Source organism: Phaseolus vulgaris, chromosome 8, assembly GCF_000499845.2.
Source record: "Phaseolus vulgaris cultivar G19833 chromosome 8, P. vulgaris v2.0, whole genome shotgun sequence".
Taxonomy (NCBI): domain Eukaryota; kingdom Viridiplantae; phylum Streptophyta; class Magnoliopsida; order Fabales; family Fabaceae; genus Phaseolus; species Phaseolus vulgaris.
In genome coordinates this window covers 53,252,967-53,325,055 of record NC_023752.2, presented here as the reverse complement: position 1 = coordinate 53,325,055, position 72,089 = coordinate 53,252,967, and the positions used below count along the sequence as shown (strand labels likewise).

Here is a 72,089-nt window from a genome sequence, read left to right as displayed (position 1 = left end):
TCTCCTTTTTTCATATTTCGAATTTTAGAGTTATGACGATATTTTATGGGATTAAAAATACATTCTGAATTCTAAAATACAGAATATAAAATTATATTCCAATTTCTATAATTGGAAAAATATTTTTTAATCCAAAAAATATCTTTCAAATTTAAAATATAAAATATATTTTGAATTATTCTGAATTTTAGAGTTTGAAAGATTTATACAATTTGAAAAATGAAAAAAACAAAATTCCTACATCTTTTGCCTAAGGATAATTTTGCCAGAAACCTAAGATACTCTCCATGGCAACCAAATCTTAAGAGTCTGTCTGATCCTGTGAGTCAAACTCCACTAAAGTTTTGGTGGATTGGTGAAAAGACCGTTTTCTGTTTGTTGCCCGTATCTTAGTTAGTATTTTTGTAATTCATTTGATTTATCATAAATACAAATTTACAAAATTACTAGTAATTAAGATATTCTGTTTTCCAAAAAGAAAATTACGTTAAGGTTAACAGTAAAATGCTTCACCATAAGTAACTTATATAAAAGTGATAAGTATGACTGGTATACCAAAATATCAAATGAAAAGAAATAGTCAAATTGAAGCGAAGCAGAAATCGTTGGCTTTTGAAATTGAATTTGTATCAGTAAAATTATCAAAATTCTATTTGGACTCTGAAACAATAGCATAAGTTGATAAATCAATGAAGGCATATTCTTGGACGTCCAAATATATATATTATATATATCTATGACAATTTCAAAACTTGTGTAGCTTGCATCATACCGAGTAAATTACATCTCGCAGCTAGGTAAAGAGAATATCGAGTTCTGTACAATTTAGTAAGGAAGACTCAATAAATCTGCAGTTAAACCAGCACAGGCCTGGTCTCATGGAGAGAGGAAGTGGTCTCTTGAAGAACCACACTACAAGGGCTCATTCTAATGTCTCAAGCCATAACATACCTTCAACCAAAAACCGTACACTAGCATCAAGCGTCCCAGTGAAAATGCGAATGCGATCTGAGATGTTCTGCATAATCACTTGAAGAGAACCCGGACAACCTCGGAACAAAAGAAAACCAATCAAGGACTGAGATCATGGGTTCAAAGGGACACAAACAAAACCAATTCAGGTAGCCAGGGGGCTGCAACTATGATTAACTAATACCAGGACCATCTTGACCTTCTGTTTCATTTGAAGACAAAGATTTGTTTTCATCAGATACCAAACCTTCAACCTTTTCAGTCTGTTTTTTCTGCAAAAGCTCGGAATCTTGCTCCGGGAACACCTCAGATTGCATTGACGGAGCAATATTATTTATATGCAGCCATGTCAGTTCCCATAAACTACTTCCATCTTCACTACTGCTCCGCACTAGTACTTGGCCTGTTTTCATAACAAGCAAAGTGTTCTTAAGAAGCTCAGGCACAAGTTCGTGAAGCTTCTCACTTCTCCTTCCCCTAAATTTCACCTTCATATAAGTTTCTAACCGACTTAGTACAGCCAACCATAATATGCTGAAGTCTGGCAATTCTGATAGATATTGGATTAACTGGAGGAAAACTTTACACAAGAGCTTCAAAGCAAGAACAAGTGTTCCTTCTATGTTCCGGTAGTCCTTTTGAGATTGTGTTTGAGAAATTTCAATCAGGTCATCAAGCACAGAGAAGATTACTTGATCAAAACATTGTAACCACAAGCTATGTGGGAGATTTATCGCAACTGATCCTGTCAAGCAATTTTGTAAAGATAACAACGAATGGTTTCTAACCTCCTCTCTCTGGTCTAGACATAGTTTTTTTAGTCCCTGAACTAGACGCAACCACATGTCCCCAATATCCTGCAACACCTTTGCCACTTCCTCTTCTTTCGTTGCTTGCTTAGCATCATTAGTCCACTTCTCTAAACAACTGACAGACCCTGACATAAGATCAAGGGCCATTACAGACCGTTCAACCTGTCCAACACGCGATTCAGCAAACTGCCTCGCTGCATCTATGCAGAGAACATAATTAGCTGGAAGCAAGTGGGCTCCATCTGACATTATGAACATCAATGCGTCAAAACCAGCCTCAGCTGCTTCCAGGTGTCTAGCAGTGATGGAAAGCAGTGATGTAATTGTCCGCCATCCAAAATGAGATCTAATATGAGAGGCATTTGCCTTCATGAGGTGACTAACTTCCTGTGTTATCTGCTCATAGTATGCATCAGCAACACGTGCATCAAGCTTCAGGACAAGCTGTAGAGACCTCAGAAGTTCATCAGTAATGTTCTCTTTATAGGGAAGTAAGCGATGACAAATTCGTAAAAGGCCAAAAACAGCCTTCTCTACCAATGCACAAGGCATCACAGTTGACTGAACAATGTTGGCAATATGCTCATAAACACCCTGCCAAAGAAGCTCAATTCTATCCCGGTTATTCAGAGTGATTGCTACCAGTAACTCCAGGCAGAAAACTGAAGTATCTTCATCCTCAGATGTGCTGTTCCCTTTCTTAGGTCTCCCTCCTGCACTAGTGATTGCTTTTGCAAGCTGCAATAGAGATTCAGCTTGCAAAAATTTACTCTCAGAGAATATGCAGTCAATGTGACACTTCTCAATTGTTTGAAGGGTGCACTGCTGAGCAACAAGCTGTTCTTCAGTAGGAACTGATTTTGGCTCTTCAGCCCCAAGATATAAGAGTTGACTAAACCTGCTCATCAATCCTGAGGATCTCTTTGGAGTATTTACAGATGGAAGACGCGATAAAGATAAAGTATTAGTATTACGCTTCCCCCCATCCTCAGTTTGTGAAGAAACCTCCGACTCTTCAGCTGCATCACTGGCCATACGAGCAGGAAGAAGCCCTAACCTGTGAAATTTTAAGATGCAATCAAGAATATTTCTCCACCCTGTGCGGATGAAATCACCATACCTATTTGCAATAGTGAAAACTGTCTCAGTTGCCATTCTTGCTTTCATGTCATCTCCAAAGGCTAGGATTGACTCCTCAACAGCTAATGGATCAAAAACAGTAACAAACTTACAAAGTGACACAACCAAATCATCCAGTATATTTTCAAGATGATAGTAAGCTGATATCTTTGCGACAGCTATGAATCCATCCATACATGTTTGGTATACCTCTGCATTCTCGGCATTATCAAATACAACAGAAATGGCAGCAATGGTTGGACCAGACAATATAGAAAACATATCATAATCAAGGTATGCTTTGGAATCAGAAACGATGAATGGAGCAGATTTTTTTGACTTGTGCTTGAGATAAATCCACCGACTTGGGGTCATTTCAGGGAAACCAGAACCTTGCTCAGGAGTTGTTCGAATCTCATTCTTACAAATTGAATGGTAAAGTTCAGACAGGAACTCTCGAGGTAGATCATTGCCACCATTTATTCGCCTATTATTACGGATAAAATCCTCTTCTGTCATCTTCTTTTTTACCTGTGAATTGTGCTGATCTGTGTTGAGCATTATAATTGAGTATGATAACAACAGAGCAGCATCCTTATTGGCTAGGATCTGTGCAGACTGCTCATAATATCGTTCCGAGAAAGCTTCAAGCATCCTCTGTATCTTCTGTGATTCTCCAGGCAGTCTGAAAGTCTCCAAAAATAGGCGTAGGGCAGTATCTAACATCATGTCTTCGAAATCAAATGTTCTAGCAAATTCATGAAGAACCTCAATGCAGAATTCATCATGATTTCCTAGAAAATCACCAATGAGATTCTTATCCAACCCAGCAGTGTATCTGAGAAAGCAGGCAACACTTTGGGCATCAAGTTTGTCAGGTAAAAGATGTGATCCTTGGAGAAACTCAAGACCTTTCTTAATATCACGATTAAAATGATCAGCGCCAATCATCAATCTTTTCTTGAAGTACTTTTTCCGGCATACAAAAGGAACCCAATTTTTTGGATCACAAAATTTTTCACACTTTTCCTGCCAGAAGGGAGTATACTCTTCAAGATTCACAGGAGATTGTTCTGAACTTAAAGATCCATTGCCTATCCTTTCAGCCATTCCATGCATAACAGCAATAAGACCATCCAAAGCAATAATATGCATGGAAGTCAATGGACTGTTCACAGGAAAAGCACTTTTGGATAACAAATTAGCAATGTCTTCAAAGACATTACTACAAGTTAGGTCACAGTCAAAGTTAGCATACATCTCCACCATGAATGTTTTTTGCCTGCAAAAGTCAACAAGGGCCTCCATGACAACTTCCTGTTGCTGATATGAAGCACCATATTTGCTTTGTGCAAGCCTCAAAATTACACAAGAAAAAAATGCTTCTAGCTGTAATTTGAGTTCTGTACGAAGATGGTGATACAAATTTAGAACAATGCTACATACCATTGAAAGTACAAGAGGACTCATTGACAAACCAAATTGCATAAGATTGCGGAATAATTCGTCCTGAATTAAGCTCAGCAATCTAGGGTGTCGGTGAAAGGAAGGCCCTCCCAACTCTATGGCTGAATTAATCAAAGTTAAGGCAAAAAGAGGCACATCTTCATCAAATGCTATAGTGTTTGATCGAGGACTCATTCCCATATGTTCAGCAACGTTCAACAAAGAACACAAAAAGTGAAATATTTCCACCATGCAGGGAATCCCATATGGTTCATTTATAAGCTGCAATTCATTCAGATCAGCCTCTTTGCCACTGCTAGAAATAGAGCTGTCTTCATCCACTACAGTGGCTGCCACATCACTCACAGTACTAGAAGCAATGCCTGTGGATAAGGATTGACCATTACTAGAAGAAGTCAAGCTCCCATTCTCCAATTGTCTATTTGCAGAATTATGCTCATTATTTAGCCCACCAATCTGTTGAAAAAGTGACAAAAAACTATATGAAATTTACAAGTTTGTGAGCGTCCTCACTCACATTTTGCAGCATTAATTGCAAATTTATTTGTCGTGATGTTACATGAAAACAATCTCTCTAACCCTAACTAGTGACAATGCATAAATAGCCTCTAATAATAATTTTCTTCTTTCTATCTTTTACCCTTTTATGAGAGGTGCCACACAATGATGCATGACAAGGGGCCAGTTATTACCATACACACATAATTTTCATGTGGTTTTCCTAGAGAATATACTTAGGGATGGAAGATTTTAGGTAGTCTTAGGGTAATTCTGAGAAAGTCAAAGTCCAGCTAAGGTACTAGATACAGGGGAAGCACTACCTTAGAGGTCAAAAGGCCCTCTCCACCTTAATATATAAACTATTTTTTATCTGCAAAAATATGTATGTGGACATTCACTTATATTTTAAATAGCATATGGATGGGCAATTTTTTAGATGGTAATATTTTAAATATAAGAAAGCTCAATAAATCAATTACTAGTCCCCTTCTTAAATTTGAAGGGAAAGCAAGAAGATAGGTCTCACGCCAATTTAGAATGAACTATAGACTTTAAAGCCAGGTTTAATCAGATGATCAACACCGTAAGATATCTAAGAGTATGTCTGGGAGTGAGGTTCTAGAGGGAAACGGAAGAAAGGGTAAACTTCGTAAGAGATACACATGTTTATAAAAAAAAATAAACAGATAAAACATTAAGTTTATGTTAATCTACCTTTTTTTCTTAAAAAAAGGCTTAAATATTTTTTAGTCTCTATAAAATGAGCGACTTTATGTTTCTCACTGTAAAAAGGTTTTCATCCCTCTAAAATTTTAAATCTTTGCTTTTGGTTCCTGTAAAATAAGTTAAATTTTGTTTTTGTCCACAAAAACCTTTTCTTTAATTTTCACCCTCCAAAATCTGAAATCCCTCTAAAATTTTAAATTCTTGTTTTTGGTTCCTGTAAAATGAGTTCATTTTTATTTTGGTCCACATAAAGATCCTTTTCTTTAATTTTCACCCCTCCAAAATCTGAAATCCCTACTTTTGTTCCTTAATATTCATTTCATGGAAGATAAATAATATTCGTTTCAGGGATCTAAAAAAAATTTAAAGTGACACACGCTAAAATGAGACTACAAACACTAGTGAGTGTCATCTAAAATGATCACTTAACCTTTCGTTAAACATAAATTGTCATGTAACAAGGGGCAAATGAAACCAGGACTAAAAATAAATGATTTCATATCTCTAAGGGGTCAAAACCAAAAAAGAGTTTCAATGCCCAAAACTAAAACTCGCTCAAAATATATTTAAGCCTAAAATGTTACCAGATTAAAGAATATTTATGAACGATGAAAAAAAATTTCACCTAAAACCTCACTCTCAATTATATCTTAAAACTCCATGAGTCCATTATAGTTGGCATGCAATTTGTAGGGAATAATAAATTCATGGAAATTATAAAGTTGAAACAAGTAATAAACAGTAAAGTAAGCAGATGGTAAATAAACTAACGAAAATTCATTTTGAATGTTCAGATTTTGTCAGATGAGAAAAAATGAATAACAAATAATAGCCAAACAAAAATTCATGCATAAATTTGAATCGTACTCCTTAGCCCAAGGTCCTAATTTTTCCTTACAACCATTTACCTTCCCTAGCAATTGACAAATAATCACAGGAAAAAAATGAAATTGCAGTTTAAGGTAACATAAATGCTATACCTCTTTCTTTAAAGCAGTGCTGCCATTTACCAATGTAAGTTCTGTGTTGTCAATATCTTGAAGGTGAGAAAAAATACACCGAACAAGTTCATGCATTGTGTAACGTGCTATCCGCTGCAACAATTCACTTTTGCTTCCAGCTTGGTGAACTATACGGAAACAAGTATTTACTATGGTGCAAATATGTTGGTTACTCAGCATCATAGAAGCTTTGCTTTTCACACATGCTAGAAGAACTTGTAATATCTTCATTAATACCACTTCTTCCGATCCAGGATCAGTCACCTCAAACCTGCAACTTGTAACAGCATCAACTACCAAGTGCATGGCATCCCCAACACTAACAGTATTTTGATCAATTACATCCAATGTTAAGATCTTGTAAACAGATGATAAAGCGACACCAGTAATTGGTGCACCAGTTTCATCTGATTGAATCACATCCAGAAAAGGCTGTAGATACAAGGTAGGGCTTATGACATGCCACTGATTCTGCCAAGAAAAAATTTGCTTCCTTAGTGACTTCAGAGACTGAACAAGGGAATGCTCCAAGTGATCATCATCCGACATATAATGAACTCCCCATCTAACATTTCTTCTCATGACAGCCAAAACAGCACCAATTTCTGCATTGATCATGCATGCCACAGTAATTTTGTCGGGATACCCAGCATTGCACTGCCCAGATCCCTCTTCTATAGCATTGATACCAGTTTGCGTTTGCAACTTTACATGTCCCATTTTGTCAAGCAGATCTGCCTGACATTTACCAATAGAACTTGCCAAGATGAAGCACAGCCCTACAAAAGGCAATAGTGATATTTGAAACAAGCAACCATCGCAATGTGATTTGGGGTATCCACATGCCAAATTGAAACACTAGTAACACACATTGTATCTTCAACATAGTTCACTTATGAAACATAGTCTACAAGAACCCCAAAAATCCATCAAGGAAGTATATGAACAGTTAATAATACATGAGCAGACCACATAAACAACAAGCATACAAACGGGCCCATGTACATAGAAAAATAAGGACGTTCAAAAAATTATACGAACGGATAAATCTAACTTTGTCATTGATCCAGTTCAAAATTATCTCATAAATCCAAGATTAACTCCACATAGACGTGCCAATCAAACAACACTGCATCTACTTGCTCAGTGGCTAAAGTGTCATGCCACCTACCCAATATTCAACCCACCAGGAACAAGCTACTCTTCTTACCATCTTACCATCGTCAACTATAACACTCAGAGATTCCTCCGCCAAATTCAATCTCGGGCAGAAAATTCCGAATTCAGTTCAAATCTTAGATCTAGAATCAAACATGAGTCTTTCGATTGAATCGATTGTAGCACACTAACAAGTGACAATGATCTAATCCACTGAGACATGACCCATTTTGAACTGAATCCAAAATTAAACATAAAAGGGACTCCAAATAGTGTCTGATGCCTTCGATTTCGACAATGAGATAAAGAAGACGAAAATTGACATCAAAATTGAAAAGAAAAAAAAACAATAAAAAAGTGGGATTGAAAATGGAAACACCTAAAGATTCGAGGAAGAAGAAGAGGAAGAACTTACCAAGAGCGAGATCGGGAGTGTTAGGGCACAAATGGAGCTGGTGTGTTACATTGAAATCATGGCTTCAAATTGAAATTTTCCTCTCAAGTTCCTCTCTTATGTCCCTTTCTCTCTCTTAGGACAAATTATTTCAAGAATCACTAATTTCATTCAATTTTGCCACATCGCTTCTGTATTATCACTGCAACAACGTATTTTTGCCTAATTTATTCATCAATGCTATGTACAACATTAACAACAAGGTTTTATAAGATTTAACATTAATTATAGATGATACAATAGTCAACGTATTTTGTTAAAAGAAAATTATCTTAGGTAGGTGAAATTTTTTTAACTTTAAAAAATTATGTAATTATAATTTTATAAGATTAAAAATAGTATATTAACAAGATTACACACATTTAAGTCTAATTTGTTTATTTATTTAAAAAATATTTGCTTACATAGTTTGTTTGGAGCTTTATCATTTAATTAAAAATGATCCTGATTATTTGGTTTAGCTGATTTAAAGTAATTATGAGAAAAACTTTGTAAATTCATGGTAGAGTATTTTGCACTTTTTGGTTGTGAAAAATAATAAGAAAGTTACATTGCTTATTAAATGAGTAGAAAAATATAATATAATAAATTATATTAGACATGTAGATCATGTTGTTAAAATAATAGGTGTCTTGAACATATCTATATATAATAAAAAATACTTTCCATATACACTTCTAAATATTAAATATATAATCAAATTCACAATAATATTTTATATATACTTCTAAATAATACTTTTATATATTTTTTAAAGTTTATATTACTCTTCTAGTGTCTTGTTTAGGTTTCGTAATCATTAAAGATATTTGGATAGTGGACGAGTGGATTGTTAATAGTTTATATATTATTATTTTTTGTCTCACTTATGAACATTTTTTAAAAGGTTTGTTCTTTTTTTTTTCATTTTTAGTTGTTTTATATAAAAAAGATGCTTATAAAATAATTTGAATGTGCAGGAGTTACATTTAAACATAGTAAGAAGATTTTCTTTTAAAGTAAATATTTTATGTTTTGTAAATTATTTTGTAACGTAGATCAAATGACCAATTCATAATTGAATTGTGAAGTTTAGGTTATTATACCTTTAAATAAAAAAAAAGTTGTATTTTACCCTTAAATATTAAATAGCTGTATTTTGACTACAAATGTTTGATTTAATACTTGTTATAAAAAATTATTCTTATTACTACTTTGAGTGAATCTATGTGGATACGAATTTTTTTGAGAAGTTTAAATCATGTTGTAGAAGATTGCACTATCCTCATATATGATAACCGTTCAACAATTTAACTTTAAAAAAATTAAGTAATGCATGAAAGAAACACATATCATAGTGTGTTTTCATTTTTTTAGGTGTTGTAAATGATGAAGAAGTGAAATTGGTGGATTGTGAAATGTGAGTATCATTTGATGATTAATGCCTTAAAACTTGAGGTCTTTTAGAAAGATAATGGGAATGTCTAATCTCAATAAAGTAAATTTTATTATTACAATATAAAATAGATTATTGGTATCGATGCTACAATGAAGAGGTTCTTTATGTTATAATAGAAGAGAATAAATTATTATTGATACTATTATAAATTAAGAGATGAAGTATATAACAACTATTTTCAATAAAATATTAATTATTTGTAAGTTGTGTATATTTTTATTATTCATTAAAAGTTGGCACAAAAGTAGTAGGGGTGACAAAGTGGAACGGGTCGTGCGGGCCCGGCTTATGGTTGACGTTTTCAATCTGCTGATCCACATTAGTCTGTCTTGCATAACTCGTGGTCCGCGCGGGCCAGTAACAAGGCGGGACAGGTTGGCCCGCTAGCCTGCAAGAAAAAAAATAATAATTGACTTGACACCAATGGTCCAGTGTAGGAGTGACAACTTTGAGTGAAAGAAAATTAGGTTTTCACTCAAAACACAACACAGTTACGTTGTTCCAAAAAACGCACACAACACACGAAGCACTCTCCTTTGCAACATCGTTCGCTTTGCGTGCGACTCCACGTGGCTTCGCCTGCAACTGTCACACGCTATTGTCGCTCCGCTGTTGCACACCGCTACTATCTTCACTCATCCTCTACGTTAAAAAAAAAACAGGTCAGCTCATAAGCTCGCGGACCAACCCACATGCGAGGCAGATCATGAAAATCAGCCCGCATTTTGTATGCGCGGTGGGCCAACCTGACCCGCATTTTGTGGGCCTAAATGGGGCGGACCGGCCTGCTTTGCCACCTCTACACAAAGCACAAAAGCTCCATTGAGTATAATACATATAACTAAGTCGCAACTTAGCTAAGAGAAAAAAATTGCAACACAAAGATGAGTGACAAAAAGATTTTAACCAAAATTTCTCACTTTGATGGCCTACATTATGATCATTGGAGTGAGTTGATGGAAAATCTTCTTCATGCCTATTAAGGCTGGGCAAAAAATCCACTTTTATCAAATTGCTCCATTTTTGCACTGTATTAATCCATTAAAAATTCATTTATTTAAATCCATTTTTTAGTTTGATCCATATTTTATTATATTTTCAGAGCAGGTATCCATTTTGTTTATAAGGATCTACAAAATTATAAAATCCAAATTTTCAATCCAAATTCTCTATTTTATCCAAACCATCTTTCTATACTTTCTCTCTCTCACCTCTTATTCACTTTTTAAAATTTTAGTTGCTCTCTTTCTTGGTTTCACCTCTCTTTCTTTCAATGTGCCACCTCTTTTTTAATTTTAGTTAGTGTCTCACACACACATTACATTATTATGCAATCAAGTTTTATACATTTTCTTTATAATTTTATTTGTTCCAATATTTTGTACATAATAAATGGATATAATATTTTCAAAGTTTAATTAAAATATTATATTGGTAGGTATATTTTAATGTTAAAAATATATATATTATGTTATCTTTAATTTTTTTTAGTTGTATTAAATTATAACTTTATTATATTTTTTTGATATTTATATAATATTCTAACTTTTGATATATATTATTATATTAATATTATGTTAATTTTTTAAGAAAACATGATTTTTTATTTAAAATACAATTTTTTATAAAGATATGGATTTTTACTTAAAATCCAATCCAAATATGTGGATTTAGATATCCAAATTGTTTTTATTAAAAATATGGATTTTAATTATAAATTTGATCCAAATATTTGGATTTGGATTGAATTTAGATTGGATTACCCAAAATTCAATTCATGAACACCCTTAAAGCCTATGGTTTTTGGAACTTGGTAGGAACTAGTTTTCAACTCTTTGATAAGAGAGTTTGAGGTACTTGAAATGGAAGATTCTAAAACAATTCTTACATATTTTTCTAGAGTAATGGTAATGATAAACAAATAAGGATTAATAGAAATGATATCTCTGACTCAAAGATAGTAGATATGATTTGAACAATGACAAAGAGATTTATCTATATTATACTTTCAAAATGGAGGACTCAAAGAACATTAAAGACAAAGAAATTATTAATACTTTTGTTAAAAGAATAGAACTTTGAGTAAAAAATTATTTATGGTTAACCGAACATGAGTTGATATATTTATTCAACAGTTTATGGGCCTAAAGTATAGCGTTGTGCTATTGGAAAGATGGGCCTGTCCAAATACATTAAATCAATCAAATGTCTAATTCCCCCTTATTTATTTAAAAGTAATTAATTTGGACTCATATTAATTAATAAAAAATTAATTTTAAAGAAAAATATTAATTATTATATTTATTAAATTAAATACTATATAAAAAAACTAAAATATTATTAATATCAAAATTAATTTTTATTAATTAATTATATATTGTAACTACCAATTCTAAAATCTAAATAATTAATTATTACGAAATTTATCAATCATTATTCTTCAAAATACAACAACACATTGTAAATATTATAAGTGTTGGAAACTTTAAAGAACTATAATTATAAAATTCTATCTATCATACAGTTTTAATCCCTACAAAATTTCTAATATTTCTTTGTCACAATCACACATATCCTGAAGTCTCATAACTTACGAAATAAAAAATCCAAATACATAATAAAAAGCTTATCTTTATAATTTTTCCTACTAATAGTTAGCTTTACTTGCTTCCTTACGGGTGATATTTATTTTATGATAAAGAGAGTTACAAAACATAACTTTCATAATTTAAATTCCTTTTCAAAATAATTTTTTCTATGAAAATATGCTAACAAATTCACTTAATTAAATACGCTTTTTTCTCTATTAATCGTAGTGACAATTTATTAATAAAAATAAGTATATCAGTATAACAATATATTTTTATCTTAAAAAAATTATTTATTATGAAACTTATGTACTGATTTTTATCAACCAAAATGATGAATACAACATATACAAAATGGGTTCCATCAACAAAACAAAGACGACCCATTTTGGCATCGATTGCTTTCATGCCAGTCTGCAAGGAAAGGGATGCATCTTTTAAATAACATTATATATATATATATATATATTAGGACTCAAAGAATATATAAATTATATAATATCTATGATTATATAATTATCACTTTAGTTGGACACCTTACACCTTCACCATCATGTGTATCAAAATACGTTCTCATATTACCTAGGATCATAATAGTTATATACAAGCAAAATATGCATAACACTAAGTTAATGTAAATAAAAATTATTATAAAATAAACATCATCATGCATGTATAGTTATTATACATATCAATGATAATGTATTTGGATCTAGTCACACTTTAAATTAAATTATGATTAAATGCAAGACATTTTTAGGAAGATTCTAAAAACAAAAAATTAATACATGTGATAAATATAACTAATCATATCTTAGTTTTTCTATATTTCTAATGTTAAAGTGATGCAAAACATTTGCTACTAGATCAAATGTACACATACTACTAAGTAAGTCAAATGTAAATCTCATTTAGTTTCATGTTACTTGAAATTTGATGTTCATAACTATATCATCACCGAAGCAATGATTTTTCTAGTAAAATGTTTATGGATAATGATACATTAACATCATCAATAATAAAAACAACAACTTAACATCCTAATAAATTAATGTTTTAATTATATTTACTTTAATTTTTAATTTAAAATATTATTATAAAGAGTTGTGATTGGTGATTTTTACTATTTTGGAGTGTCAAATGAACTTTATCACATGTTTATTATCCTCAACCAATGCATGATATCACTGAATATCCCTACAACACCTATTAAGAGTAATGCAAACCCTTTTCACAAATTCTATTTTTCCAATAGTAATAGATAATCCTTATTAATATATAAAAAAAACTCTATAAAAAGGTTCAACAAAATATGTTATTATCTATGTTTTGTCTTATTTTCTCTATATTTATTCTTCTTGATGGAATACAAATCTTTTACTTTAAACTTTTCTAAAATTAATAAATTCTTCAAGTTGTAATGATTTTTTCCTTCAAATGCCATCATAACTTTAAGCTCATCTCATAAGAAAATAAGTGTTCTTTCAAAATGTATTATTGTAGTGTATTTCTAAACAAATTGTTGTTTGGAAAATTTCAGTCCAACATTGATTTTTTTTTCAGGTTTATTCTTGTATGAAACTGGGAAGGATCTTCAAGTTTTTAGATGGTCTTTTGGTCTGGCCATCCTTAAATCTTACACTTCCAATAAGATTATAGTAAAAGAGGGGAAGTGTATCCACAAAAGATCCTACAATATTCAAGTAAGTTTTCAATATTTAGATAAAAAAATTGATTGGATGGATGAAACATACATTTGATCAAACAAATATTTATTATTTGTAAAATCCGTTGAGAGCATTATTCATGTTCGATCCACATCATCTCATCTTTTTAAGTTAATTATTGACAATGTAGATTGATTAATTTTTCTAATTAATATTTTCTTGTTAATTAAAGTTGATTATGATTTCAACTTCATATGTTCAGAAAGTAATAAAATAGGGTATTGATTACACCCTTTCGTGAATGAATATTGAATAAGGTTGTTGCAAAAAGTATTTGGAAAAAATTCAAGAAAATTGAAATAATAGTTATATTGTAATTAATAGCTTTTTAAAAAAATATTTGTTTAAGGATACTTTTTCTATAAAAGCTTACAAGAGAAAAAAATAAGAAAAAATAAATTTTTTTTTCACAAATTAAAAATAGTTTATACATGTAAAAGTTTCTTCAATTTTCTATTATTCAACCTATATATAAACTAATTTTAATGTATAAAGAACTTATTTTATTTTATTTCATCACTTTCTTTTGTTTTATCCGTTTTTTCCTTGACAACTTATTAATATACAAGTTGGTGATCCGTTATTTCGTAAATTTATAAGTAGCATAGTCCTATTTACATTTTTTTCTGCACCTTTATTTTTTTAATGTTTAGTCCACCAAGTTATTTAAAGAAGTGATACGAAATAAGTTTTTAAATAAGATATCTAAAGTTTCATGTTATTCTTAAAAAAAAAATACAATATATTGTATTTGAATTGAGAGATTATGAAATAAGTTATGTTAAGTTGAGGAAAGATTTGACTTCATTTGATTAATTAATCATGAAAATAATTTTTAAAATATAAAAAAAGCGGAGGTAAATAGAGTATATGATTTATCATTTTTTTAAATGAATTCACACTCGTCAGATTTTATTTTACGTTTAAAATGCATAGATCCTAAATGAGAATTAATGTTATTTCCATAAGAAACATATGTCATTTATTTGTATTTTTTATTCATTAAAAAATAATAAATTAAATAGTGTTTAAAAGTCAGTTGACTTTACTATTCCTGTAATTATTATTTTTTCATCGCATTCTATTATTCTAATAAAAATCAAACATTCACACTGCTTCATGCCGCACTTTAACTAAACTGATTCGACATGGAATATAACTTTTTTGTTTAAACATGTTGAAAATATGATTCCTAGATAAATATTTTTTAACATTAATTTCCACTTTTTTTTCAAAATCAATATTCAACTAAAATTTATTCCATACTTTAAATATCAGTCGGATGAAATTTTATCAATCAGGTCGCTGGACTCAATCATTGGTGGAAAAATATAATAATTTTAAATAAGTTTTTAGGGCATTCAATATATATTTTTAATAACTTTTGTTTTTTTTTCTTAAGTTGTATGTTAAAAATAAACTACAAAAGTGCACGATGCTAGAAAAAAAGGATAGAGAAATAGAGAAATATAGCGTGGTTTTATTGAGAAGTAATAAAAAAAAATCAATAATTGTGAGGAATAATCCAGAATGGTGCAGGCCACGAGTTGCGCAAGGCAGTGTCTCATTGCGTGTGTGTTTTGGATTTGTCCTCGTGCCTCAGCAAAATTGTACATATCTTTTAAATATAAAGTCAAAACTACTTTTAAGAATTATTTATTCAAAATATATAACTTTTTTAATAATAAAAATCTTTAAAAGCACTTCCATCGATATCCAAACACTCCTAAAATCATTTTATTTTATGCATTTTACTATATTGTTTTAAACACACGCGTTTCTGACTTTTATTAATATGATGTAATTTTGTCTTTTGATTATTAAAATAGATCATTTTTAAAAATTATCAAAATAGATCAATTGTATCAATTTAATATAGTTTTAATTAAATACGATTTAGTTTATTCATTTCGATAACATTTTAAAATTTTATTATTTTAGTAATTAAAAGTGTGTTTACTTTAAGGTGTGCACGGTAAAATTAGAAATAAGAATGTGTGAGAAAATTATTTAGATTAGAATGTTGGGTTTTTCACCAGGTTTTTTTTTATTATTATTAAAATGACTTCCGTTTAAAAAATATTACAAATTTAGGTAAGTCGTGTTAATTTGACACGACTTCATATGCACAAATCGTCTTAATTTGACACGACTCTGTTATGTCATACTGAAGTCGTGCCCACTTGACACGACTTCTGCCACATCATAATTTTTTTATTTTTTTTTAAAATTTTATTATTTATATATTAGGTAGTAAGTTATGTAATCTTAAAAATTAATTTGATACATAATTTTCTAAGAGTGTTAGTTTTAAGGAAAAAAAATTAGATAATCGTGTATCACAATTATTAATTTTTTTCTGAAGTAATACATTTTTTTTATCACAATTCAAATAATACATTTTTTAAACCTGTTTATTTTTTTAATATCATTTATTAAAATATAAAAAGGTATAAGTACTGTAATTATTTTGAAATAATTAAATAATTTAAAAATAATTATATAAATTTTAAAGAAGTTAAATAATATAAATAATTTGTAATCATTTTGAAAAAAATTAAATAATTATATATTCAATCTTTTGTTCCTTAAAACTAACACTATTAGAAAATTATGTATCACATTAATTTTTAACATTAATTTATTACCCAATATATAAACAATAAAATTTAAAAAAAAAATTATGACGTGACAGAAGTTGTGTCAAGTTGGCACGACTTCAGTATGACAGGGCAGAAGTCATGTCAAGTTGGCTTTACTATGACATGGGAGAGTTGGGTCAAATTGGAACGATTTGTGCATATGAAGTCGTACCAAATTAGCACAACTTGCCTAAATTTGTAATTTTTTTAAACGGATTCTATTTTAGTAAAAACCAACAAAAATAACCCATGGTGAAAAACCCTAGAATGTTCTAGAGAGAGTGAGGATGGGAAAGATGCTGACATTCTTGAATGGTTTTCTCTCTTCTAGGTGAAAAAAAGAGTTGAAAATCACATAAATAAGAGGATGGATTTTCCTTTATTGACACTGTTTTTTCACTATCATTTGTTATATGTTTTGTATGAGTGAGTATGTATTAGTTTAATATTATAAATTTGTTTTTATTAACATAAAATTTATTTACAAATGATAATAGTAAAATAATTTTTAAAATTTCTGATTATAAGTTAATATGTATATGTATAATATTAATTTTTTTAGTAAAATTATACTACTAAGTTTATCATGTTTATGATAGATTAATCTAATGAATACTTATATTAATATTTATAACATCAGTTCATTACGCTATTAATATATATATATATATATAATCAATTATCCATATAGTTAATTGTTTAATTTTTTTACACTATATTAATAGTTTATTTTTTGACAATATAATAATAAATATATTTTAAAATGAAAGAGAGTAAAATATAAGTAATTATTACGATATAAAATTTATTTTGTAAGTTTATAAAAATATATAATTAACTAAAATTTATTTAAAATTGTCTCTTATTTTATTTTTTAATTATTTTTATAAAAAATGATAAATTTGTAAACTTATAATTTTTAATATTTTAAAAAAATTAAAAAATTTCTCACACCCATAACATTATTTACTGTTTCAACCTCAAGTCCGAGAACTAGTATCGTTAGGGTGAATCACCCCATTCTAGGTGTTGTCTGTTTTAAAGATAGATGTTTTGTCACGGTTTTGTCTTTAAAAGACGCCTTGGCGGATTAAGGGAGTATATAAACTACACTTGACATCGACTCTTGAGCAATATGGGACTATATTGGCAGTATTGGAACAAACTCCCTAGTCGAGGTCTAAGGAGAGTAGATTCCACTTGGCTGAAGGGTTTGGGACACATTTTCGTTCCCACAGACAACGTCACTATTACGACCTCAAGTCCGAAAGATAGCATCGCTATGGTCAAACACTGCATCCGAGGTATTATCGGCTTTGGAGGTTGATGCTGCGTCATGATTTTGTCCTTAAAAGACACCTTGGCAGGTTAAGGGAGCATATAAACTGCCCTTAGTTTCGACTTCTGAATGATATGAGACTATATTGATAGTACCAAAACACTTACAAATTTTAATAAACTTCTTTCACAAATTCAATTTAACATATTTCAATCCAAACAACCTTATTTTCTTCGTATTTTCCTCCTCTCAAATCCCCAAATATTTCTTTCTCAAATCTTCACATATTTTCTTCCTTGTATCTTCACAAACATACCCTAAAAGGTAAAATTTCACTTATAAAAAATCCCACGAGTATATGTTACATTTTTTTTGGTGTCACTCATTATCCTATGACTCTTAGGGACCCATCATTGCTTACTGCACTCGTAAATCCGACATTGAGTGAAATGTAAAGGACCATAATTGTTGTTCCACCAAATTTCATGTTGCTTTTTGGCTAAGAAAAAGTGGAAGAGACCAAACAAAAATAACAAATATATTGATGACGATGTTTATCTTTAGTTTGAGAGAGAAAGTATAAAGACAGTGAAGAAAAAAAATGTTTCATTTTTGAGAAATCAAACTTTAGTTTTTTTATGCTATTTTTGCAATTTATAATACAGTTAATTCATTTAACTTCTAAATTGAAATAATTGGTATAGCCCACAATATTAATTCTATTAATTTATTTTGTCTAATAATTTCTTAAACAAACAAGAGTAAGACATTTACATGTAGTAGATATATAGTATGGTGCATTCTACCAAATCAATTTATCTTGTATTTATTTGGGATTTGACTTCTATAAAGTGTGTAAAAACCACTTCCAAGGTTTGATTACAAAAATCAACAACTTAAAATTATAATAAAACTAAATACATATTAAATTGAATTTAAAATTAGTTATAATTATAGCAATATACTTTTTTAACATCGACTAATATTATACTTTATTTTTTAAAATGCATTACTTTTATTTCAAAATATTAAGATTCGTTTATTTGAGTAGATTTTATCTTTTTTTTTAAAAAAAAACTCTCATGTTAGGGATTGTAAAACTTGACATCTCAGTTAGACTGATAATGCGATAGTTACTTTCAAACAATCAAACAAGACAAATGTGATGCTGATGTTGGATGAAGGCAAAGTAATCTATAACAGAGAAATATGAAGCCAAAAAAGAAACAAAATCGAGAAAGGCACAAATTGGAGAAGAAAAGCAAAGTAAAAAAATTGTATTATGTTGTATTTGATTACAAGATAAAAGAGGTTTAAAAAGAAACTCTTGCTAAGAGAGTTGGGTCTTGAAAGGGGTACAATAATAACAACCCAATGGGCCCATAACAAAAAATGTTATTATTAAATAACAGAAACAAATAATGTGTATAACAAAAATTTTTATTATTAAATAACAAAAACTAATATTGTTATCACCCCCTCAAGTTGGGAATAGATGTTTTTCATTCTCAGCTTGCATACAAGACCTTTAAAGGCATAATGATTAAGATGTTTGGTGAGGATGTCAAAGGAAATCAAAAGTAATTTGAGAAGTCCTGCATTGAGCTTTTCTATGGCATTTTGGCAGTCAATTTCAATATGCTTGGTGCGTTCATGAAAAATTTGGCTGGATGCAATCTGTATGGCAAATTGTCTATCACAATACATGGTTGCATGGGTGATGAAAGGGACATGCAGATCTTGAAGAAGAAAAGTCAGTCACTGGAGTTCATAGGTAGTGGCAACAAGGGCTCTATATTATGCTTCAGATGAACTTTTGGATATGGTTTGTTGCTTTTTGGATTTCCATCATATGAAGGATTCACCCAAAAAAATAGAAAAGCCAGTTACAAATTTTCTTGAATCAGGACATGTAGCCCAATCTGAATCACTATAAGATTTTAAATGCATTGAGTTATTGCTATATAAAAATACCAGATCCAAGATTACCTTTAAGGTATTTTAGAATACGAAAAAAAGCTTGATGATGGTTGTTGGTGGGTGTAAAGACAAATCGGCTGAGATTGTGAACACTGAAAGCAATGTCAGGTCTTGTGTTGGTTAGATAAATCAAACGCCCAATAAGTTTGCAATAGGTAGAGGCTTCTTCATCATTGAGTGGAGTTCCTTTCGTGGTGGAAATCCGAGATGTATGTGCCATGGGAGTAGGCATATGGGCACAATCCTGGATGTCCATTTCATGTAGGAGGTCAATGGTGTATTTTCTTTGACTGAGGTGTATCTTAGAGCTATTGCGAGCTACCTCAAAACCCAAGAAGTAGGTGAGATCACCTAGATTCTTGATCTTAAAATGTTGGTCCAACAGGTTGGTGATATGAAGAATCTCAGCTTTGTCATTGCCAGTCAACACATTATGATCCACATAGAAAAGTAATACAGTTGTATTAGAACGAGAATGTTTTAAAAATAAGGAGTGGTTTGTAGTAGAAAGAATGTATTTATTTGAAATTAAGAAGGCTCATAGTTTTGCATATCATTGTCTTCCAGACCTTTGAAGTCTGCCAACACTGTTGGAGTGGGGAATAACAAGACCAAGAGGTGGGTTCATATAAACTTTTTGAATTAAGTCACCGTGTAGGAAAATATTGTTGATGTCAAGTTGAGTGAGGGTCCAATTATTGGCGACAACAAGAGCTAGGAGCAGCTGAAGAGTGGTTAATTTGGCAACAAGGGCAAATGTATTTAGGAAATCGAGGCCTTCTAATTAGGTATAACCTTTTGCTACTAAACGAGCTTTATATCTATCTATGGTCCCATCAAACCTACGTTTGATCTTATAAATCCAGTGACAACCAATGAAAGTTTTGCCAAGGGGTAGAGAGGTCATGATCCATATGTTGTTGGTGGTTAGAGCATCTAGTTCATCTTTCATGGCTTGTTGCCAGCAATTGTTCTTGGAGGCCTCAATGTAATTACGTGGTTCCATGTGAGCTGAAATAGAAGAAATAATGTTTTTAAAGTTGGTTGATAAAGAGTGATATGAAATGAAATTACAAAGAGGATATTTAGTACTTACATTGCTTGTGAGGGGTAACTCAGTGTGAATGTCTTCTAGATGTGCAGGAGGTTGTCATGTGTGTGTGGAGTGTCTCAGGCGTGCATTCAAAACAACTTCAGGAGGATGACGAGCTAGAGTCTCAAGAGGAGAAATATCAAAAGAGAAATCACAACTTGAGTCATAGTTAGGGAGAAGGGGTAGATATAAATCGTTGAGATTTTTTTGGTGATCAATGTTCAGTTTATATGAAAAATGATTTTCATGAAAAACAATGTGTCTTGATACTTCAATAATATGGTTATTGAGATTTAGAAAAAGATAACACTTAGCGTTGGGTTTAAAACCAAGAAAAATACCATGAATAGAACGTGCATAAGTTTCTTTCTATGGGCAATAAGAGTATTGGAGTAACACAAGCATACAAAAACACGTAAACGAGAGAGATTAAAAAAAGCTTTCCATTAAGTTTTTCATAGGATGAAGTGTTGTGTAAAAAGGGAGTGGAAATGCAATAAATGAGGAGGGCAACATGTTGTACAACAAAATCCCAAAATAGAGGGGGTAAGTTAGCTTGAATAGGCAAGGCACGAGTTACATTCAAGATGTGTTGGTGTTTTCTTTCAACTATATCGTTTTGTTCATGAGTTTCAACACAAGTAGTTTGATGAATAATGCCTTTAGATGAGAAAAAATCTTTCATAGAAAAATCAACACCATTATCAATTCTAACAATTTGAACAGTAGTTCGAAATTGGTTTTCAGTATAGGCAATGAATTTAAGAATGTGATTACGAACTTCAAATTTAGTATGCAAGAGAATAACCCAAGTATAGCGAGCGAAGTCATCAACAATAGTCAGAAAATATCTAAAACTGCGCATAGAAATGGTAGAACATGGTCCCCAAATGTCTATGTGAAGTAATTCAAAACTTTTAACAGTGACAGATTTACTTAAAGCAAAAGAAAGCTTCTTCTGTTTTGCACGGTGACAAGTATCACATACATCCAGTTTTTCAGCAAAAATGTAAGGGTGTTTAGTTTTCAAAATATTCAACCTTTCTTCAGAAAGGTGGCCCATTCTATAATGCCACAAGTTCGTGTTTTTAATAGCATAATTGAAAGAAGGAACAACACGAGAAGCAATATTATTTCTAAAACTAGAGGATTCAAAAAATGTATAGACCATATTTAGCATCAACTAAACCGATCCTTTTTGTTTTGATTGTCCTGTATCAAACAATGGGTACCAGAAAAGATTAAACTGCAGTTGAGAGTGAGACTAAGTTTTAAAGCAGATATGAGGTTAAAGGAAAATTGAGGAACATATAAAACATCGGTAAGGTGCAGTTTGTTATTGAAAAAAATGGTTCTAGAAAATCTTAAAAAAACATCATGGCCATTTGTCAGGCTGATTTGAATAGGTTTAATGCTCTTATAAGAAGAATATTCAGATAGAGAGATGCATACATGATCAGTGGCCCATGAGCCTATAAGGCAATATTTCTTAGCACTTAGTAAATTATTTAAAGCGTAAATATTACCATTTGGAGACTATTCAACAACTTAGTGTGGGAAATTCATAGTGAAGGTTCCTACTTGATTCAGTAGTGTTTGGCTGGCAGTGGCTCTATTAGCGTTTTTCCTGAGAATGTAAGTTAGGGTATGATATTGCTGCATAGTGAGGTGACAATCACAATTTTCCTGTTCTTTCTTGGCATGCTAAAAAAAACATCATTAGATATTACAACATTAGTAGCACTGGTTTTATGAAACTTGTATCCAGGGGGCAACCATGCTTCTCGTAACAAGTATCAACAATATGACTTGTCCTATTACAGTGGGTACACAGTTTCTTATTATTGTTACTGCCATATTTATAAACTTTGTTTTCTTGATTAGGAAAACCAATTTTGCGGAAGCAACCATTTTCGGTATGACCATTTTTACCACAAAAAGAGAAAATAGCAAGGATACTTCGATTGGAATTGACATTATTTACACTGGTGGTACAAAAATTGCAAGCTAATTTTGGTGCTCTTGTTGAGCCACAAGAGAAAAAAATATTGGTTGTGGGAGGTATGGGTTCCATAAGGAGAACATGGAATCTTATATTATGATATTGATCATTCAGTCCACGCAAGAACTGCATAGCCTGATCTTCACATTTTCTTTGATTAATAATAGAAAAAATGGAACACGAACATTTGGTTGCACATACACATATAGGATTGGGCCTAAAATTTTCCAATTCATTCCAAACAATTATGAGTTTAGTGAAAGATTCATTAACAGATAAATCCCCTTTTTTTAAAAAAGAAACTTCCAGTTGAAGGTTAGAAATTCTAGACAAATCCCCTTGTGAAAACCTAATTTTCAAATCATTCCATATATCCAAAGCGACGTCCATCTAAATAATACCCTATCTAATAGGAGTGGATACAAAATGAACTAACCACGATGCCACCATATTATTGCATCTCTTTCAAGCAGAGTATGTTGGGTGATTCTCATATGGACAGGGATGCAGAGCTAGGATGAATTCCACCTTATTCTTCACACTCAGGGTTGTCATCACCGACCTACTCCAAAAGTGATAGTTGGTGGAGTCTAGCACCGACGAAACCAATGGCGCGACTGGGTTTCATTAGGGTGTAGGTAGAGGTAGGTAACTTGTTGATTTGGTTGACCAGATGGAACCTATTGCATTGTGCATTCTTCGGCAAAAGGAAGAAACGCAAAATTAATTTAAAAAACACAAGAGATTTAAAAGAAAAAGGATCAAGATTCAGAGTGTGTAGTAGAGCTCTTCAAAAGAAGAGCTCTGATATCATAATACGATAGCCACTTTCAAGAAATTAAACAAGACTAATGCGGTGTTAATGCTGGATGAAGGCAAAGTAATTTATATCAGAGAAGTATGAAGTGACAGAGAAACATAATCGAGAAAGACACAAATTGAAGAAGAAAAATAAAGTCAAAAAATTGTATTACGTTGTATTTGATTACAAGATAAAAGAGGTTTAAAAAGAAACTTTTGCTAAGAGAGTTGGGCCTGAGAAGAGGTACAATAATAAGAACTCAATAGACCCATAAAAAATGTTATTATTAAATAACAGAAACTAATACGGTGTATAACAAAAATTATTATTATTAAATAACATAAACTAATATTTTTATCAGCTGACTTCTCAAGTAACAACAATCATCTGTCATCACATGAAAAAAGTATTATTAAAAAAAATAAAAATAAAAATACAAGAAAATATGGAGGAGTATTAACAAAAACGATATATTGGTAATCTATATCTATTAGAAAGGAACTATAAGAAAAAAAACTAGATGTAAACTTATTATACCAATGGAATTACTCTCTATGAATAAAATTAAGTTAACATGTTTGTCAATACATGTATTTTCTTCCTAAAAAATGTGAAAAACCCTAAACTTAATTTTTCAAGAGTAGTTAAGACAAGTGTTCCACTTGTTATAAAACATAAAAAGAAAATCATTCCAAAATTAAATGCAGTACAAACTAATGTTTTTTATTTAAATTTTGTGAAAAAAGTGAGTGATTTGAAACAATAATTCTTACTAAAAGTAATCCGTCAAGATTTGTAACATAAAGTAGTTGTTAAACACAAAATCAGTTGTCACTTTACATTTTAATAATATGATAATTTGATAGATCATTGAAATGAAATTTAGAGAGATCATGATGTTTTTTTCCATCTGTTAACGTCTATAGTTAATGTGATAATTAGAGACATATATTCAACAATTTAATCCAATACAAAATCGATTTTAGACAGAATGATTGTTTTTCAACTCCATCATGTCTGGTTTGTTATAGGAAAAGTTATGCATTTCATTTCAAAATTATAATTTTTAAATCACGTTATTATCAAATTATTTAAATATTTTATTATTTTAAACTATCGGTACTATATTATATAGATCAAACATTATTCAATAATTATTTAATTGATATAAGAAAATAAATTTAAAACAAAAGCAATTTCATTTCTTGTATACAAAGAGATAACCCTGTCTATGCATGTAATTATAACTAAAAAAAATTACAGAAAATTTCTCAAAACATTACTAGTTTTAGTGTGATTACAATCGTTAAAGTAAAAATAAAAATATCTATCACTTTATACTTATTTGTTTATTTTATATATATAATTATATGTATTTAATAAGAGGTATTCCTATATATATATATATATTTTAATTTTATTCAAGTAAAATAATCTTAACTTCATTTTATTTAATTATTTTATATCTATCCTTACTTAGTTACGAGGCAATAATAATAATAATAAATATTTGAGTTAGAGATTCAAATGAATAAATATTAAATATAATAAAATAATTTTCTAATATGATAAGATTTATTTATCCTAATAATTACTACAAATTAGTTCAAAATATTTTTAATATTAAAATATAAAAATAATATATATATATATATAATTATGAACAGTATATATTTATTTTTCTGTCTCTTACTTATAATATATAATTAAATACAACTTGAAAAGACTTTCATAAGCTAAGCACCTACCTACAATTAATATTGCAAAGAAAGCGCATCAACCAGGATTCAAACCCAAGTCCTTCCAGTAAGGAGGGAAGGGTTAACCACTAGACCAGAAAAGTTCTTTGGTCATATTATCATTTTTATTTTACTTATTATTATTAACATAATTTATACATATTAATATTATATTAACATTATTATTAATATTATTATTATAATTAATATTATATTAACATTATTATTAATATTATTATTATAATTAATATTATATTAACATTATTATTAATATTATTATTATAATTAATATTATATTAACATTATTATTAATATTATTATTAATATTATTATTATAATTAATATTATATTAACATTATTATTAATATTATTATTATAATTAATATTATATTAACATTATTATTAATATTATTATTATAATTAATATTATATTAACATTATTATTAATATTATTATTATAATTAATATTATATTCATATTATTAATATTATTCATATTATTAATATTATTCATATTATTAATATTATTCATATTATTCATATTATTAATATTATTCATATTATTAATATTTATTAATATTATTCATATTATTAATATTATTACTATTATTATTATTAACATTATTATTAATATTATTATAAATATTATTATTAATATTATTAATATTATTATTAATATTAGTATAAATATTATTATTAATATTAGTATAAATATTATTATTAATATTAGTATAAATATTATTATTAATATTATTATTATTATTGTTATTAATATTATTATTAATATTATTATAAATATTATTATTAATATTATTATAAATATTATTATTAATATTATTATAAATATTATTACTAATATTATTATAAATATTATTACTAATATTATTATAAATATTATTACTAATATTATTATAAATATTATTACTAATATTATTATAAATATTATTACTAATATTATTATAAATATTATTATAATGAATAGTTTCCGGTGTCTGATTCTTCAAAATTTGATACTGCAAATGTAACCAAAAAATAAATTATGATGATGTATATATGTGATAAGTTAATGTCACTTCACACACAACTTATTTTTACTTATTGAAATTCATAAAAACAATCTTTAAGAATTGAATAATAATTTCAATTAATGAAGTGCCTTCTAACTTCAATTAAGGAATCAACCTCTAAGACCTAAGTTCAAAGCATATTTAAATATGTATACCAGTTTAGGCTAAACTCACTAAAAAATTTAATTATATCTATTTATTAAGAATTGAGAAAATATAAAATATTTTATTGATGTTTTACAATAAACTTTTGACACTTAAAAAAAATTAAAAAACTCTATTATTTTTATGAGATTTTAGAATAAATATTTAGAATTTAACGAAGGTTTTAAAATAAACCTTTGGAAATTAACGAAGGTTAAAAAAATCTTTGTTATTTTATAGAGGTTTTAAAATAATCCTTTGTAAATTAACAAAGGTTAAAAAAACTTTCGTTATTTTGTGGAGGTTTTAAAATAAACCTTTGGAAATTAACGAAGGTTAAAAAAACCTTCGTTACTTTGCGGAGGTTTTAAAATAAGCCTTTGGAAATTAATAAAGGTTAAAAAAAACCTCTGTTATTTTACGGAGGTTTTAGAATAAACCTTTAGAATTTAGCTAAGGTTAAAAAACCTCCGTTGTTTTGTTGAGATTTTAGAAAAAACCTTCATTAATTAAATCAATTCCTAAAATTATATTAACCTCCACTAAATAACCTCTATTAAAACTTTTTTTCTTGCCATGAATGTAATTAATAAGTGAAGTCACATAAATGATATGTTGTGATCTAACACTAGTTAGATATGACATTATTAACTTGTGTGAGATGCAAGAAGATGCATTCCTGAAATGAAACTATATATGGAACACATTCCAAGTAATAAATAAGGTTTGAGTTTTTTGAGGTATACATATTATATCGGAGGTGTAGTTTGAAAACTTTTTTTTTTCTTCACATTAAACTTTTTATTAAATTTACCCAAATAAGCCCTTCAAAAATGTGATTTATCCAATTATATTTATTCAGTGTTCATATTCAATTGTTATAGCGCTGAACTTTTAATAGTAAACAATATTATCAGATTATTCTTTCCCTTTTCATTTGAAAAAAATAAAAAAATAAAGTCAAAATTTAGCTCATCGGAAAAAATATCTGATTAACATGGGGTGGAGAGACTATTTTACGTTAAGAATCCGACTTTTCAAAAATTGAAGTGGAATTAAATTTATTTTGATAATTTTTTCTAAAATAAGTTTATTTTGAAAAAAATCGTTGTTTGAACAAATTGCTAAAAGAATTTCATCTATATTTTTTTTTTCATGATTATCTAGATTTCGTACCCATGATAACCTTTATATTTATTTTTTAAAAAGTTTATCTAGATGAATCAATTTAATTTTTTATAATTTTAATTAGAACAGAGTATATTATTTTTTATTGTATATACATTTTTTTTTACAAAATATACAGTTAAAAACTAAAAAATAAAAACAACAATTACTTCGTTAAAATTTTAATAGTATAGAAAATTTAATATGTCTATATATAAATACTAATAAAGAAGAAAGAAGAAAAAAAAGGAGTTCATAAAGAAAGAAATAAATATAGAAAGAAGAGGGAGATAATCCAGTAAAGAATGCTTGTAATTACTATTTTAGTTTTTAATATTTATTTTTTAAGATAATTAAATAAAACTTATTTTAATAGTATTACATATTTTTGGAGATGTAATGTTCTAACCATGTATTAGGTAAATTGATTAATGTGATGTAATATAAGAGATTATGAAGTTTAATGATTTTTAATTTTAGATAAATTAAAATGATGTTATTTATAACGTATTTTTGTTATGAATAAAAAAAAGTTGTAGTGAGAAAGATGACTGATGTTTGGTAAGTACCAGAAATTAATGTCAGAAAAGTCTCATATAATGTGGATGGACCCAGATTTCTGACAAGTTCCTCTTCAACCCAACAAGTATTCCTGTTCAAACAAGCACGTGAATTCACAAAATCCATTATAAATCACTGCTCATACACCTTTTTATTACAAGTAACATGTCATCGATGAATGTTTATTACAAAAGATAAATTTAATATTTTTTTAATCTTAAATTGACTATATATTTGTATTGGTATGGCGAGACCGATATTCGGTCACCCTGATCGAGATTAGAAAAACCTGATTGAGATCATGGAAACTTGGTCGAGACGAGGGAAACCACCATGAACGGTCCGGTCGACCGACACATACATTTATTAATGCTCAAACCAAGGTTAATGAAGTTAATATGTCATTAAAGATTAGGTAATACATCCATAAGTGTGATCAATTTCATTAATCAGACCCAATAATATAAGCCTATTAAAATAATATAAATAACATACATTCCAAGAAAAGAGGTACGTAATTTATTACTGTGCACCTACCTGAGTGTCGCCTTCTACAGGTACTCTCATTCGGTATTTACTTGAGACCGAGAGCCAAAAAGGAAACACGAAGGCGAGAAGGTCATCCAAGCACCTAACAACCTACCCGACTAAAGGAGGAAGACGAAGACTTCAATAGTTTTCTAGGTACCATCTTCCTAGTAGAAACAATATAAATATAAATATATAAGCATATTTCACAATAATTAAGTATATTTTATAATAATTGATCGATTATGTATATTAAAATTTTATAATTTCATAACATATATATAAATAAATACAAATCTTATTTTATAAATAATATTATAAGATTGAGTGAAATTTTATTTTCGTATAAATTTTTTAGATCACACTTATTTAGTAATTATTTTATTATTATTATATTATTTTTAATAATAATAATAATAATAATAATAATAATAATAATAATAATAATAATAATAATAATAATAATAATGATGATGAAGAAATTAAAACACACACATAAGATTTTCTTCCCTCTTTATAAGGTATTAAAATCTCATCAAGCAAATAGTATCTTTAATGGCAAAGCCTTTTTACTAATTGAACATATATCTATACTTATCAACGTTAAAGGTTATTTAGTTTAAATTTTCAGCTTGAATTTCTTTTATTGTGGCTTTAAAATACATTATTTTAATATATTAAAAGAAATATAATATATTGGAGTTAATATATTTTAAACATATAACAAAAGGATAATACTAAAAATTCAATTAAAAAATTCAAATCCTACTTTTAAATAACATGTTTATTTTAAGATTCGTAGTTACTTTGTATTTAAACTATATAAAAAGAGATATAGAAGTTATTGTTATAGTCTAACGAAAAGATTTTATAAAAAAATAAAAATAAATTATTGCGATAGTATGAGTAATCTTAAATTTAATTTTTTTCATAATTAAAATAAATATTTAATTAATTACGAAGTATTTAATAATCATTAATCTTAACAGTAAACGAATTACGAAGCAAAATAGAAACAAGTTTAGACCAAACATTAATAATTCAAAAAAGTTGTTATTACGTTAGATCACAATATGAAATTATGGAATATATGAAAATAAATTTTAAATAAAATAATCTAAATATCAAATGAAGGTGCAGGTGAATAAGACCAATTAATATTCAAATTAATAAAAAAAAATAATATTAATATGGACTTTTACCCTCAAATAACAAAGTAAAGACGAATAAAACAATAAAAATCTATTAGAAAATAATTAAATATGTTATTCTCTTATTTATAATAACTAACTCACAATTTTTTTTTATATAATTTTATTAATATTTAATTAATCGATATCTATCTCGATATTGAGTATATATACATACATAAGTTCTAAACTATTTGAAGTGGTTGTTTTAAATAATTTTGATGTTTTCTCTAACAGTGTTTTATATAACTTTTTTTTTATCTGCAAGAAATATAACCTAAGGTCAAACACGTTTTATTTTCGTTTACACCCACAATATTCAAAGGTTATTTAACGTGTTGACCTATTTAAAGAACAAATATTCCACATGATTTATTTTAAGATAGATAACTAGTATTTATTTTATAAATATTATTTTTTAAAGGTATAAAATATTCAACACATTAATAATTAATTGTCCCACGTCACGTAATATTTGACATCCAAAAGTAAGACATAAGATAAAATAAAGTTTCAGTGAGACCAAAATTAAATTTCACTTATTCTATACATACTAAAAATATATTTAAATCACCAAAAAATGTCGTGAATTAGAATGATGGTATCATAACTTTTAGTAGACTGAGATGGTTTTTAATAAAAGTCTGAATATATATTTACTAAAGGTAAGTAAAAACATATAAAAGAAATAAATTTTGAATATTCATTTATTTAAAAAATATTTACTAAGTGAAAATAATTTAATTAAATTGTACTATTTTTGGAAGACGACACGCAATCCCTCCACAGTTCACACTTACTCTAACTCTTTTCAGTCAACCCCCACACGCCCACGAGTTACTCGAGTCTTTCCATTTTCTTCTCATCATCTATTTAAAGTACCAAATATAAAAAATAAAAGATAATTTTCTTTTAGTTTTTTTTTCTTTTCTTTTCTTTTCCTACTCTATTACGCTGTGCTTATTAATCTAACCGTTATAATTGCTAAAACTTAATTAGAGATATTGATTTGTTGTTTAGCAAACTAAATTGAATGGATGAGAATCCGTTATATATAGCATTTTCAAAGAGTTTTGTTAAGGGTTGATACTAGCAAATATATTATTTTAGTTTTGAAGTAGTTAAATATGTTTTTTTTTTAATTTTAAAACTGTAAAATTTATATCGAAATATTTTTTTATTGATAAAATATCTCGTTAAAAACACTACTATTGTAGATGCTACTGTTATCTCACCTTTTCTCAACAGTTTCTTCAATTTTTTTTCCCTTTTCTATTTCTACTGCTGTTTAACTTTTCCTGAACTAAACCCTGCAACTCCGCCACCGTGTAACGGGCTTCCATAATCAATTTGCGGGGTTTAACGGAAATAAAATAGAAAAATAGTTTAGAATTTATCAATAATGAAAAAGTAAGAAAGATAAGTTTGTTTCTTTTTATTGAAAATATGTTTATAAAGTAAAAGAATATAACCAACTAAATAATTCTATAAAATAATATTTTTTTAAAATTTAGAATAGTTTTTAATTACTATAAGATATTTCTGGTAATTTATTTATTAACTTTCATTTAGGTACTTATTTGAATAAATACATATATATGGCTTAGTTATATTAATGATTTTCTTGTTATAATAAGTGAATTTGATTTCCTATTTTGTTAATGAGCCGAGTTTTCTATTAAATTGTGTAATTTTATTTTATTTAATAATTTATCATTTATTATGACTGAAAACGGTTAATATATAATAATTATTATAGAATAATATTGTTTAGATAGAATTATAGTGTGACTAAGGAGTGTTCTTTTGGAAACATAAGATTGGTTTGGTTACTGTGAGGGAGTTGAAGCCATCGTTGTTGAAATTGAAATCAGATATAAGCAGAAGTTGGTGTGATCCTGTTGGTTTAGTTGGCAGAGGAGAAGCAGGTAGAAAACTTTGAACCGCTTCCCCGGGAGACAGAAAAGGAAACTTTTGCAGAAAATCGCAAACCAATTCAGGGAAAGTCATCACAAAACGCTTCAAATCTCACCCTTATCTACTTAATATCTATCGTCCGTTTCCCTTTGGACTTTCAACTTTGAACTTTGAACCAACTCAAAGCATTTACTCAAACACCTAGCTAGCTAGCTACCTATCACCACCACAACTCAGATTGCATCATTCTAAACGCTTCCTAGGGAACTTTCTCTTCTGTCATATTACGTGGATGTGAGTTGGAACTCGTATATACTTCCTCACTGCTAAACCAAAACCAAAACCAAATCTTTTGTGTTTGGGCACACATAGATCTGAATACTGTCTCGTAGTTTTGCTCATAGTGGGAAGGAAGATTCTAGATGGCCAACCGTTGGTGGACCGGGAACGTGGCGGTGAGACCCAATGAGCCCAACTCACCGCTTCAGCCGAGAGACCTAGAAAACGGCGACAACGCTAACAACGCCACTCCGACCAACAGCGGCAACAGTAACACCAACGTCAACGCTGGGGAGGATGACGACAACCCCGCAAACAACAACGACGGCGACGAGCAGAACCTTAGCAGCGGGCGACGGCCGAGGGGCAGGCCGCCGGGGTCCAAGAACAAGCCAAAGCCGCCGGTGGTGATAACGAAGGAGAGCCCTAACGCGCTGCGCAGCCACATCCTCGAAATCAGCGGCGGAAGCGACGTGGCGGAGTGCATTGCCACCTTCGCCACGCGCCGCCACCGCGGCGTGTCTGTGCTCAGCGGCAACGGCGTCGTCACCAACGTCACGCTGCGCCAGCCCGCCGCGCCCGGCGGCGTCATCACGCTGCAGGGAAGGTTCGAGATTCTCTCCCTCTCCGGCGCGTTTCTGCCGGCGCCTTCACCGCCGGAGGCCACCGGGATAACCGTGTACCTCGCCGGCGGGCAGGGGCAGGTCGTCGGCGGAAGCGTGGTGGGCCCCCTGATCGCCTCGGGACCTGTGATGGTGGTGGCTGCCACCTTCGCTAATGCTACCTACGAGAGGCTGCCCCTGGAGGAGGAACAAGGCGAAGAGGACATGCAAGAGGTGAATGAAGGTGGTGGGGGTGGAACACCACCACCTTCTCAGGGTGATCAACAGCCACAAGTTCCAATGCCGGTGTATAATTTGGTACCCAACAGTGGTGACGTGTTCTGGGGTCCTCCACCTCAACCTCGCCCTCCTCCTCCACCTTCTAATTATTGAAATGAAACCCTTGTTTACTTTTCACCGTTCATCTTGCTGACTTATATATATGCGCAGTGTGATCCGAAGCTTTCTTTGTTCAAGCCAGGTTAGGATAAGCGTTTTAATAATCGATCTGTTTCATTTTCTTTTACTTTCTACCCTAAACGTGTTCCTCTGTCTTTGTTGTTGTTGTTGTCTCTTTTGTTCAATCTACCTATTTAATTTGGTTCTGGAAGAGTTTATTTGGATGACTATTCAATGAATGATAGACAATTTTTGTTGTTACTACCGGCTTAGTTGGGTTGGGTTGGTTTGTATTGCACTTCAGCATCGTACTCTAGTATTGAATTTTTGAAAGATGTGTACGGAGAATACGTGTTAATATGTGCTGGACCCAGGTCTGTTCTTGTTTTCTCTCAGGTATAATCGCTATCGTACTTCCCATGTCCTCTCTGTCTTGCTGTAATCGGGCATTTTGTACTACAAGGGAAGCCTTGTTACTTTTTCTTTTCTTTTCTATCATTTTTCCACTGGGACGGGACAGATTTTAGTTAGTGAATAAAGTTTAGGTTTTTAGAGGGGTTGGTGAATAACTGAAACTGAAACCACGAAATGTTGCTGTATCTTAGGTCTAGTATCTGTAAGAATTGAGATTTGCGATTTGATTTAGTTGTTCTTAAGCGAGTGGATGTTCAGAAGTAGAAGTTCCATCTTTTACTTTATACATTACCTCCCATGTGGGGTTGGGGCATTTTGGGGTGTGAGAACTTTTTTCTATGAAATGTTGTGTTTGCCACCTTGAATGACCATAGGGAAATAGGGCAAGGGGGGGGGGGGTGGTATGTTAGCTTATGATTGAAGTTCATGAGAAGGTGAAAGTATTTGGAAATACCACATTCTGGATACAATTTGTTGCTTCTTATATCATTACTTGTTTGCATAAGTTTGGACTAATCTAGCAGTAGGCAAAAATAGAAGAAAAAGCCTAATGTAGGCAGAATGGAGGAGAACAGAATAAGTGTGTCTGCTATATCTTTTGTTAGTCATTAGATTGAGGGTGGTGAAATGAAGGGACTCTCCACTATTTTTTTTTCGATAGTTCCTCTTCATTTCCTTTAGGCCAACGTAGAGAGAGCCAAAGCTTAAGTCAACAAAAGTCATTTTTTAGACGCTCTAAACCCCTCTTCTTTGTATTGGAAAATGTTGGAACCGGGAGGGAAATTTTCGTATGATTTAGTTGCTGCTATGCATTTTACAACAGTATGGTCGAAAACTTATCTATATAATTGTAGAGCTTTTAGACAAGTCTCTCTTATTACATAACATGGTAATAATTTTACACCTAAAGTAAAATATATATTTTGTCTGTTAAGAGATCAAAATGAGAAGAATTCTGTGTTATAGAAGGATTAAAAAGTGTTTTAAACATAATTATCACTATCAAATTTTCTCGTAGTGGTTTGAAATTTGTCTACTAGCTTTAGAATGGAGCAGCCTTGTAGTTTATGACAGTAGTTGGGAAAAGGGAGAAGAAAGAAGAAAAAACAAAAGTGTTTCTACACCCCTCCTGTGGTCTTGAGATTAGTGAGAATCTAATAATTCAGGTGACTATTTAAGCCTGTCTAATGACGTAACCTGTAATCACGTGCATGTGTGTTGTGTGCATGTAAGGTAGATGTTCTTCCATAGAACCTATGAATATTACAATACTCAAACCATTTTAGGTTTGTGTGTGAACAATTAATATTGGAGATATATACTCCTTTGACAATGAAATGTTGCTTGATTTAGGAATTAGGACGATGAAAGATTTATTTTGCTACATAAAGGCATTTGTAACTTTCATTTCTACAATTGGAGCTTTTTTGTCTCCACCAAAAGTTGACACGAATTCCTACAAGTGAAACTAGGTAACTTATTTCATTACCATAAAGAGAAGACCAGAAAAAGTATGTTTCTGTTAAGAATTTGTATTTGATTGTAAGCCAATTTTGTACTCTTTTTAACACCGGCGATGAACTTTTTGTGTTGGTAATTATGGAGATGAAGATTTTAGTAAATGAGCACTGACGAGGATTAGTTTGTTAATGATGGAATGAACATGTATTTTGTTTACCCAAGTAGGTGTGCAAGGACTTCTTCAACGATGCAAATGTTTTGTTTTTGAAAATTTAATGATGCACCCGCAAAACTCGCATAAAGTCACTTTTGATGGTACGAAAGGTCAAAAGTAATTGCAGTTCATTTATGGTAAAATTAATTAGAGTCGTAACATCGATCGATGAGTTATGGCAGGTTTCGAACGTCAAAATTTGAAAACATCAAGATAGCTTGTAATACTAAGAGCACACTGTCTTAAAATTTAAGTTCTAATAATTGAAACATGATAATTTAAGATTTAAATCTTATAAAAAAACTCTAATTGAAATAGGAGAGGATATAAGGAAGATCTTAACTTTAATTAGTATGATACTTTAAGAAATAATTAAACTTTTAATAGTTGTAAAATTTAATACAAATAAATTATAAAATGTGGATCTTATAAACCAAATGACATTTGAATGGGATTTATCACTAGACAAGTTTTAAAAAAGAAAGTACTTTTACCCCTTATATAAAATAGTTTTCAGGCTTCTTTGTTTACCGAGTGGTAAATTTGTATGTTACTTACCTGGTCATATTTCCGTCCTAGACTCCACCATTCTTTCCATAATGCTTTGTTTGGTATTCAAAAATGGATATGAGGGAGTGGAAAAGAAGACAAAAAAAAAAAAGGTAGAAGATGAGTTATCTGGATCAAGGACATGAAGGATTGGAAAAGAAGAAAAAAAAATTATAAAAATGAGATTATTTGGATTAAGAAACTATAAAATAACTTTAGAATATAAAAGATATAATTATAATTAAATATTTTATTATTAAAATAAAAAATGTATATAAATAAAAAAATTCGTTATTCAGTTTTTATTTTTATATAACCATCATTTTTTTTACAAAATTATCATTTTTTTTATTTTTCTACCTTCTCTTTTTGTGCTTTGTTTGGATTAGGAAGATAATTTGAGAAAATATATTTGAGAAGAAAATGTGAAAAAAGAGATTGTTTGGATTAAGAGGAATAGGATGGAAAGTGAAGAGAAAGTTTATGAAAATTTGTGAATGATGTGATAGAAAATTATATTTTTTATTATTTATAATTATTTTAATTATCTTATTATTATTGTTATCTTATAAATTTATTATTAATATTTTTATTTGTTTTATATAATATTATTTATATTATATAAATATAAAATAATATATATTTAATATAATAAGTATAAACATATATCTAATAAAAAATATAATATATTTAATAAATTTTTAAAAATATAAATTAAAGTTAAAATATATTCTAAATTAAAACAAAAATTATTATAAAACCTTAATAAATAAAAAAGTAATATTTTAAAATAAAAGCATATTAAAAATCATTAAAATTTAATTAGTTTTATTTTATTTATTAATTTAATATTTTTATTTTATTTATTTAACATAAAACATATAGTTGAATTTTTAGCTGTCTTCCATTGAAGTGTGAGTGGTTTTCAGAGTATTTTTTACCCCAACACTTGTGAAATGTTGTGTCTCGGTTTGGGTGTGGAGTCAACAGATAAAAAACATATATGCATCTTTGGTCCACTGAATTATTCTGCTATGTGCTATTTTGGCTATTGTCTTGCTGTCTATATTTTGTGTTGTGCTAGATATTGTTGCCACTCCAATTTATTCATCTAGGAGAAAAATGACAAACAAATTTACTGTCAAATGGGCAAATTCTAATTAGATGAAGCATTTGAGAAGGTGAAGTGTAGTGAAACTGGTGACATGGAGAGTGGAACTGAACTTTCTTAAGAGAAAATTCATAAAGGCTTGTAGGCTGTAACTAATAAATTCTTAGTTTATAACAATTGTTGTTTATTTGGCAAACAAATAATGAATAAATAAAAATATTGGTAAATTCTCTCTCCACTTCCATATCTTTCCCATACACCTTTGTATTAATTTTTGAAAAGTAGGTTTTAACCTTTTTAAATTTTTAAATAATCCTAAATGAATCACAACAACACATTTTTAAATAACCTTAGTTGTATCACAATACCTCTATAACTCTCTTCTAACCACAACACCTCCATTCAGTTCCATCATTTGAGTTTATGAGAGGGTTGACGAGAAAATTCGTTATATTTGAAGTTTCGAAAATACTTTTGGTTAGTTTTATACTTCATTTTTGCACATAGCTAGTTTTCTTTTTTTAGGTTTTGTGGCTTCCAAAAGAATGAAAAAGATAAGCGAACAAAAACATAATCACCATCAGTAAAAACACCACAAAACTTACTTCAACCACCAACATTTACCTTCGTTTGAGAATGAAGAAGAAGACATTACACTCTCCACTATACTCAGAAGGGTATTGTTGAAAATTAAAAAAAAACGGAGGTACATGGAGAAAGTATGAAGGTACAGAGAGAATTTTCCAAAATATTTAAGGATACATCAACCCTATTACAACAAACTACTTCTAATAGTCCAACACAACTTCTTTCAGCAACATAAACAACTCATATAACAAACTTGCACCTATATTAACCCCCAACAAAGTCTTTATCTTCCTTACAAAATGTCAAACAAAAGAGTAAATTATATATTAGCAATGCAAATATTAGTCCTGTATCTAATTATACATCCCACTTAAGTAACATAATTTCTCTGACTTTTCAATTCAATATTGATCCTGCCTGTTGACCAGGACGCAAGAGCCTTGCCTCGTCGAATCTGGATCGACTTTGCACCGTGCTAGCTTCCGTCCTTCGCCTTGATTCACCTCAAGAACCTGCAAAAGACAGAACGGCGCCGCTGCAGCCGATCATGCTCCGACGCCCAAGTCAGCGACTGAACCACCAAAATACTAAGAGAAACTAAGAACTCCAGGAACCGTGCAAAATTCTCTCTCAGCGTACTCAAGTTCTCGCAAGCGTAAAGAAGTATTCTAAAACGCGTGTACCTCAGAAGTTCGTTAGGATTCCTTATATACCTGTGCATTTTCTCTCTCCTGACAGTTACACATCTGGACACGTGGCTCGTATCCAGCTGTACACGTGTCACCATCTGGAGCATCCTTGACTTGGGCGTCACCTCTTACTCTTCAGGCTTTCGGCTAAGTTACTTATGCAGGAAGCAACTCAGCGCATAACTGCCTTGGAGCGTGATCTCTTCTGCGTGGCGAGTACGGGTGTCTCGCCGGCCGCCATCATGATCTACTTCACTTGCTTCATCGTACATGCCCGGGTAAGCTGTTCCCCGACCTCAACCTCTGGCTAGCTAGGGAATGACCATCTGATGACTTCATCCTCTGCTTCGAAAGCCTGGAACAAGCTTTCCTGATCCTTCGGCGATGTCCTCCTTTCGGCGATCTCTGATCACTTGGTCGTCTGGGTTCGCATCCGGCGACTACATCACAAACCTGGTGACCGCCGGTTTAGGTATGCTAGAGATCGGAGCACGCCAACTTAATGACTGGTGACTACGCGAGCCTCCCGACTTCCTTCCCTTCTGCCTGCCAGGCACCCCGTTCAACACGCCTATATTATAGCTTGCTGCCACGTCATCACTTCCGACTACCTGGGTGGTACAAATATCAATAATCTCCTAATCACTCGATAAAACAAATTGTTATGTTGTGGATGATAAAAACATTCGAAGAGACAATGGTTGGTAGAAAAAAAAATGGTTGTTGTGTTTAATGATATTTATTATATTTTTTCAATTTTATCAAATGATTTTATATTTCCCATAACTTAAATATACATTTACATTAAAAATATTTAAAATGATTTTTACTTTTCTCATCTAAAGTTTAGATATGAGATTTCAAAATCAAACTAAATAGAAACTAAGTCAATAAATTTTGTTTGGCATAAAGACACACGTTTGGGTTGACATGGAGACTGTGTTGATGGTGAAGGGTGATATTAAATTTAGAGCAATTGTTGACTGGGACTAATGGGTAGTTGAGAAGAGATAAAAGAATGATTATAGTTTGAATTTCTTTATACAAAGACTTTTTTTAATTATTTCCATTTTTCCAAAAGACACCCACAAATAATTAAGGTTTGAAATCAAATAGAACGAAAGATGTGGTTAAGTGGAGAGAAAAAAAAATACTAAATTTATACTCTTTTCTTTTCTTTGACCGTGTGGAAAAACAAGGAGAAAAAGAAATATGATGATACTCGTGTAATCTTTTATATCATCTTTTGAAAAAAGAAGAATAAATTTTGTTTGAAATAACAACCTTGCTAGTTCAATTTTTTACACTTACTCCAATTTTTTTTTTTTATAAAAAATAACACTAATTTAATATTAATTTCTTTTCTTTTCTAACACTCCTTCTCTAATAGAGAATAGAAACATATACTTGTTATTTGTATATTATTTCAATTTTGTAATTTAATTTTTATAATTTCTCTTATTGTTAAAGCATATTCTATATATATATATATTTGCATTTTTTCAAAGTTTAGGATTTTGTTTATATTTTGGTTTTAACTTTATTTTAAAACTGTCATCTTTTTACGTGCTTTCTCTTTTTACAAGAAATGACATCACGATCTATTTTTGGTATGTCAACTGCCTTCCATGTAAACAAATCTTTATTTTTTTTTAATGTTGCAAAGTTCATTTGCCAATTTATTGGCATGCTTCCACCTACATACGTACATTTTTTTTCATCTTCTCCTGGTTAAATAGGTGTTGTTTCTTCTTTTAGTTCCAACTTCTCATCATCATTCATTCTTCAATATAAGTCCATCATTGCCACCATGTTCCCGCTTTCTTCCTTGTTTGTCCTCATTCTCGGATTCTTCATTTTCAATCCTGTCGCATAACATTCTCGGGAAGATTTCTAATCAACATAAATAGTTGCTATATCACCACCTTCAGTTGGAAATTTCATGGCCAAGTGTGGTGTTGATACAGTGGCTACAAAATTTGTTTAAAGAAGACCTTCCCAACAAAACATTATACGAAGTGCATGCATCCACCACTAAATACCTAATTTTAATAATTTTCGTTGCTGTTGATATTTCTCGGCAAGTGTACCGAATCAACTGTAATATAGTACTCTTTAAAGTACGAATGTCGAACCCACAAAGAACAATTCTAATTAAGATGTTCTGTTTTAAAACTCATCAAGTATAGAAGATAATTTTGAGACTTTGTTCATAACCAAATTAAAGATTTCACAAGAACTCAAAGATTTAGGGTTTGATTCTGGATGTAACAAAACAACTTATCAAATATAGAGAAAGATACTTGGGATTGGATTGCGTTTATCTCAATCATCTGTATTTTGAATAATACAATATATAATACTCAAAACTACTTATTCTTGATGCTTAATTTAAAGTCATTCATCTAGATTCCTCACAGATGAAATTCATAAGATAATTTCTCAAACACTGATTCCTCAGATATTTAACAAATCATCCAGCTTTAGGAACAGAATTATAATGCAATCAATAACCTGGAATCTATTCCTAGCATTACAAGTTATCAAGTATTTTCGTTTATTTCAGATCCATAAAGGTACTTTCCAGTTAAATTTAAGGATCAAAATCAAGACTCTATTGATCAGACAAAATCAAGCAATAAGCATAAAACGAAAATACCAAGAACAAGTAGAAAAGAGAATTTTATATATATATATATATATATATATATATATATATATATATATATATCACCAAGAATACATTTGATCAAGATAAATTACATTCAATCCCAAGTTAGAAAGAACTTAGCCACTCATGACAGCTCCTCCAATCTTCATTCTTGATCTGAGCAAGTTCTTCTCCTAAGAACAGAGGTTTCTTCTCTTTCTCTCACTAGTCTCTCTCTAAAAAACCTAATCTGTTTTCCACACTGGTTTTGAGTTATGTTTCAGAATTTATATAATCAACTTTAGCTCAAGCTAGCCCGTTTTAGCTTGAGCTAGATCTTTCGGTGCATTTTTAGCTTGAGCTAGCGATTCTAGCCTGAGCTAGATCAGTACTGCACCTTTAATCAACTCTGGACAGTTTTAGCTTAAGATAGCAATTCTAGCCTGGGCTAGAATTCTATTGCACCTTTAATCAATTCTGGACAGTTTTAGCTTGAGCTAAATCCTCTAGCTTGAGCTAAATCTTCTTGTGATCCAATTCAGTTTTTAATTCTTTTTCTTTCAATACCAGCTTGAATACATTCTTTCAATGCTTCATATTCATCTGCAATTTACACAAAAATTGAGATTAAATTTATTCATTTGTTTCTTGGTTCAAAAAATATATAATCAGATTCAATAATTCTCATATTAGGGTAATTTTCTTACATTAAGCAACAATTAAGTTCCAAAGTGTTCAATTTTCTCAATCATAAAAACTACACATTGGCACTTATCAAATTCCCCCCAACCTAGAATCTTGCTTGTCCTCAAGCAAAGTAATTGAATCCCAAAAAATATGAGTTCATTCTTCCCCAAAATCCTTAGAAATCAAATCAATAGTTTAATATCAGAACAACTTCATGGAAAGAGCACAAGATAATTCAACAAAAAATTATGGTGTTTCCTATCAATTCAAACCAAGACAGGATAATAATATATTCAATTTCCAAGGTAAACAATTGTTACTCTTCACTGAGAATCAAACTAAGGAATTTCTCTCTTCATTCCTTACTGGTGAGTGTTTTCCCTCTTTTTTTTTTCACTAAATTCCAAGTTAATTTAAGGTTGCCCTTCATTTCCAGTTGATTACAAACACTTTCACAAACATAGATCTTGAGGTCTTTTTCAGGTTGTAATGAGGCTGGGTTACAAAGAAAATTTGGTTTTTCCAGGATAACAAAATGCACACTTAACAAAAGATTAGCATATTTGCAATTCACTTTCTAATTGTGTTATCCATTATCCCTTCCATAAGATTCATTCACATTGCTTCTTTTTATATTCTTGTAATCCCCTTTGCTTTTTTTTTTAGAAAAGAGAATGAGAATTTGGATAATTTTGTCATTCCCTTTTTTTTCTTTTTCTTCTCTTTTTTTTTGTTTTTTTTTTCTTTCATTCTCAAAATCCCAGCAGCCACACTAAACCCAATTCTTTTAATTATAGAAATTTGAATTGCACCTATACTCTCCTTTTGTTAGCATACCACAAGGTAGGACAATATATGTATATCAGAAGCTAGGGTGCAATAAAACAAATTTGGCTCAAAAAGGGTTATATTTGTGCACATTTCATCATATATTGCAAAGGTTAGCTGTTTGGTTCTGAGTTTTCTCACCTCCAACTCTATTAAACATGCCTCAATCATCTCCATATTTGATTTTGTGATGCAAATTGACTAGAAAATTAGGCAACCTCAATTAACTCTTCACTAGTGAAAGTCTCTCAAACTGTTTAAAGGTTTCACACTCTCACTTGGTTGGCTAATTTCAATTCCTCATTTGTTCTCAAACATTGCTTTCAACTATTTACCTTGTTCCAACTTTTACACATTACTATCCTTTCTCAGTTTGAGTGATGGTTCCAGCCACAAATTCTTTTCAAATTAAATCCCCGATCAATCCATTTGGTTGTTCTAATTTAGAACTATGGTTTGATTTCTTTTTTCAAAAATTTATACCATCATCTATCTATATACAAGATTTCACTTCACAAAATATGCAAACATCAACCACTATACTAACTTAAGCTTGCCATCAACAAAAGCTAAAGTAAGAAATATTAAGCTAAACTGCTAAAATCAACTTACTAAATTAAACTGAAAGTAAAGTTAAACAAAAAGATAAAACCAGTTTTCTGTTCATTGTGCATGAGAAGTATCAATCTCCTCTTATGACTTTGTTCCGCTCTGTGCCAACATCATCATTCTGAACTTGGTTTGAATGTTCATCATCTGCTGCTGCTCCAGTTGGTCCAGCTGCCATTTCTGGTGTATCTTCAACTCTAGTCCCAACTCCAAATTCTCTTGCCTCCCCTGAAAAACTGTGCATGTCCCCATGCCAAGATAGATAATCACCAAATTCAGTGGGTGTCAACGACGAATTATTTAATACCAGTTGTGGATTTGGTGTGACTCATTTTTCTGCACATGTGAGAATAAGCATTTCTCAAACCAAAGTGTTTTATTTGATTGACATTTTAACAAACACTTGGTAAGCATGATATAGAATGGCATTGAATGAGTAATTTTTGGTATTTAATCCATGGAAGACAGTGCTTAACTTTGATTATCCTATTCCACAATCCTATTCAACATCAAGACATTGAAATTTCAAAAAGATTGAATCTTTCAATTTAAAAACGAAATTGTGAACTGGAAGCAGAAACATGCATGACTGGGTTTGGTTGAATGGAAATGGCAATGAAAATGATTATGGAGATGAGTAATTACTTACCTTGATAATGGCAATGTAGATGAAATGTTTGTTTGAGAATGATTATGTAGATGGAAGCTTTGAGATTTTTTTTAGAACAGAGGGTGCTTCTGAAACTGAGTTAGGTTGCAGGATTTTCAAAATGTGATTTTTATAAAATGCTGCAGTTTTTTTTTTTTAGAAATCTCACTAGCTTATGCTAGAGCTTCTTAGCTCAGGCTAAAATTGGGCAGAGAGCAACAAATTTGCTCTAGCTCAAGCTAGCTCGTTTTAGCTTAAGCTAAAGTTTGGCAGAGAACAACAAAGTTTTCTAGCTCAAGCTAGCTCTTTTTAGCTCAGGCTAAAATTTGGCAGAGAGCAACAGATTTGCTTTAGCTCAAGCTAGCTCATTTTAGCTTAGGCTAAAGTTTGGCAGAGAGCAACAAATTTACTCTAGCTCAAGCTAGCTCATTTTAGCTCAGGCTAAAATTTGGCAGAGAGCAACAGAGTTTTCTAGCTCAAGCTAGCCCATTTTAGCTCAGGCTAAAATTTGGCAGAGAGCAACAGATTTGTTTTAGCTCAACCTAGCTCTTTTTAGCTCAAGCGAAAGTTGCAAAACAAATTTTTTTTCTTCTTTTTCTGCATAACTAGCTTAGGCTAAAAGTTCTAGCTTAAGCTAAAATTACCATGCAATGAAATTTTTTTGAAAATTTTCATTTTGTCTTTGCCAAAAGTTTCAAACCTTTCTAAGCTTTCTTCCATCTATTCATTTCACCAAACATTTCAAACCTACATGACCATTTCACATATCAAACTGGTTTTAAAGACATCAAATATTAAAACATACTACTAAATCAAAAAAAAATTAAAGACACATTTCAAATCAAAACACTAGGTTGCCTCCCAGCAAGCGCTCGTTTAACGTCATATAGCTTGACGCCTGATTTACTTAAGGATCATGGAAGTGGATCATAGTGGTGTGCCTTTCAACTTCACCACCAAAATAATGCTTCAATCTTTGTCCATTGACCACCCAATTTCTTTTTGAGACAGGATCTTCCAATTCCACTGCTCCATATGGTTTTACTTGTTTGACTTGGAATGGTCCTGACCATTTTGATTTGAGTTTTCCAGGGAAAAGCCTCAACCTGGAATTAAATAACAACACCAATTGACCTGGTTCAAAAGTTTTTTTCAAAAATTTTCTGTCATGGTAAAATTTGATTCGGTCTTTATAAAGTTTTGAAGATTGGTAAGCATTGAATCTCATTTCTTCAAGTTCATGAAGTTGCACTTTTCTCTTCTCTCCAGCAACTTTAGGATCAAAGTTTAGAAACTTGATTGCCCAGTATGCTTTGTGTTCCAGTTCTACTGGAAGATGACATGCTTTACCATAAATCAATTGGAATGGAGACAGAGATGTAGGTGTCTTAAATGCTGTTTGATAAGCCCAGAGAGCTTCCTCAAGCTTGTTAGACCAATCCTTTCTGGAAGAAGATACTGCTTTTTCCAAAATCTTCTTAATTTCCCTGTTAGAAACCTCTGCCTGACCATTAGTTTGAGGATGGTAGGCTGTTGCTACTTTATGCCTAACTCCATAATGTTCTAACACCTTTTGAAGTTGAGCATTACAAAAATGTGAACCTCCATCACTTATCAAAACTCTAGGAGTACCAAACCTGGTGAAAATATTTCTCTTTTGAGAAATTTGATTACAGTTTTGGCATCAGCTTTCTGAGTTGCAGCTGCTTCCACCCATCTAGAGACATACTCAACTGCTAGTAAGATATATTCATTTGAGAATGATGATGGCAGTGGTCCTATAAAATCAATTCCCCAACAATCAAATATTTCAATTTCTTGAATGTTCTGCAATGGCATTTCATGCCTTCTTGTAATAGCTCCAGTTCTTTGACAACTATCACACTTCTGAACATGTTCATGTGCATCTTTGAACAGAGTTGGCCAATAAAATCCAGATTGTAACACTTTAGCTGCTGTCCTTTGTCCATTGAAATGACCTCCATATGGTGAATTGTGACAATGCCATAAAATATTTTTAGCTTCATTTCTTGTAACACATCGCCTTATCAAATTATCTGCACCAATTTTGAATAGATAAGGATCATCCCATACATAGTGATTAACATCTTTGAAAAACTTTTTCTTTTGATGCCATCCAAAATCTTCAGGAACTACCCCTGCAGCTTTAAAATTTGCCAAATCTGCAAACCATGGCCTTTCTTGAATTGCAAGGAGTTTTTCATCAGGAAACTCATCTATCACTTCTGATTCAAGTGCAGTTACTTCCTCTTTGCAAGTCTTGATAGGTGATCTGCCACATTGTTTTCACTGCCCTTTCTATCCTTTATTTCTAAATCAAATTCCTGTAGTAGAAGAATCCATCTTATTAATCTTGACTTGGAATCTGATTTTGTCAACAAGTACCTAATTGTAGCATGGTCAGTAAAAACAATCACTTTAGAACCAATAAGGTAAGATCTAAATTTTTCAAGTGCATACACTATAGCAAGCAATTCTTTTTCAGTAGTTGTATAATTACTTTGAGCATCATTTAAGACTTTACTTGCATAGTGTATCACATGAAAAAAATTCTCTTTTCTTTGCCCCAATACTGCTCCTACTGCATAATCACTAGCATCACACATAAGTTCAAAATGATAAAGCCAATTAGGTGCAGTGATTATGGGTGCAGAAATGAGTTTTTCTTTTAAATTCTTAAAAGCAATAAAACAATTTTCATCAAAATTAAATGCAGTGTCCTTATTCAGTAAATTGCAGAGAGGTTTTGCAATCTTTGAAAAATCCTTGATGAATCTCCTGTAAAAACCAACATGTCCCAAAAAACTTCTGATTCCTTTGATGTTGACTGGTGGAGGTAGTTTTTCAATAACTTCAACTTTGGCTCTATCTACCTCAATCCCTTTGCTAGAGATTTTGTGTCCTAAAACTATACCTTCTCTCACCATAAAGTGACATTTTTCCCAATTGAGAACAAGATTGGTCTCCACACACCGTTTTAGTACGGTATCTAAATTCTTCAAACAAGAACTAAAAGTAGTTCCATAAACAGAAAAATCATCCATGAAAACTTCAATTCCCTTTTCTAAAAGATCTGCAAAAATAGCAAACATGCATCTTTGAAAAGTTGCTGGAGCATTACACAATCCAAATGGCATTTTTCTATATGCAAAAATACCAAAAGGACAAGTGAAAGCAGTCTTTTCTTGATCTTCTGGATTTACAACAATTTAATTATAACCTGAATAACCACCCAAAAAGCAGTCATAAGCTTTGCCTGCCAATCTTTCCAGCATTTGATCCATGAAGGGTAATGGGAAATGATCTTTTCTTGTGGCTTGATTGAGTTTTCTATAATCAATACACATCCTCCAACCTGTGACTGTTCTTGTTGAAATTAACTCATTTTTATCATTATGAATTACTGTCATGCTACCTTTCTTTGGAACTACTTACACAGGACTGACCCAGGCACTATCTGATATAGGATAAATCATCCCTGCTTCCAACAGTTTTTGAACTTCTTTCTTTACTACTTCCTTCATAGTAGGATTTAGGCGTCTTTGAGGTTGAGTTACAGGTTTGTAGTCTTGTTCCATGTGAATTTTATGCATACAATAAGAAGGACTTATGCCTTTCAAATCATATAAAGTCCATGCTATTGCTCCTTTATTTGACTTTAACACTTTCACTACTTCCTCTTTTTCTTCTGCTGTTAGAGAGTTGCTGAGAATGACTGGCTTCTCCCCATTTTTTGCCAGAAAAACATATTTCAAATGAGTTGGTAACTGTTTCAATTCTATCTTTTGAGGTTGAGAGATTTCTTCTTTGATTAGATCTTGCTTTTGACTAGCATCATAAAGAATCTCTTTAGCCTTATCTAACTCTTCAACACAGTCCTGTATTTCTTTTCTTTCCCCTTCCTCTATGTCTTCAATACTATCCATGATAACTTCCATTAAAGGTTCAACTGTTAAACAATTTTTTTGAGTTTCAAAACAAATATCATCAATCACATCCACTCTGAAACACTCTTTTTGATCATTTGAATATTTCATTGCTTCAAAAACATTGAAACTTACTTCTTCATCTTGAACACAAACCTTTAATTTTCCTTTGTCTACATCAATTATAACTTTGGCAGTTTTCATGAATGGTCTTCCCAATATCAAAGGTACTTCAGCATCTTCTTCAATATCCATTACAACAAAATCTACTGGGAATAAGTGGGTGTTTCTACAATGGTATCAGAAAATGGATGTTTTCTAGTAGACATTTCGACAAATGTACCAGAAGCTTCTCATAACCTCTTCCCCGTTACTTGAAAACTTTCATCGTTGTGCACTCTTTCATTATTCTTTTTCAACGTTTCAAATTCTTTTTATAATTGCATTAACATTTCCATCGACATAACATTTTGATTATCTCCTTGCTCTCCAATTTGTTATCCTCTTCCACTCATTTCAGGTTACTTTTTAATTAATTTGCTTCCCGGCCCCACGGTGGGTGCCAAAATGTTCTTACAAGGGCTTAGAAACAAAACTCCTTTCTTTAAAACGTGTTGACTTCTCGTCTTCTTGGTCTCCTCTTTCGGGTTGGGCTTTTGGTCCACTATTCCTTTCACTTGAGATTGGGCTTAGATGATTGGTAAACTTACTTAACTGGGTTGGATCAACTAGGTCTCTCTGTTCTTGATCTCGGTCTCCTCTGGGGGTGTGTACCTGCAAGACGCTCTGATGTCAAAGTCAGAATCAGTTTTGTATAATTATCAAATAAATTCACTCTACTTACCTTTTGGGTTGAACATCTATTTATAAGGCTTTCTTATTGGGCTTAGAAGCTGTTTGAATCTTTTCTTTTTGCACCTAATAATTTTTAAACACACACATGCATATTTGAGTCTGTTTTATGGACTTTGTTACAGTAACTAATTTAATTTAATTTTTTATTTATTTAACCTTTCGACCTAACCTTTCGATATAACCTATCGACATAACCTTTCGGTTTAGCTTTCGACGTACAGTAGGTCAATAATTATAAAACTAAAAGAATTTTTAAAATCCTTGATATCAGAAAAAGCAGCTTCCGTCAACATGTGGGTGCTGTGGAAAATGAGGGGGTAGTTGGTGCAAAATGGCAGTGAACTTGTTTGGGGAATGACATTCATGAATTTGCTGTAAAACATTTCAACATAAACATCCATCCCAAAAACACACCTAACGTTAGGAATGTTAGAAGTGTGGGTGTAATAAAATGGTAGAGGGATCTCTGGCCCTGCAAACTGTGTTGCTATTTTTCGGACAAGCACTTGAGAATATATAGGAAGCTTCACTTCCTTTTTAGGTATACTGTTTGCCTTTAGAGAAGAATTCGTGGGTGCCATCATCATCAGTGCCATTGAAATACACTTCTGTGGCTAAAAATGGTGCGTTGGTATATATGTATAACTGTTGGAGATGTTGTGTTCAGAAAATAAAAAACACATAAGAAAACAGGTGTGCTGACAAAGTAGCTAACATTGTCATTGTTCATGAAGAATTCTTATAGTTTCATTGTTTATCCCCAACTAGCAAATTAGATTTTTGCAGTTATAGATTCGGTTTGCCAGATTTTAAATTATCCTAATTTGGGATTTTGTTGTATGGTAGTTTCATTGCCCTTTAGTCCTCGTACAATTTTTTTATCTTATTATATTTTTTTATCATCAATTAAAAAATTAATAAATAAGAATATTTTAGGAATTATTAAACCTTATTAAAAAAACATCTTATGAATCTAACATTTCTGTTTCATCAGAAAAACTTGTTACAATACTATTTCGATTGGGTTTTAAGTCTTATTAATTGTATTCAAATGTTGAGCTAATTCTCGTCAGATTATGTTTTTTTTACTATAACAGATGGATGTTAGGCAAAATTGGGCTTGTTTTCATTTTTTTTTATATAAGGATTGAAATATTTTAATATTTCCTTTTTTATAATTTTTTTTGTTATTGAAAAAAAAAATTATCTTATGACAATCTTTTGAACTTTATTTTCATGAGTGTAATTTAAAAAAATTAAGAAAACTAATTTTTATTTTATTTTATTCTAAAAAATTAAAAAATAATAACAATAAATTTTAATAATTAAACAAAATAAAAATATCAACAAGAAATGGTAATAATATTAATAAATGTTTCTATATGTTATATCTTTTCCTTTCTTTTCTTTTTCACTTCTTATTTCTTTCTTACTAAATAACTTCTATTTTCACTCATTTTCTCACCATTTTTTTTTCTTTCTTTTACTCCTTCACTTTTCTTTTTCTTTTTCTTTTTTACCGAAGATAGGCTTCTTCACGAAACTTTTGAGCCCAAGAAAAATATGGTTGTTGTAGCTTTGCATAACCTTTTACTAACAATTTTCATGCCATTATATTCCATTGAAAGTAAAGTAGTAAATGTGTTGTATCATCACGAGTATTTTTTTTATTAAACAAGTTTTTAAATTTTTTAATCAGAGTCGATTCTAGAAAAAGTTCACCCATTACACGAAGATGCATACACTTCCTTTTAATGTTTTGTTTGTTGTTAGTAATTCTTTTTGGTGTTTGATAAGTGACGTTGACATGAAAGTGTTGAATAGAATATATGATATACAAATTAAAAGTCATTGATAATGTATTAGGGAAAAGAATTAAAGTAACACTAGAAGCTGATAGCAACTTGGCTATTAAAGTGGCTTATTCACGTGAGAAAGAGTGAATAGAAAACTTAGACTCTGGATCAAATAATAAGTTTAAATTATTTATATGGTCAAATAGCTATTTTAATTTTATGTTTTATAAAAAAATTGTACAATTTGGATTCTATCACTAACACTAACGGTGATGTAGCACCACTATAAAAGAAAAAGCTTTTCTTTTCTTAATAATAAAAAACCGTTACAAAGTTTTTAGATTGGTCATTTTTTTAGCAGTTTGACACAGAAATTTTGTATAGTGATATTATAGCTTCGTTAGCCGCATTATGCTAATTATAAGTACTAAAATTTGGCATAAATATTAGTAGAGAGAAATTCCTTGTTGGAGATTTTTTTTTTTAATTTGATTTTTGATTGTTTATTTGGACGTTCAGTTTACTAGAATAAAAATCCCATGTTTTCTAGTTTAAAATCTTAAAAAAATATATTTTCTAGAAATGCTATTAATTAAATATGATTCTCACATGACCGTTAAAAAAAATTATGTTTCTCACCAAACCATTTTTAAAGAGAAGGTGAGAATATTGCTTTCTCCAAGAAAAAAAAAAGTTTTTACATATTACAAACTGAACTTTAAGCTTAAATCAACCTCATAAAACCAATTTATAGAGTTGAGGTTTGCACCCACTTATATACAATGAAATGTTCTCATCTCTAATCGATGTGTGTGATATCCAACAAAATGAATATTATAAAAAATATTTATGGTAAATTAACCAGATTTTAGTTATTTTAGGAATTATGATTATGGAAATCCACAACTTTTATTTCTAGATATGCTCTTACACCAAAAGTTGGCTTAGAGTTTTCTTTTGTACAAAAGGATAAGTGGATATTTTAACTAAATGATACAATGGTATCGTAAGACTAACAAAAACAATAAAATAATTAAGAAGCCTTTGGCACAAATAAATTATTAATTAATTTTTATTAGAACTAATAATGATTTCATCTTTGCTTAGGCTTTCTCATTAGTTATTAGAAATGATAATGTGAAATGTACCGTGCGAGCAAATCTGTGGTTCGATAAAAAAATACAAGAAGAATTAGCTATTTTAATCTGTTATCGCTTAGGTTTATCCTGCATTATCCGTAGTTTGTACAAGTTTAGTATAAGATAAGACGAATGAACCCACATAACCTACATACTTAAAATTTCAATCCCTAAAAATTATACACTTATTTTCATACTGTTTACCCATAAATACAAATGAAAGACACAACTAAATTATGCGTATTTGATGTGATAAAACAGTTGTGAGACCTCCAAGCTATAGTATAACAAATGCAAATTGTAATTCAATAAATATTCGTGTTATTTTGACTGAACTTGATGTTAGTATTCTAGTAGTTTTGTTTATTTATAATTTTGAAGGACTTTATGGATGTATGACTTCTTGAAAAAATTACTCAATAATTCAGTTCAATAATATGATTAATGAAATTTCATTAAGATTTGTATTTATAATTCTTTTCAATTCTTTTATGGTGATTGAGGAAAAAAAATCAGCTTGTATTTTTTGATGGGGGACGAGTTAAGTGCAGAGCTGGTCAACGTGGGACAATCTTATTGGCTATCTTATTTATTTTTATGAATATTGAAATTCTTAAAAAAATTATTTTTCTAGTTTAAATTTAATTACAAGAATTGTATGCCTGTAGAGTTTAGTTATTATGACATGTGCTGTTAGTTGTTTGGAGTCATGGTTTAAAATAATAACTTACTTTTAAGTTTCCAGCTTTTGGGAAGAAAATGATTTTTCTTTAGCAATAATCTTAACCAGATACCTGCAATCAGAGTAATGATTCTCCCATCATCATCTTAGTTACAAAATTTCACAACTGGATTTGCACTTTTCAGTCTGTTGATTTGTTACCCATTTAACTCTGATATTTTTTAATCCAAAATGATTGATGGAGTAGCATTAATCTGATACTCTTACCTGTTATATATTGTAAAATATACATCACACAAAAGTTGATTTTCATGCAATCATATTGTGCCAAGTACGGTTCACAAAAGTCTAGTCGCAGCTTTTTCAATATTCCGAGCCCTTTATGTCTGCATTATGCTTGAACCATGGATGATTCACGAAGACCTCTTGGTCAATTCCAGATAGGAACTGTTCTAACGGATTGGAGTTGGAATCACCAAAGGAAGGTTCTTCCACGTGTGCATTAGGAAGCTCTATATTCATCTGTGAGTCCAAACTTTGGCAGACTGTGGCACTTCCATCTTGTGAAAGAAAGTTAGCCAGATTATTTTGAAAATACTGTGTCCTTGTAGCATCATGCTGCAAAATATTATAAGGTATTCCGTTGTCTGAGTACATTGGTGCTTCGACAGTGCCAGAATTCACAACACTAACTGTGGAATTTGCCACTATGCTTCCAAGAGCATCTATCTCCTCTTGCAAGTTCACAACCTGCACAGAGTTTGAGTTTATATACGAAACACAAGACTTATATATGTATACATTATTCACTTTTGAAATAACTATGTTAAGAAACACATTAATCTAATCCTAAGGTGTTGACTTTTAAAATAACTATGATAAGAAACATATGATAGTGATTTATGATTAGTTGAAAGTGTAAAACTATTAGGACATAACCATTAAACTAGAAACTAGAAGTTATTGAACCTGATTCAGAGCAGTTACTTTTCCACACATTTATGCAAACGTTGCATTTGAAACCTTAGAATGAAGATTAGACGGCTCAGAAGTAATGCGTGATTTTTGGTATAGTTTACCTAGATAAAATATGAGCCATCAAATCTCATCCGAAGGTTTCAAATTGCTGAATGCGTGAAATCCAACTGTAGGGAATTGGGGTTCCTAAATGATGGTGTGATAAAGCATGTGGTGGAGTCACAGCATGGGAAACCTGTTGCTGCAATGCATAGATATGAGCAACACAGCCATAAATAGGATCATGCACGCGAGCCAAGGCTTCATAAGATATGGTGGTGGCAGCATCGCTTCTATTCTGGATTGGAAGATGTGACAATAGCTTGGAGACGTTACTAGCTCCATAAATCTTATGCACTGCTGCAAAATGGGTTGAAGCTTGGTCGTAGGAAAAGTAAGGAGCAAATACACAATCACTCGTGCATTTTCTCCTTAGGAACTTGCATGCTCCACATGATGAGCCAAACCCTGTCATTGTCTCCAATGTTTTACAATGTAAATGACTTCTGCAGTGCAAGACTTGTACTAATTTTGTCTAAGGAGAGCTCAAGATTGGAACCTTTATAGGCACCACCTGGGAGCGTCAGTTCCTTTTGCCTTGTCCAAAGGACATTCTCACTTGGTTTACTTTAAAGTATGTTGCTCTTTTGGGTCCCTTTTGTGGCCTACATTGTCTTTGTCAATTAGGGAAATTTTTTCCTCTTTTATGTCTCAAAAGGGCTTTTTTTCGTAAAGTTTCTTTCCCTAATGCTTCTGTTATTGAATATCCAATCATCATCATTTTTTGGGGTTGGGAGAAAAGTATAGTTGCTGCAATTTGTGTTTTTGTGAGTTTGAGTTATAATGCACGCTTTAGCTAATAATCTAGTTTGTAGCATAGATTCATGACTCATTGCAGCCATTTGTCTTGAAATTGTTAATGGTCCTTTAATTCCTCCAGTTTTATATTCATTCATCTGCCACTTGTTCTTTCTGTGAATATTTTAATCCCCACCATAATTCAGGTTCAGCTGTTGGCCACTTAGACTATGGTTTGAGGTGAGTTAGACTATTCCCACTGTTATCTGTTACTTCTTTGGTGTTTATTTCTGACTCTTTCTAACCCAAGAAAACAGATGAATAATACAATCTCTCTCTCACACACAAACAGTTTTGGTGTGTTGAGCTTACTCCCTCTCTCACTATTGTTTTGGTGTCTATTACTTTTTGCTTGAAGAGAGCAACTATTTCATGATTTGATATCACTGCTTGTTCACACTCTTGGTTTCAGACAATTTCTAAGCAGTTAAATATAGAAGACATGTACAAATTATCCAATAATTTATGTGCTAGAGAGAAGGTTGATGATGAAAGGTGGAAGAAGGAGTTGGGAGACAATGGCAGTAAGAGTTGGATAACTTTCTGGTTTGTGTCACTTCAGAACTGTGAACTTTTTTGTCTTTGAGGCATGGACATGCGTGAGAAGGGAGAGGTATGAGTTGGTGGATGGCATTGTCTTGAGCTTTCGAGTTTAACGATGAAATTGTCTTTCTCTATCATGCATCGATCATCTATGTTATCTCTTCGACCTTCTTTATTGTAAGTTACATCCTCAACCTCTTAATTAGTAGATACCTATAAGTCTCTGTCTAATAATTAACTAATTAAAATAAGGCTTTAATTTAGAGAATAAATTCGATTTTATTCTGTACTTTTAAATTTGAGCTTTTTAATCTTTAAAATTTGATTATTTTTTTTATCTTATTAATTATAATACTTTAAAAAATACACTTTCTTAATAAGTGGACTAATTCTAACTTAACTTTATAAGATCGGTAAAATCGGCTTTTAAGATGAGATTTGCATTTACTCTCATACTACTACGAGTTGATTTTATCTCTAGATATGAAATCTTTAATATATCTATCTCACATCGAGACTGTCAACTCGTACATTGTACTACGAATTTGTCTTATCCTTAGCCGAGGTGACACATATCCCTTCACATCGAGGCTGCCAACTTGTACGTGAAACTAGACATTTATAGGGGGTCCAATAGCGGGTGATACAATAGACCTAACAAACTCTCGCTAGCATAGGTTCTAGATGACTCATATATCATTTTAAAAAGTGAATTCGAACTTTAAGTTTAACTTAACATTTTTTTATCAGCAAAAACAAATAAATAAATTGGGGAGTACTTAAGTGGTGTTCCAACCTTTATACAAGAGAACCAAGCATTCTTAAACCCAAACAACTTGGTGTTGCTATAAATTATAATGCGCCTACTCTTAACATTATACCATTCTACTTTACAATTGATCAACCCTTCTACCATTCAACTTTACCTTGATTTTTCTTGCCCTTTGCCTGTTAAAGGTCCTAACATTATATTATTTTTGTTGAATGTAACAGGCTTAGCCCATAGTTTATATTATTTTGTTATTATTTTCATCAATAAATAAAGAAAGATCCCTATACGTGTATTTTACACAAGGGATAACAATCCTACATTTATTTTCTTCACTCTTAACATGGTGTTACCTATGCAAACCAACCTTTAAACTAGTCGTTGCGCAACAAGCCTCTCCCTGCATAACTCAACTGATTTTAAAGGTAAGGTTTGCACACATTTATATACTGTGAATTGATTTCATCTCTAATTCATGTTTACATACTTATCATAAATTATTTAATAATAAAAATATAAAATTAGAATAATATACAAGTAATTTATAATTCATTAGTCATATAAACAAATGTCTAATTATATTTATTTATCAAATAAATGAATTAAATAGGAGTATTTTATAGATATATCCCCTTTAACAAAAAAAACTACAAAAGATAACTCCTAAAAGACATTCTAGTAAAAGAATCTTTCATGAGAGCCTCAATAAACCGCCTTTTAACAACATGGACAAGACCATGTAGCACACAAAAAATAAACCATACATCAGCTTAGAATTGTCTAATTATATTATCTATATAAAGAAAGTGAAACATGTTTAAATTTCATAAATTAAAGCGATTAATTTTAATTTTTTGGAAACTAAAAATCAACTTGCCAGAAATTCAAGATACATAAAATATATTTAAACCTAAATCAAAACATTTTTTTTTTGAGGAAAAATCATATTTTTTCTTAAAATTATAAATTTTGTAAATATATTTCCTTATATTACGAAACATAATTTTTTTTTGCTATAATTTTAATGACTAATAATATATATATATATATATATATATATATATATATATTCATTTAATAATTTCAAAAACTAAAATAACCATAATTTAATGATTTTAAATATTAAAATGACATTTTTCAAGATATAACTTCATACAAAACAAAAAAATAGATATATTTATGAGAAAAATATATTATTTTAATTTTTATTTAGATATAAATTTCTTTAATAAAGATAATCTTATATTGTATTAAATAAACTAATAAGTATAACGTGGTACTTTTCTAGTATTAAACTTGTTATCCAATCTATAAAAAGTTAAATATAACTACAAAATATTTTTCGAAAGTAATATTTTCTGATCATATTTTTTAAATATTAAAATACATATTAAAAGAAAACCTTAGATGTATTTTCTCGAGAAATAAAATACTCGTATGAAAAGTTGTATAGGATTAGTTCTTCATCAAGGTTTTTAAATACATCTGGTCTATATGTGTATATATAATTTTATAACCCAACTATTCAATATTTTAATATTAACTCATACAAAATTTTAGATAAACTGAATATTTCTAATATTTCTAGTCATGAATAATTTTAACTTTACCATGTACGCATATTTAACTTAATATTTGTTTCATACCTTATAATTATGTTTCCTGAAAATATTTCAAGGAATCATATTTTTTTCATAAATATTTCTTGAAAGTATTTCGAGAGAAAATAATTATATAACACTACAAGAAATAGAAACCAATTTATTTTAGAGACCAAAATTAATTAGTTGCTGAAATTTATAAACCATTTTAGAGACTGAAATTTTTTTTGGTTTCTGTTCTCGAACTAGGTTGGGGATTGGGAGAACTATTGTCTTCAGACGTCACTTGGTCGGTCGTATCTCACTTCCTCCTTCGGTTCTTCTCGCAGGATGACTCCTCAGGCGGGTGGGGTACCTGCAGATGGCACTCCAACGCTCAAGTCAGTGGGGTATCGTATTCGGCTGGCTAGAATACTGTAGATAATGACGTACCTTCTTCCTTGGAATGCGTGATATTTATATTACCTTGATGGGCCCTCGCTGTTGGGCCGAATTAGGGGGTTACTTAGCGATTAGGGTTGGATTAGGTCGTTTCCTAACCATAGGTTAACCTTTGCTAATTGGGTCAACCTTTGACTTGAGCATTTTATGTCGGTCGGCCACGTGTGACACATGGTCGGCCTCGTACCTTAAAGTATGGTCTTGACACATGGGTTGACCGGTTTACAAGACCGGTCGATCATCCCGGTACAGTTGCCTCCCAGGCTCGAGAGGTGGTTCAGCCGAAGAGTTTGAAGAATGGGACCCGGGCAGACGGTGTAATGATGAGTGAAGTGATGTTTGGGGGCGGCTTGTTGCGAACTAGACGTCGAACTTCACTATTAGGGTTTCGAAGCAGTCTATAGAGTGCGCTGGGAGCTTGGTGAACCAGCTCAGAGCGCTACCCTTTAGAGAGGTTGGAAAGACTCGGCAGAACACTGCGTCGTCCGTGGTGTACAGGCTCATGTGGGTCGTGTACGCGTCCACGTGTTCATCTGGGTCAGTTGTCCCATCATACCGATCCTTGTTGAAGCCTTTCCACTTGTCTAGCAAGGGGGTTTCCATGACACGGTCGGTGAAGGGATGACGTCGGTTCGGACCCGCCGGAGCGGTAGTGTTGATTGTCTTGCTGGGATGGGACTCTCCATCCATTTCCAGAGTGAAGTCATTCTTGGTGTCTTTCTCGGCCTGGATGCCGGCCTCGGTGGCATGGGACCTGCCGGCCTGATTAGTCATGGCGAGGGACGGCACCCCCTCGACCAGTTTCTTCATCCGCTTGTTCTCTTCTTGGAGGTTTTTTATTTCCTCCTCATTCTTCTTAGCGGCTTCCTCGTGCGCCTTCTTCATCTCTGCTAGCTCCCTCTGAAGGGCCATCATCATTGCTGTTTGATCTGCTTCGGTCATGTTTGCCATGCTGCGGGTTGATACCATCTACTGTTGTGGTCTCTGCTGGCTCTCCTCGGCCCCACGGTGGGCGCCAATTGTTCTCGAACTAGGTTGGGGATTGGGAGAACTATTTTCTTCAGACGTCACTCGGTCGGTCGTATCTCACTTCCTCCTTCGGTTCTTCTCGCAGGATGACTCCTCAGGCGGGTGGGGTACCTGCAGATGGCACTCCAACGTTCAAGTCAGTGGGGTATCGTATTCGGATGGCTAGAATACTGTAGATAATGACGTACCTTCTTCCTTGAAATGCATGATATTTATATTACCTTGATGGGCCCTCGCTGTTGGGTCGGATTAGGGGGTTACTTAGCGATTAGGGTTGGATTAGGTTGTTTCCTAACCATAGGTTAACCTTTGCTAATTGGGTCAACCTTTGACTTGAGCATTTTATGTCGGTCGGCCACGTGTGACACATGGTCGGCCTCGTACCTTAAAGTATGGTCTTGACATATGGCTTGACCGGTTCACAAGACCGGTTGGTCATCCCGGTACAGTTTCTAAATTAATTTTTATTATTATTAAATGATTTTTAAATTGGTATATAATTAGCAACCAAAATTTTTGTTACCAAATTTAGAATCTAAATAATTGATAGTTAAAACTTTGATAGTTTTAAAAAACTATTTAACAATAATAAAAACTAATTTAAAAATCAATATTTTTTAGTTTCTAAAATGTCTCTAATTTAGTTATTGTAGCATAATTCACTTTGTAGTGTAAAAAAATAACTTAGTGAGAATGTTAGATTTCCACCCTCCATGGAAAAGCTTTAGAGAGAAACTTAATTAAAAAACTATTCTTAGAAAATCTTTCCCTAAACATTCATGAATCAAACTGAAAAATTTAACATTTTCAACCTAAAATTCCGAAAAAAACTTAAATAAACCCTCTATAAATGAAAATTTTAAAATAACAACAAATATTGTTTGGTGTAATTTACTTCATCTAACAATAATTTTTTCCATTAATTTTTGGAAATAACTTTTCAAATTAGAGATTATATATTTAATTAAAAAAACTCTTAATATTAATTCGGTGAAAAAATCAAATTATTTTTATAGTTAAAATAAGATATATTTTAAAAATTTATTAAATTTTTGTTAGAGCAACAACATATATATAAGATATAATTTTATTGAAACAGGATTAAACTGATTTAGATAGTAAGAACTATTGGTATTTAGAGTGACTTAGTATTAATAATAAAAACTAATTAAATATTAATATTTTTTAATTTTTAAAATAATATCTAATTTAATCATATTAAATTATTTTAATTTTTTATTTAATATTTTTTTTTATGATATATTAAATTACTTAATTTTGAGATATAAGAAACTAACTCATAAATCATTAAGTTAAATTAAAATAAATTCATGAGTGTCGGCATAGTGGTGAGTAATTAGGGTAGATGCATGAAGTGTTAAGTTTGGTTTTTGCCACCGTTAATACACAACAACAACAACAAAAATCAAATGATTAAGATAAAACATTATTAAAAAGAAATTTGGACGATTATAACATTATTGTCAAGTTGAAAAATTATTCCGTTAGTGGTGTGGGGGAAAACCAAGATTTTGTCATCTAATTGTTAAATCATTATTAGACGTTAAGAAAACTTTATAAAAAATATAATGTTCTTTATGTTATTTTCACACGTTTTTTAATTTATTTAACTTTTAATACAATTTTATTAATTTTAAAAAATACTATCAAGGCATTAATTTGTCTACTTGAAATCGAGTATAAATATCTTATGATTTAGAAATTGAACTATACACATTAAAAAGTTAATTGAGACGACAAAATTAAATTGTAGAATTTGTATAAGGGTTGAATTTTAAAATACTTCATTTTATTTTATTTATTTTTTATTAATAAAAAAAATTTAGAACAAATTCATGTCACCAATTTCATTTGTTTAGTGGAAAAACTTTTTTTTTTCCCATACGTATAGGGTTATAAGAAAGTGTTTTTAATTTACTGAAATCCTGAATTTATATATAGCATTAGAGAAATGACATTTATAATATTTTATACTTTTTTTACGAAGAGAAAGTGGTTATATATTTAACACTTCTTAATTGAAAGATTTCAATTTTGATAATAATTAATTAAATTTTGAGGGATTAAAAGTTAATTACATATATATTTTACACATTTGACTTTCTCTGTTACATAAACAATTCCTTTAATTTAAGAGACTTATTAATGCAAATAAATTTTACACATTTGACTCTTATAAGAATGAAATTACAATAATTTTTAAGGGTAAATATGTTTTTTCATCCCTATATTATAACATAAAATTAATTTTTTTCATAATTCAAACTTTAAACAATCAACTTATAGTATAAGAATAATTGACTTATTAGTTTTTTTTTATTAAATTTGTTATTGTTTTTATTGTAAACTAATGTTCACTAAAACTACTTCAAATATAAGTTGATGAAGTACAACCTTAAATAAAATCAATTCTATAAAAAAATACTTATTCAGATCATTTACACACTATAAGATTTAAAGTTTGGATATGGAAATTAATTTTTTTATTATAAAATAAAGATGAAAAAAACTTTTTTTTTAATAACTCTTAATCATTTTAGAGGAATAAAGAATTTTTTTATATATTTACTCCTGCCTAAATGCAGTCTCCAAACTATAATTAGTTTTTTCAACTTAGTTAATATATAAATTGAATTGGATGTAGTTATTTTGAAAAGAATTGAGCTTAATTTTATTATATTTTGTGATGGGTTAAACAAAAATGATTTTAATTTAAATCCCATCCGATCGAATGAAAATAATTTGAACTGGGTTTATTTTTCTTATATTTTCAAATTGTAAATAAACCTTGAAAACAACAAATTAAAAAATATTGAAATTTAATTTCAGTGGATAATTCCTAAAGTATTTATGATTAGAGATCGTAATTTGGTTTGTCTTATTTTTCCTTTCTGATTCAGCATCTTATCTCAAAATAAAGTGACGGCGGCTAGTTTATTTCCAAAAAATATACTGAAAAGGGTAATCTATTTTATTTGTTAGCTACTCACAGGCAGATGGATTAATTAGCTTAAATATTATAAGTTTGAAAAAATAATTATATATTTAATTAGCTGTTATTATAATTGGTTATAATCGAAATAGGTTTTTATTAAATAAAATTTATTAAATAAAATTTATTAAACTGAAAAAAGATTTTAGGGTTTAGGATTTACATAAAATAAAAAAAGATTTAAACAATTTTTTCTTAAATCATATATCATCTAACTCAACCTTAGACAATACAAGTCAATCATAGATGTTACATGATTTTTCATTTAGGGTAACTATTTTAATAAAGTATAGACAAAATTAATCTCTTATAGTATTAATACCTATTTTTCATATGTTACTCGTCCAAATTTGTGTTGTTTGTACCTATGTTTCAAAACTTATTATTTGCTTTTAAAATTATGTTTATTTGCAAGTTTTCATTAGAAATTAGGCAAAGGGTGGAAGCAATTTTATATGAAGAATGGACTATCAAAAGGACAACAAATTTGTTTTGAATTTTCAGATAAATTTAGTTAATGTTTTTAGGCTTTATTTGTATGTTGTTGATGCCTTACCAGTTAATGTAACTGATATTTGAGCAGAAGGTCTTTGGATGACCTTTATTTTGTTTATTTCCAAATTTGTTTTTCATTAAATTATTTTGTCGTTGTATGTTGCACAGGTGAAGAAGCTAGTAAGAATAATATCTAAAACTCAAAAGATGAGGCAAGGATTTCCAAACATGCACATTGTTCGGAACAGGGTGTCTGAATTGTGAATTTCCCCAATAATTTTACTTCCATTGTTACTAATATTGCAAATGGCACATGCTAGGTGATTAATCTTATAGTTACTAAATGTACACGAAAATTTTGAACACAATAAACCCATCTTTTGTAAATAAGGTTAAAATAATGATAATTTATATATACTTTTCTTTCTTAATTCATCAAAACACTTTTTAAGAAAAAAAAATATGAAACAGGACAAAAAAAATACAATATCTCATATATAACGATATTATCTCAACAAATTGAAATGCAAAAACTTGAAAACAAAATAAAGAGATAATGTTCTTACAGTGGGAGGAGATAGAAGAAGTTCCAAAAAAAAAAAAATCAAATGGAAGAAAATGAAGAAGTAAAAGTAAGATTGATTAGTGTCTTTTGTGGAAGTTTTATATTTCACTCAAATCAAAGCCAGTCTGAATAATGTTATATATGTAGCATAATGGTGTTTATGTATGTCTAATGGTGATACGTTTTTTTAACTACTCAACAAGATAACCCAATCCAATTTAGTTATAATTTTAAATAAACTCTTATATTTTAAACAAGTAAATCTTCTAAACTATGATAATTAGTTGGGATTAAGTAAAATAATGATTGTAGCTAGAAATAAAATAAATAAGTTGTATTACAAAATATCATCTTATCTTATGATAGCAGTTATTTTGGAAGGATGAACTCTGGAACATTCAATGGGGCTTGTCTGTAGCAGAGAAAGGCACGTATTACTTAATCAATAGCAAATTAAGAGGTGCATATAGCATCTGAAAAATCAAGTTCTGTGCAACTTTGTGGCCATTGGTCCCCCTTTGAACAGTGAGTGGAGGGGGATCATTAGATCATCTCAATCACCACTATTATAGTTTCTATCACTGAGAGATGCTCCATTTTTTTTACATAATTTCATAAAATCTAATTGTTTTCATGTGCCCATTTTGTTAAACATCAGTGGTCACTACTTCTAGTGTGGGTTAGTGTGCAAAAAAATCCAATTGATGAACACCTTTTTTCCCTTCTAGGCAAACAACCAAAACTTGATCCTTATGAGATGAATGCTACCAGTTACGTGTAGTAACAAATCCTCCTAACTTGTGGATCAGGAAAAGACTTCAATACCAACCTCAAATTCTATGGTTGTAGGTAGATGAGACATTTCAGACACTATATTGTTGCCACGTGGAAACCAAGCTAATCTTCTTCTTGTGGATGTTAAGGACTCCACAACTAGTCTTGAGGATATGAATTTCTGTTCACACAATTGCAACATTATTATAAGTCCTTCCCTATTGTAATTTCAGATAGCCTCAAAAGACTTGCGCTGTATTTGCTTTCTCTGCCACTTTGAGTACAACACTGCCATGGCTGCCTCAGTCTCCACTGTTGGAGCTGTCAACGGAGCTCCAGTATGATTTTTTCCCACTTTTTGCACTATCTGCTCCCTAGTTTCTCAACTGATCCTTAGATTATTTTTGTCATATAAAAGATCAAATCATTACTGATATGTGTTAGGTTATAGAATTATGCTGGAAAGATACATATATATTCATGTTAAATAATTGCTTAAATGTCAGAAAGAAATATGACACTACCTTTATCCTAGTTTAGTTAAGAATTATTCCAAGTTCCCATTTGATAAACATGTCTAAAACAGACAACCTTGTAGTCTACGGTGATGTTATTCTCCTGTATGTTGATAGTTAATTCATTATAAGTTAGTAACGGTGTTGGGTGTTATGTAATGTAGTGATCATCAATATATATGATACCAAACTGGAAAAGTACGGTGTTATTTCTACTTGAGTAATGATAAAAACACATATAAAACGGAAGCTTGATAAGTAAGTGAATTTTTAAAATTAGTTTGAAGAGTGTGAAAGAGTGGCTACTGTGAATATTGCAGCTGAGCTTGAACAGCTCTGGAGCTGGAGCTTCAGTTCCCAGTTCAGCCTTTTTTGGCAGCAGTTTGAAGAAGGTTACTGTCTCAAGGGTCCCTAACACTAAAATTTCCTCTCGAAGTTTCAAAATTGTTGCTGCAAAAGAGATTGATGAGAACCTGCAGACAGATAAGGACAGATGGAGAGGTCTTGCCACCGATATTTCAGATGACCAGCAAGACATCACAAGGGGGAAGGGTATGGTTGATCCCCTTTTCCAAGCTCCAATGAATACTGGAACTCACAATGCAATCATGAGCTCTTATGAGTACATTAGCACTGGACTTAAACAGTGAGTGACAGATACAGCTGACTATAAGACAGATAGTGTTTACTTATCACTTTTATTGTCATGAACTGATAAGGTGAAGTCCATTTTTGATCTAATGAAACCTGGTCATGATGTGGTATTTCAGGTACGACTTGGATAACGACGTGGATGGTCTTTACATAGCTCCTGCTTTTATGGACAAGCTTGTTGTTCACATTACCAAGAATTTCATGACCCTGCCCAACATCAAGGCATGTAAATTGCACACGTAAATATTGCCCATGACTTTAGTTAAAGAAACAGGACTCATTCAATAGTTTCATTGTTTTTACAGGTTCCTCTCATTCTTGGTATCTGGGGAGGCAAAGGTCAAGGAAAATCCTTCCAATGCGAGCTTGTCTTTGCCAAGATGGGAATCAAGTGAGTAAATGTTGGGAACATATTACTACTACAGAACACATCAGTTATATACATTACCATTAGCAACTCTAGTGCTTTAAAACCATATTAAGCTTTTAAAGAGATCACGACAAAATTTCAATATTTTGATGGACCAAAAACTTATTTGGTGCTAATTTCAAGTCTTTTTGATGTTCTGATTTCAGCCCTATCATGATGAGTGCTGGAGAGTTGGAGAGTGGAAATGCAGGAGAGCCAGCAAAGTTGATCAGGCAAAGGTACCGTGAAGCTTCTGATATAATAAGGAAGGGGAAGATGTGCTGTCTCTTCATCAACGATCTTGACGCAGGAGCTGGTCGACTTGGTGGAACCACTCAGTACACTGTGAACAACCAGATGGTGAATGCCACCCTCATGAACATTGCTGATAACCCCACAAATGTTCAGCTCCCTGGTATGTACAACAAGGAAGACAATGCCCGTGTGCCAATCATTGTCACCGGTAACGATTTCTCAACACTGTATGCTCCTCTCATCCGTGATGGTCGTATGGAGAAGTTCTACTGGGCACCTACCAGGGAAGACCGAATTGGTGTCTGCAAGGGAATTTTCCGCACTGACGATGTTCCTCAGGAGGACATTGTCAAGCTTGTTGACAACTTCCCTGGCCAATCCATTGGTAAGTTTCATCTTGGTACATGATCCAATATGTTTCTCAAGCCAGACATATATAACTAGGACAAAACTTAGATATAGTTGTTTAGGTGCAACACCAAAAGTACACAAGGAAATACATCTGAGGTTTTATCCATGTAATTAAACTTTCACGTTAGCCCCTTAAATTATGAGCATTAACAACTTCAATCCTGATTTTTCTAAACCTTCATTTGATCTAAAACTTTGCCACAAATAATTTACTTTGGTGGTGCTTTTCTACCCCCTCTTTTATGAAGGAATAACATGATGGATGTTCTGCAAACTCACAGATTAAATCAAAGTTTGCACAAGTTAGAAATTAAAGTAATGTGGGTATTTACTCGCACATAGAATTCAAAGTGTTAATGAAATAGATGCAAAACAACAGGACTAATGGCATGCCATTTATGATTGCAGATTTCTTTGGTGCACTCAGGGCTAGAGTATATGATGATGAAGTGAGGAAGTGGATTTCTGGTGTTGGTGTTGATTTGATTGGGAAGAGGCTTGTGAACTCAAAGGAAGGACCTCCAACCTTTGATCAGCCCAAGATGACTTTGAATAAGCTCTTAGAGTATGGTAACATGCTTGTCCAAGAACAGGAGAATGTGAAGAGAGTCCAACTGGCAGACAAGTACTTGAACGAGGCTGCCCTTGGTGATGCTAATCAAGATTCCATTAACAGAGGAACTTTCTATGGTTTGATCTTCTATCCTGAGACCTTCATATAGGATGTTTGCATTGCATATACTATAGTTTTCTGTCAATTTAATTATAAAGGCAAACACATTTACTTTTGATAACTATTTTAACAATTTGACAAAACAAAGTTGAGTGATTGCACTATGTCAAAATCAAATTCATGAAAAATATATTCCATCAAATAAAACAATGTCTAAACTTTTTGGTTTGTGCAGGCAAAGCGGCTCAGCAAGTAAATGTTCCCGTTCCTGAAGGTTGTACTGATCCAAATGCCTCAAACTTCGACCCAACTGCAAGAAGTGATGATGGAACCTGCTTATACACCCCCTGAGAACTTAAGCATTCTCCACTTCAGGAGAAACTAGGACTTGAGATAATCAAATAATTTTATCTGCTTCATACAGGATTGTTATCCTATTTTTGAGTTGCATTCTCTACATTTTACTATGTAGAATGTCAAGTCTTGATGCTTTCCTCTTTCGGCCTTTGCTTTGTTGCTTTTACACATTTAACTTGGTTTGAAAACGATGTTAATATTATCCTATCTGCTTATTTTAATCTTGCATACATTTCCCTGAAGATCAGCTATCAGTAGGGAAGCCTCACAAACTTTAGTATCTTACCAAACTAGTTCCTTGAAAATCACATACCAGTTTGAGAAAGAAGTTTATTTTATTAACTCTTAATGTTTTGGTAATTAAGAAGTTTTGTAAACATTACCTGTAACATTTAAACTCAAGCTTCTAATATACACTCTATCATATTATATTACCTACCAAAGATACATATATAATATAGAAAATACAAATTGATTAAAAATTAGTACAAAACATAATAGAAATAGATAAGAGAAACGTAGAAGAAGAGAAAAACAAATATTTAAATTATTTTTAGTCCAATTAAATTTCAAATGGTGAGTATTCAATATGCTTTTTATTCACATAATCCCATATTGAAGGTTATTGCAGCATCTTTTGTGTTTCTTTTCTTTAGAAAACTCTTTCTTTACTATATTCCTCTCCTTTAAAATACCTTGGAGCTTGAGCAGTGACTGTTTTTTAGTTTCAGATAAACCTTTTTGAAAAGCAAAGTCACATAACATTCAAACGCAATTTGAATCATATCAATCTAATTATGGAACACAAGTTTTCTCCTCGTAATGCCTTCACCCTGTCAAATATGCAAATCATGATCAATTAAATAACGTTTCATCCTCTTTGCAATTATTACCACAAAAAAGAGTGTTTATAAATTGGCTAGCTTTAGATTAGTTTAGTTACATTTATCATGACTAATCTCAATAGTTTTTCTTTGTTCTGTATCATTAGGTTCATGACTTTATGATGCATTTCTTTCATTATTTATCAATCTTAGAATTATAGCTATAGTATACTTTTTTTTTATGGTTAGTCTATTTTTTTTTTACATAGTGTAGAATAAGGAATTGTATGCTTTGTTGTTGGTAGTGTTTCCTAATTGTAAAAAGAAAATTATTATAATTTGAATGTACATGTCTCTTTCATTTCTTATTTTAATTTAACTAACAGTATATTCACATTTTGATCTGTTTCTTTATATAAATTTAAGATGTGTATGTCTAATTACCAAACTTGCAAATTAGTAAGTGTTTTCTCCTTTCTTTCAGGTCATGAAACTCCTCATACAATGTGAAAAAAAATCTAAATTTACTTCTTATTTATTTCTATTTAAATACTAAAATAATAATACCTCAGTAAATTTTACTGTAAGGATAATAGTTACATGACAGAATGATTAAACATAAAAGACATTTTGGCATGGTTTGAGGATAACTTTATTTACTTCAGAAAGGTCATGATTATGAAACAATACATTCATTAGTAAAATAGAGATAAAGTATACATTAACTTTTGAAAAGATGACTGAGTGGTGTGGTAGTACAGGTCTTGAAAACCGTTCAAAACAAAGAACTATTTATAAATATTCCTAAAAAATAGTGATAATTGCTTTTGTTTCCTTTTGGCAAGTCCTTTGAAGAAAAGAGGTTGAAGCTTGTTAAAGCATTTTTCACAATGTAGATATGAATTTAATTAAATTAAAGTTGGAAACATAGAATAAAGGAAAGGTAATCATTCAAAGAGCCATAGTCTTTGCTTTAACAATTTTTAAAAGAACAGTGTGCAAAGCTAAAACATGGCTAAAATAGAGGAAACTACTCTTCATAGACACTCTCCCATTACTCTTTCTTTGCATAGCACCAAGTGGTTCAGCATTAATTACTAACTCCAATGCATACTTTCATGCACCCCTTCATTTTCATCTGCATTCTCATTTCCATCCACCTCACAGGTATGTATTTCTGTATTCCTTCTATTTCACTCCCTCATCACACAAGTCAATGAGAAGAAGCCTCTCAACTCGTTAGTTTCCTCATTTTAGCACTTAAGTCTCTATGATAACACTTTGATTCTGCTTCCACGTCTAATGCTACCAAAGTCTTTTTCATTTAACTTCCACTTTCACTCACTCTTTCACAATAGTTGGATCATTAAGATTGTTGATCAAGTTGTGTTGCAGCTGGAACTCAGCTCATATTGGTGAACAACTGCAAAGAGAGTGTGTGGCCGGGAATCCTTGGCAGTCCAGCCCACCCTACTCCCAAAGACGGTGGTTTTCACCTTTGCAGCGGCGAAGAGGTGGTGTTGGATGTTCCTGAGGGATGGTCAGGCAGAATCTGGGGTAGACAAGGCTGTTGTTTTGACCCCATAACCGGCAAAGGCTCATGTGAAACAGGTACTAAATAAAAGAAAACAAAACATAAAATCAGTAGTAAAACATACAACTTAGGTTTATTTGGATACATTTTCTCATAAGTAATTTTAGAAAGTAAAATGTGTTTTTCTACAAGTTAATAGTTTTTCCTCTTATCTTGTAATAACATATAGGTGATTGTGGAGGCATTCTGAAGTGTGGAGGAATGGGTGGAGTTCCACCTGCTACCCTTGTGGAAATGACACTTGGGACCTCTCAATCAGCATTGCATTTCTACGATGTTAGTTTGGTTGATGGATTTAACCTTCCAGTGTCCATGAAGCCAGTGAGTGGTGGGGTAGGTTGTGGTGTTGCAGCTTGTGAAGCCAACTTGAACGTTTGTTGTCCTCCTGCTTTGGCCATGAAGATGCAAGGGAGGGTGGTGGGGTGCAAGAGTGCTTGTTTGGCTGCCAAATCAGATAGGTATTGTTGCACTGGGGAGTTTGCCACCCCAAAAAGTTGTAAACCTAGTGCTTTTTCTCGTCTTTTTAAGACTGTTTGCCCTCAGGCTTATAGCTACGCTTATGATGACTCAACAGGGCTTAAGATTTGCAAAGCACAGAGGTATGTCATCACATTCTGCCCCTCAAATTGATGGGGCAGCACTGTGCATGCATGTGATGAAGAGTTCAGAGACCTGTTTTTATTTTTTTTCTTCTTGCTTTTGCAATTTGCCAAGTAATGAATCATTTGGAATTGTGATGATATGTAGTGTATAATTATCATTGTAATGTTGTTCTTTAGACGGTTAATTGAGTCTGTTGGTTGTTTTTGTTCTGGATTACTGAAGATTGGGCAGTGATTGTTCAGTTTGACAGTGTCAACAGTAGGTACTCCATGATGGGGAAAAGTTTCCAAATCCAAGCACTTAGAGGTTCATTTAACATTATAAGAGAGAAAAAGCTAAGTGAGATAGGAAAAATTAGAACTTCCTTTGGACAATTTTTTTTATTGGCAAAAAAAAATTAAATAGATATGAATACTAGAGGTAGACTCAACTCTGTTAAAACAAACCTAGTCAGATACTTCTAACATTTGCAATTTGGGTAATGATAACTTCAAAATCTTAATTTTTTATACAATCCCATTACAACTCTTAATATTATTATTTTAATATTTTTTATATCATTTAATTATAAATTTATCTTTTATAATATATATATATATATATATTTATTTCTAAACTCATCACATTAAGGATTATATACAACTTCAAGAGTTATCAAACTATATTTTTCATGCAATTTTCACAACTTAAGATCTAACAATAAGAAAATATAACTTTTCAGAAATTCATTCTCGAAAATTCGCATATTTTAAAAATTTAGAAATTTTTTTTTGCACTCTAGATAGGATGTAAGAAGAAAGTTCAGGAAGAAATTACCATCAATCCCTAATTCATAACACCTTAACAATATTTGATAATAATTTTTTAATATTTAATAGTGTTTTTTATCTTCTAAAATAATAAATTGTTTAAGTTTCAATACTTGTGAAATGTTAAAATGTAATAATCAGACCTTAATTCTTTTTATAATAAAATTTAAATATAATAATAATATTATTATATATATATATATATTATATTGTTTTTCAAATTAAAATAATAATCATGTGTAAACCATCACGATTTACTCTTAAACACACTAAATAGTGTATCTTGAAACATTATCCTATATTAGATTTGTCTATATCATACATTAAATGATTTATTCTTTAAAATACGGTCTATACTACTGACCAAACAATGAGATTTTTTCATTTGTTTTCTTCCGTGTGCTAACACTCAGATTTCAGCTAATTGTGGAACACACGAGAATTTCATGTGGTGGTCATACTCTCATGCAGCTTCTGTGAATTCATCTTATTGGGCCTGCTTACAATCAGGGCCTATTCCAAGTACTTTCTTTTTCCTGTTTTTGAGACACACCTAAACAGACTGTTTCTTCCTGCACCTCCATATCTTCTTCTGCCACCTCCATACACAACATGAAAATACATTCATAGAGTAGTTTCTGGATTATGTAATTCTGAAACTCATCTGAAAAAAGACTTCCGAATTACGTAATCCATAAGTTAAATAAGACTTCTGGATTATGTAATCCGGAGAATAATCATGCATCTAAAAAATGATTTCTGGATTATGTAATCCAATAGCTAATTACAAATTTGAAAAATGACTTTCAGATTACTTAATCCAAAATATTATAAAAGAGCGTTTTTAGAAATTTGAAAACTTATGGAGGTGAGAAAAGAAGGTATGGAGGTGGAGGAAGAAACAGTCACCTAAACATTACGTGGTTGCAAATGAGTTAAACCTCTCTTCTTCTTTTTCTGTTTTTGTGACAGAGATAATATACTGACAACTAATATTATTTAAACAACAACTTGATAATTAGTTCATTATTTATAAAAAATATCATTGGTTAGTTTAAATGTTACTGATATTATATCATTATAAGAGAATTTTCAGTTGGTTTCATATGAAAAAAATTGTTATACCATCATTTTTCTTGTACATTATGCAAAATTCGATGAATTCTTTTTTATTGTTCTTTTAATCCTATGTTGCGCATATAACTTCTATTAAAAAAAATAAGTTGTAAGTATTAGGTAACTTATACTTTTTTCTTCTTTATATACTTTTTAAAAATCCTTAATGTGAGGCTCATCATATTGTAGATTGTCTTATTCATATGAACATTTCATTGGCCTTTTGACATACATTTCAGAAAAGTTTAGATACCAATTATTTAGATTTTAAAGTTGATAGTTACAACCTTTGTACTAACTAAATACCAATTTATACTACAAGAAAATCATGAAAAAAAAAATTAAAGACAAAAAATAATTAGTTGCTAAAATTAGAGACAACTAAAATTTTTTTTGTTTATAAATTAGTTTCTATTATTGCTAAATAGTTTCTAAATTGGTATCTAATTAATTACCAATGTTTTACCTACCAATTTTAATTTAGAAACAAAAAAAAAATTAGTCTCTAAAATAACGTCTAATTTAGTCACTATAGCAACTAAT

The 72,089-nt window shown here is 30.9% G+C and overlaps 5 protein-coding genes across 6 annotated transcripts; 3 read left to right on the top strand and 2 right to left on the bottom strand.

Moving 5' to 3' along the window:
* Window positions 1–700: 700 nt before the first annotated feature.
* LOC137823631 (ARF guanine-nucleotide exchange factor GNOM-like) lies at window positions 701–8,410 on the bottom strand. 2 transcript variants are annotated; one of them, XM_068628841.1, is made up of 3 exons: window positions 8,172–8,410; window positions 6,578–7,377; window positions 701–4,826 (listed from the first exon to the last, which is right to left on the bottom strand). In XM_068628841.1, the coding sequence occupies exons 2-3, from the start codon at window positions 7,316–7,318 to the stop codon at window positions 1,146–1,148; spliced, it is 4,422 nt and encodes a 1,473-aa protein (XP_068484942.1). In that variant the 5' UTR covers window positions 7,319–7,377; window positions 8,172–8,410; the 3' UTR covers window positions 701–1,145. The 2 variants fall into 2 exon arrangements, with proteins under 2 accessions (XP_068484942.1, XP_068484943.1); XM_068628842.1 differs by having other exon boundaries at window positions 6,578–7,505; window positions 8,172–8,389.
* A 23,524-nt stretch (window positions 8,411–31,934) lies between these two features.
* Window positions 31,935–33,614, top strand: LOC137825747 (AT-hook motif nuclear-localized protein 15-like). Its single transcript, XM_068631503.1, has one exon. The coding sequence runs from the start codon at window positions 32,496–32,498 to the stop codon at window positions 33,345–33,347; it is 852 nt and encodes a 283-aa protein (XP_068487604.1). The 5' UTR covers window positions 31,935–32,495; the 3' UTR covers window positions 33,348–33,614.
* Window positions 33,615–52,559: 18,945 nt separating this feature from the next.
* Window positions 52,560–53,713, bottom strand: LOC137827057 (LOB domain-containing protein 33-like). Its single transcript, XM_068633265.1, has 2 exons — window positions 53,435–53,713; window positions 52,560–52,971 (listed from the first exon to the last, which is right to left on the bottom strand). The coding sequence occupies exons 1-2, from the start codon at window positions 53,711–53,713 to the stop codon at window positions 52,585–52,587; spliced, it is 666 nt and encodes a 221-aa protein (XP_068489366.1). The 3' UTR covers window positions 52,560–52,584.
* A 9,339-nt stretch (window positions 53,714–63,052) lies between these two features.
* LOC137826705 (ribulose bisphosphate carboxylase/oxygenase activase, chloroplastic) lies at window positions 63,053–66,821 on the top strand. The gene is made up of 7 exons (XM_068632793.1): window positions 63,053–63,664; window positions 64,162–64,487; window positions 64,612–64,717; window positions 64,801–64,886; window positions 65,072–65,544; window positions 65,979–66,260; window positions 66,479–66,821. Exons 1-7 carry the CDS (start codon window positions 63,620–63,622, stop codon window positions 66,592–66,594), a joined length of 1,434 nt encoding a protein of 477 aa, XP_068488894.1. The 5' UTR covers window positions 63,053–63,619; the 3' UTR covers window positions 66,595–66,821.
* Window positions 66,822–68,392: 1,571 nt separating this feature from the next.
* On the top strand, window positions 68,393–69,825 carry LOC137826706 (thaumatin-like protein). Its single transcript, XM_068632794.1, has 3 exons — window positions 68,393–68,591; window positions 68,820–69,035; window positions 69,188–69,825. The coding sequence occupies exons 1-3, from the start codon at window positions 68,531–68,533 to the stop codon at window positions 69,646–69,648; spliced, it is 738 nt and encodes a 245-aa protein (XP_068488895.1). The 5' UTR covers window positions 68,393–68,530; the 3' UTR covers window positions 69,649–69,825.
* The last annotated feature ends 2,264 nt before the right edge of the window (window positions 69,826–72,089 follow it).

What these genes read in the sequence shown, in the direction of transcription:
- LOC137826705 (XM_068632793.1), top strand. Translation starts at nt 63,620, where the DNA reads ATGGCTGCCTCAGTCTCCACTGTTGGAGCTGTCAACGGAGCTCCA. An exon ending in GAGCTGTCAACGGAGCTCCA is followed by an intron (nt 63,665 to 64,161) that starts GTATGATTTTTT and finishes TGAATATTGCAG; the next exon opens with CTGAGCTTGAACAGCTCTGG. An exon ending in ATTAGCACTGGACTTAAACA is followed by an intron (nt 64,488 to 64,611) that starts GTGAGTGACAGA and finishes GTGGTATTTCAG; the next exon opens with GTACGACTTGGATAACGACG.
- LOC137825747 (XM_068631503.1), top strand. Translation starts at nt 32,496, where the DNA reads ATGGCCAACCGTTGGTGGACCGGGAACGTGGCGGTGAGACCCAATGAG.
- LOC137826706 (XM_068632794.1), top strand. Translation starts at nt 68,531, where the DNA reads ATGCATACTTTCATGCACCCCTTCATTTTCATCTGCATTCTCATTTCC. An exon ending in CATTTCCATCCACCTCACAG is followed by an intron (nt 68,592 to 68,819) that starts GTATGTATTTCT and finishes GTTGTGTTGCAG; the next exon opens with CTGGAACTCAGCTCATATTG. An exon ending in CAAAGGCTCATGTGAAACAG is followed by an intron (nt 69,036 to 69,187) that starts GTACTAAATAAA and finishes AATAACATATAG; the next exon opens with GTGATTGTGGAGGCATTCTG.
- LOC137827057 (XM_068633265.1), bottom strand. Translation starts at nt 53,713, where the DNA reads ATGACAGGGTTTGGCTCATCATGTGGAGCATGCAAGTTCCTAAGGAGA. An exon ending in TCTATGCATTGCAGCAACAG is followed by an intron (nt 52,972 to 53,434) that starts GTTTCCCATGCT and finishes AACTCTGTGCAG; the next exon opens with GTTGTGAACTTGCAAGAGGA.
- LOC137823631 (XM_068628841.1), bottom strand. Translation starts at nt 7,318, where the DNA reads ATGGGACATGTAAAGTTGCAAACGCAAACTGGTATCAATGCTATAGAA. An exon ending in GCACTGCTTTAAAGAAAGAG is followed by an intron (nt 4,827 to 6,577) that starts GTATAGCATTTA and finishes CTTTTTCAACAG; the next exon opens with ATTGGTGGGCTAAATAATGA.